Source organism: Brachionichthys hirsutus, chromosome 1 (genome assembly GCF_040956055.1).
Source record: "Brachionichthys hirsutus isolate HB-005 chromosome 1, CSIRO-AGI_Bhir_v1, whole genome shotgun sequence".
Classification (NCBI taxonomy): Eukaryota; Metazoa; Chordata; class Actinopteri; order Lophiiformes; family Brachionichthyidae; genus Brachionichthys; species Brachionichthys hirsutus.
The window spans coordinates 11764242-11833770 of NC_090897.1; the positions used below are offsets into that span (position 1 = coordinate 11764242).

General features: G+C 44.7%; 7 protein-coding genes across 7 annotated transcripts in view; 3 read left to right on the forward strand and 4 right to left on the reverse strand.

Annotated features, from left to right (window-relative positions):
* Positions 1–6693, forward strand: part of tmod2 (tropomodulin 2) — a 10538-nt gene extending 3845 nt beyond the window's left edge. Inside the window, exons 2-10 of the mRNA XM_068741696.1 lie at positions 7–229; positions 859–1015; positions 4699–4821; positions 4980–5054; positions 5138–5268; positions 5397–5504; positions 5590–5733; positions 6020–6164; positions 6662–6693. Coding sequence (XP_068597797.1) covers positions 104–229; positions 859–1015; positions 4699–4821; positions 4980–5054; positions 5138–5268; positions 5397–5504; positions 5590–5733; positions 6020–6164; positions 6662–6693 — 1041 coding nt within the window. The 5' untranslated portion in view covers positions 7–103. The remainder of the gene's footprint in view (positions 1–6; positions 230–858; positions 1016–4698; positions 4822–4979; positions 5055–5137; positions 5269–5396; positions 5505–5589; positions 5734–6019; positions 6165–6661) is intronic.
* Positions 6694–14466: 7773 nt separating this feature from the next.
* lysmd2 (LysM, putative peptidoglycan-binding, domain containing 2) lies at positions 14467–18301 on the forward strand. Its single transcript, XM_068742405.1, has 3 exons — positions 14467–14877; positions 15586–15950; positions 17793–18301. Exons 1-3 carry the CDS (start codon positions 14626–14628, stop codon positions 17842–17844), a joined length of 669 nt encoding a protein of 222 aa, XP_068598506.1. The 5' UTR covers positions 14467–14625; the 3' UTR covers positions 17845–18301.
* A 108-nt stretch (positions 18302–18409) lies between these two features.
* On the reverse strand, positions 18410–29224 carry scg3 (secretogranin III). The gene is made up of 12 exons (XM_068739359.1): positions 29063–29224; positions 28247–28299; positions 28042–28084; positions 27643–27864; positions 26508–26650; positions 26146–26304; positions 25612–25852; positions 25202–25318; positions 22322–22405; positions 22044–22154; positions 21018–21107; positions 18410–19213 (listed from the first exon to the last, which is right to left on the reverse strand). Exons 1-12 carry the CDS (start codon positions 29163–29165, stop codon positions 19095–19097), a joined length of 1485 nt encoding a protein of 494 aa, XP_068595460.1. The 5' UTR covers positions 29166–29224; the 3' UTR covers positions 18410–19094.
* A 4450-nt stretch (positions 29225–33674) lies between these two features.
* Positions 33675–48311, reverse strand: tnfaip8l3 (tumor necrosis factor, alpha-induced protein 8-like 3). Its single transcript, XM_068739027.1, has 2 exons — positions 48007–48311; positions 33675–34753 (listed from the first exon to the last, which is right to left on the reverse strand). The coding sequence occupies exons 1-2, from the start codon at positions 48053–48055 to the stop codon at positions 34191–34193; spliced, it is 612 nt and encodes a 203-aa protein (XP_068595128.1). The 5' UTR covers positions 48056–48311; the 3' UTR covers positions 33675–34190.
* An 8022-nt stretch (positions 48312–56333) lies between these two features.
* On the reverse strand, positions 56334–58817 carry cyp19a1a (cytochrome P450, family 19, subfamily A, polypeptide 1a). The gene is made up of 9 exons (XM_068742065.1): positions 58622–58817; positions 58385–58535; positions 58132–58286; positions 57858–58022; positions 57622–57736; positions 57418–57529; positions 57166–57328; positions 56753–56994; positions 56334–56591 (listed from the first exon to the last, which is right to left on the reverse strand). Exons 1-9 carry the CDS (start codon positions 58815–58817, stop codon positions 56334–56336), a joined length of 1557 nt encoding a protein of 518 aa, XP_068598166.1.
* A 4475-nt stretch (positions 58818–63292) lies between these two features.
* Positions 63293–67136, forward strand: gldn (gliomedin). The gene is made up of 10 exons (XM_068741957.1): positions 63293–63808; positions 64260–64311; positions 64395–64412; positions 64546–64644; positions 65107–65208; positions 65303–65419; positions 65662–65742; positions 65827–65952; positions 66108–66258; positions 66332–67136. Exons 1-10 carry the CDS (start codon positions 63293–63295, stop codon positions 66795–66797), a joined length of 1728 nt encoding a protein of 575 aa, XP_068598058.1. The 3' UTR covers positions 66798–67136.
* A 1546-nt stretch (positions 67137–68682) lies between these two features.
* Positions 68683–69529, reverse strand: part of dmxl2 (Dmx-like 2) — a 30533-nt gene continuing 29686 nt past the window's right edge. Inside the window, exons 55-57 of the mRNA XM_068742053.1 lie at positions 69439–69491; positions 69131–69348; positions 68683–68892 (exon numbers count right to left, since the gene is read on the reverse strand). Coding sequence (XP_068598154.1) covers positions 68683–68892; positions 69131–69348; positions 69439–69491 — 481 coding nt within the window. The remainder of the gene's footprint in view (positions 68893–69130; positions 69349–69438; positions 69492–69529) is intronic.

A 69529-nucleotide genomic window follows, 5' to 3' on the forward strand; every position in this document is an offset into this window, starting at 1 on the left:
CTCCAGGTGACTTTCCCCTCGTCTGGAGCGGCGAGCCTTACAAGCAACAGTGTGGCTGTTTGCTGCGTCGGTCGGTGTTGTTAAGCGAGCTACAGCCGGCGCCATGGCACTGTCGTACAAAAAGGACCTCGGCAAGTACAAGGATATTGACGAAGAAGAAATCCTCAACAATCTGTCGACGGAGGAGCTGAAGCAGCTGGAGATGGCACTCGAGGAGATGGACCCAGAGGTCAGGACTCGATGAAACCTGGAGGAGCTCCAAGGCTCTTTATTGAGAAAAATGGCCGGTTTAAAAATAACAAGACTTAATGCCTTGTAGGAAATTTCCACAAATATTTGCAGCTGTATTATTTTTTTTTTCAGCCCATATTTTCGTGTGTTCTTTGCACTCTTGTATTCGTTCCTCCCAGTCACCGGCCGAGCTGCGGACTTAAGTGAATGTGGAATCATTAGTGAGCAGCGAGTATAGAGAAGCAGCCCTCCACCCAGACGCGGAGGCTTTTATGTGGACACCATCTAAATCCAGTCGCTCTATGGTGACGTGCAGGAAGCAGCAACAACAATGGTGGAAATATTTTGATCGTGTGTCGTTAAAAGTACGAATTAGGTGTGCCGACAAAAATAACCAGACACAGGCTGGCAGAGCTTTCTCTACATCCATTCACGTTTCTCCAGCTGTTCATCCACAGCATGTTTGACCGATTCTCGACACGGTGCGTGTAAAGTACATGACGTAGAGACGAGGACGTATTTCCTTTAGCGACTGAGCCGTCAGCATTTTCTGTAGCTCTATGGTGGGTGTTTTGAGCTCTTCGCAGGGTGTCGTCTCTTACGCGCCTGCTTTTCTTCGTCCCACAGAATGCTCTCCTCCCAGCAGGCTTGCGTCAGAAGGACCAGACGGAGAAGAGAGAAACGGGAACGTTCAACAGGGAGGGCCTCCTCAAATACCTGGAGAAGGAGGCCATTGAGTACAAGGACAGAGAGGATATAGTGCCCTTCACTGGAGAGAGAAAGGGTAAGTGTTCGTCTACTTCCTGCCTCTCAACGGAGAGACACTCCAACTTGAATATTTATCTTGTGGCTTGAAGGTGAAACACGAGTGCTGTGCGTGCTGGACGGCGTTGTGTCGATCAGCGGCAAGTCTTCATCGGTCGCAAATTGCTTTACAAACTGCAAAGGTGAAATGAAGGAAAGACAAACGATGGAAGGGATTCTGGGATGGCTGTGATTCCGTGCTATGCAGTGTAGCACGTCTGCTCTGTGACATCAGTAGAACGGAGCAATCGGCGCTGCGTCCACCGTTCAGAAACGCGTGCTGTAATTACCCTCGCCGAAGAGGAGACGAGGGTATTGCAATTGGGTGCGTTTGTCTGTTTGTTTGTGTGTCCGAGCGCATAACTCAAAAACTAGTAACCCAATCGACTTGAAATTTTTACACAAGCAAGGTTCTGTCCGTGGCTCGGTCCTCCCCGAGAATGGCGTTGATCCGGATCTGGATCCAGATTCTAGAATTATTTTTACATCTGGAATTGTGCCTGTGCTGTAAACTGCCACTTTAAGAGGGAGGGACACGAATGGCATGATGGGAAAAATAGTCCAGAAGGAGTCTTGTAGTACGTTCCGGAGCAGCAAGCTAGAGCAGGTTTGGCCCCTCTGATCCGGAAGCCCTGTTTACTGTCTCACATGATCCAATAGTCTATTGGAGGCGAGGGTCTGCAATCTCTGATTGTCGTTTTCTAGTTACTGCTGTTCCACCGAGTTGGCAGGTATTATTAATGCATGTCTGCTCTTACGCAACATGCAGCAGCGAGGGAAGGTGTGTCTTAAAGCAAAAGACACCGTTAAGGATTAACTCACCGTGTGTTTATTTAGATGACGAGGTGGCGCTATCTTTTTTTTAGAGCTTCGGTTTCTGAAGCACCGACGCCACTGTTAAACACAGAATGCTTCAAAATAGAAATCCAATCCGTGTTCTGCAGATTTACAGATGATTTAAGTCAGAATAATTTCAGCGGGAGTCGGTGTGCTATCTTGATGTTGCTAGAAGGAGCTACTTCCTGCGTTGTTTTTCACGCGTATCAGAGAAGCCTGATCTCACACGTGAACGTCTGCACCACATTGGAGGCGCTGTCTCGCCTCGATGGAGCCGTCAGTCCCGTCCGGTGCAGTTCAGTCCGATTTAGTTTGGTAGGCCTGCCCGGTCTCTATCATGTCAGGCTGTTGGTTGCGGTGTCGGCGTATCAGAGACCGATAATAATCAGCCCTGTTTGCATAATAATGGCCGACAAGGCAATCAGTGTTGTTTGCTTGTGCTGGAATATTTGTGTGTATAGAATTATTCAGGTGATTACTTGTTACCGTTTTTACTTTTCGTATTTTAATTGAGAATTGAATTAGTTGCACGCTGAACAACACGCACGCTTTATTCTTTGCTCATTCTTTAGGTTGTATGACGTTTAAGTTTTTATAACGCAATGTTGTTTGTGGTGGGAAAATAAAATGAAGTTCTGACAGTAAATGGATTCATATTTCTGTGAAAACTGATCTTTAGAACTTCTCCAAACAGATTTTAAGGTGTGTGTGTGGCTTCCTTTAGCGCTCCTTAAAAGAGGGAAAAGGGAGATGTGACAGAACGGAGCGTTAAAGCGAGGAGAGAACTTTACTGGGTATTGTCTTGAGAGGAAATTCTTTCATCGGGGTCTCGAGGGAATTGGATGCTACTCCCTCACTGCAAAGTAAATATCGGACTGACATCTTCCCTCTGACCCAACCCTCGCCTGTTACAAATTATACTGTGCGTGTGTGTGTGTGTGAGTGTGTGTGTGTGTGTGTACCCTATGACAACATGGAAAACTCCAGTCATCACATCACGGTGGTTCTGTGGAATGTTGCTAATTCTCTTTCTCTTGTTAGATTCACCCCCTGCTGGTAGCGCCTGTTGTTACGAGTCTTTCTCCTCAATAGCATTTAGTTTCAGACTAAATAATCTCAGTTTGATGTAAAGTATTGGTTCAAATCTTTTTTATTTTATTTTGATTGTTCACTTCTGTCCATCCTTCATCGTCAGCATTGTGCCGTTCCGTTCCATAATGAGGTTCGATGGTTCATGATGTGTATTTTCTCTGCAAAAGGTGTGTCGTGTGATCATATTTTCCACAATAACAAATGCAAGCTCAGTGTGGGCTAGTTGGGCTAGTTAAAATTTGTCCGAGTAAATGTGTAATGCAATCTCTGCACAGATGGGATTCAAACCCGGAACCTTCTTCCTGTGAGGCACGGCACTAACCACTGCGCCCCCTGTGCCGAATGTCTGTGGAGCTAAAGCACCAAAATGTAAAGTTTATAACAATCTTGAGTATAGTTTGACATGAGCAGAGATAATATGTAGTGAAGTTAGTTGATCTTCTGTGGCTTTAGGAGTTGAGATATCTCTCTGGAAGTAACGCCACATCCCATTTTATGGTGTTAACAGTTGGTCCAGAGCACCTTCCGGTCCATCCAGTCCTCCTTTTGTCTCCTTAGCCATCAGCGTCTCGGTAATGTGCGGCTGTAGTGGAACTACCATGAGTGAGCCGGCCCTCTGTAGAAGTCGTTTAACTTTAGTCGTGTTACCCTCATATGATGTAGCTTTTATACATATGATTGCTTTCCTAATGGGAGGAGCTGAAAGCGAGTGCACATGTAGAAATAGCATTATCCTGTGATCATTAGATCTGTTTGATCTGTGCCTGTATGCACTGATTAGATTATTTAAAGGTTAAACTAGAAAAGCACTCGGAGAGCCGGTGTTGGGAGGACGATGAGGTTAAGTGGAGAAAGTTGATTTGCTGTGGAGACGCCTCACGGGACAAGCCGAAAGTACAGTAGTAGTACTAGAACTAAGTACCTTGTCCTTTGTTCTACTGTAAACTAGTCCCTTTCAGATCATTTAGAAATGGATCTCAGCAGCTGTCCTTTCCAAAGCTTTTATGTCTTTGTTCTCGATTACGTGATTGCTTTGATTTCTTCCTGAACTATTTTTGTGCGGCCTTCCAACTGTATTTGCTGTTCGATGGCTCTCAGGAAGTTACAGAGCCCCCCCCCCCCCCCCCCCCCCTAATGGGGACCATGTGAAAGATTTGACTGGCTGGCCTAACTCAAGAGGGGGGGGGGCAGCTCAAGTTTCTGCTGCCCAGCGGCGCACTTTAGATTAGACTGCAGTCATTCTTCCATAACTTCCTGTGCTCTTTCCGTTTCTTGCCTCAGATAGGTTACCATGGAAATACCATAGTTCTAAGACCGTCACGGCTGGACTGGGGAATGCCGTATAAAACGGCAGGAGGTCCAGATATTCGTGTTGTACGGACCGTTCCACTTTGTCAGATAAAATACCGTCGTGGTCGGATAAGGAACAAACTTCTCATTACTGACATTTAGTTAAGATTGTGCGACTGATGAACAAAAACGCTACGATATCATCGGTGCAGAGTTCCTTACGCATAAAAATGTAATGGATTTAAGGAATAAAGCTGTGAGCTGAAGAGCACAACGGAGCAATGGTCATTTCATGTTCAAACAAAATGTGTTGTGACTCTGGAGAAACGAGCGTGTGTGTGCTCATCCAGTCACTGGATCTGTGACTCGCTAACGCTGACTCAGCGGTATCGGGCTGTATACTAGGACCCGACCTCATTGCCGCTCCCCTTTCTGTCTCCACAGGGAAAGTATTTATTCCAAAGCAAAAACCAATACAAACACAACAGGAGGAAGTCACAACCCTGGACCCAGAGCTGGAGGAAGCCCTTTCCAGCGCCACAGATACAGAGCTGTGCGATCTCGCAGGTAAGAGCAGGTGAAAGTCTTGACTGAAGCCAGACTCGTGTCGAAGCTAAACTTGTGTGTAAAGCGCCTTTCACTCTGGCCATCTTCCTCAAAGCTCTGTCCTTTACTAGTTATGAATCCAAAGAGTCTCTTCTCTGTGGTTTTGCGCTTGTTTGCAGCGATCCTGGGCGTTCACACACTGGTCAGCAGCGGTCAGACTTATGACGGGACTGGAAGCACAGACGGATACAGCAGTAAGTATCATCGCCAAATGAAATATTTTAATCTAAAGATCCAAAAAGGATCATGTCTTTGATGTCTGCCTGCGTTTTCCCAGATGTGGTCAAAGGGGAAAAGATGAACCCAGTGTTCGACGAGCCTCCCAATCCCACGAATGTTGAGGAAACCCTTCAGAGGATAAGAAGCAACGACGGCTCCCTGACGGAGGTCAATCTCAACAACATCAAGGTACACAAGTGTGTATAATTTAGTAGAAGTTATCCTCTCATACCGGAATTGATATACCGGAATTAATAACTTAGTTTCTACACGGCTGTATAGTTCTCTGTGGTGTGTCCCCCCCCCCCCCCCCCCAGAACATCGCCATTCCCACGCTGAAGGACATCGCCAAAGCCATGGAGAAGAACACGCACGTGAAGAAGTTCAGCATGGCAGCGACACGGAGTAACGACCCGGTTGCCGTGGTGAGAGGGTGTGGCCTGTAGACCTTTGAGTGGCCTACGTCCAGCTTAATGTCCTCACATCTTCTTCGCTCTTCATTCCTCCCAGGCCTTCAGCGAAATGTTGCGGGAGAACAAGGCGTTGCAAAGTTTGAACCTGGAGTCCAACTTCGTCACCGGGGCGGGAGTGCAGGCGTTGGTCGATGCGTTGCGAGACAACGACACGCTGTCGGAGATCAAAATAGACAACCAGGTACCAGATGTCTGGCAGAAACACAAAACATGCGTGTTAGTATTGTCCGTTTCCACTTTGAAACCAGGTGGTTTCATCGAGCCCTCGATTGTACGCAGGTTACGCTTTGCACCACTGACCAATGCAACCGGATCGCCTGATTGAATAAATGAAAGAGCGGTTGAGAGTTTCCCCGTCGTGGGAAGGTCAAACCATGTTAGCTGTGTTTGCAGCCTGAGTCTGCTCTGAAGCTGGATGAGGTGAATCTGGCAGCCGGGTCTTGACCTCTGTGCCTTCCGTGTTCCAGAGGCAGCAGCTGGGCACAAATGTAGAGATGGAGATCGCTAAAATGTTGGAGCTGAACCACAGCATAGTGAAGTTCGGCTACCACTTTGCCCAGCAAGGACCTCGGTCCAGAGCTGCTGCAGCCATCACCAAGAACAACGACCTAGGTATGACACACGCGCACACACACACACACACACACACACACGTTTCTTCCCCATCACTTGAGCCTTTCCCTTCCAGCTGGCGTCGTTCTGTTTGGGACAGTGAATCATGGCGGCTCCAGTATCTCAGTCATTCCTCTGCTGTTTTATTTCCACTGAGACTTCCGCCCACAGTGATGACCTCTCCTCTCTTTTAGCGCCTTGTCCTGTCAGGGTCGCGCTAGCACAGGTGTGGTGCATGGGTGTGTCTACGGGTGTGTCAGTGTCTGAATGCATTAACGGTATGCACATTGACACGGCGTGACGCCGCTTCTTTCTGATCACGCCGCACACGCTTTTGAAATGGGTCTACGCTTTGAGCACGCAGCTCGCGATGACTCCGCTGTTTTCAGGATCAACTAACAAAACTAGGTTGAAGGCTGTCGCATGTTTGCACTCGGTCACACTTATCTTGGGTGAATAGTCGTGCTTTTGGCACAGCGTAATTTTGCTTTCTCCAGTCCGCAGGAGGCGAGTGGAAGGGAATCCGTAAGGGCGGCGCCCCAAACGTCTCCCAGCCAATCCCGTACTTTCATCTCACTGTTTGGAATCGTTTCAGCCAATGCCCTGCTCTCATCTCATTGTGTGGAAAACTTAGTCTTGTGCCAAACTGTGAGGCAAGGCACTCTCAAACGGAACATGCATCTGAGAAGAAGGGAAATAACTGGAATCACCCGCTCCCATGTTCATGCCTGTGTTTATTATGACGTTGTTGTTTTTGAAGGTGTAAATCTGATTAGTTTTTAGCTATTTCATTTCATTTTCTCCTTTTTTTTTTAGCCTTATTCCCCTTATTTGTGCTTTCCATTTTATATTATAACCTTCTAAAAATTCAAAACGGAAATAACAGCTTTGTAAAAGCGACAGCTAACACTGAGAATCTCCTGTATCCTCCACCCTGATCAGGGCTTTGCTGCTCGGTGAACTTCCTGTATTGAACCAGAAGGCTTGATGAGGTTAGCACAGGGATTGTTTATAATCTAGTCATTGCAGCTAGCATGCAAACTCTCAAACTAGCAAGATAACGCAAGTGACGGTAAGTAACAAAGGTCACGATGCATTCATTCACCCTCCGTCTCCCTGGTGGTTCACTGGTGGTTGCCTTGTGAAAGCCAGCTGGTTTAGCTGGCTCACACCCTTATGTGGATTTAAAACTGTAATTACTGATGTTTTATATGAACTTTTATTCCAACTTAAGGTTTTGTTTAAATTCTGCGTCACGCTTAAATTCTGATCGTTTTCTTTTGTTTTTTTTAAGTTTCAGGTAAAGAATATTTTGGAGAAAGGAGCAGGATATTAATGTTAGGCTTCCACCTACTCTTACATGTCATGTTGTAGACGTCTGCAGTCATGCCAAAGATGAACACGCCACAGAACTTCAAGTATCTTACTGGTTATTCAGGCTTTCGCTTTGTCGGCTTCCTCGCAATATAAATCTGAGCGTTTGTCTGATGTTTCACAACAATGATTCCAACGTTTGAAGTCATGCCTTAGCAGTTTGTTGCATTTTACTCTCTGCTGGCCATTTCTAGCTACCCGTATTTTCACGACCATAAGGCGCACCTAAAATCCCTAAATTTTCCCAAAACTTGACCGTGCGCCTTTTGTGTGGCGCACGGCGCTCAAAAATCAGTCCGAATGTTTTAGTACGACTTTGGGAAGCGACGAAGCCGCGCCGCTGGATGGACTGTCGGAGCGTTCCGTCGGTCAGGAACCTGGCGGAGTGATACGTACCGGTGCTGTCCTTCACCATAGTATTATGGCGTGCTGATGAAGCGGAGTTTCAACTCAAGGCTGTCGGGAATAGAGCATCGGCGAGAGAATCCAGCATTAGAGTCAATGGAGGAAGAGGAGGAAGCAAGAAGAAGGCCTGCAGCAACTCGGCTCCTGCGATCTGCGACTCCGTGCGCGCCCATCTCACCGATACTGTCTAAACCCAAGTGAAGCTAGCAAACTAGCAAATCATCATCATCCCCGGTGGATTAACCGAAGAACTACAACCATTCAACGTTAAACTGCGAGCTGCGTGGGAGCGCTGGACGACTGAAGGCGAACACACACTCACCAAGACGGGGAGGCGACGCCGGGCGAGTTTCATCTTGAGAATAAGTTGAATAAAGTTTGACTTATCTGACTGTTTTTGTAACAAATTGTGTTATAACGCGCTAGTTCATTTAGTGTCAGTTTTGTTTCGCTTAATGCGCCTTAACACCCGGTGCGCCTTTTGTAGGAAAAAGACGCGTTAATTGATATAGCACGAAGTTGCGCCTTATAACCGGGTGCGCCATATGGTCATGAAAATCCGGTAAATGTTTAGCAGGTCCTTTACAAAAGGATTGTGTGAAACTTCTCAGGTTGTGATTTCTTGTAAAATGTCTGAACTTCATCTCAGATTGTAAAAATTCTCCTTTTCCTCACTCCCTCACACAAACGCGCGTGTTTGCTGTCAGGCGTGCTAAACCTCTGCAGGTACACTAACCTGCTTGAGATGGGTGCAACACGACTAATTCAGGGGTTACTTGAACCATGTATATACTGTTTATGTGGAATCGGAAAAATCTACTGGCATGAATCATGTTTCTGTCGACCAAAAGTCTTCACAGCCTCACGTCTCTTGAACAAGAGCAGTTCATTTCCTTTGGGTTTCATATCCATCCATCTGTCTGACTAACATTTCCTCTTGTTTTTATATTACTGTGCTTTGCTGGTTGGGCAGTCGTGAGTTGTGTAAAACGGTGAAGTGGTTGCTCAGCCTTCGATTCGTAATACTGTATGTCTTTTGACTATAAAATAACATCTCAAATACACAACGTGTGTACCAAAATATTTACACATGTCCGTGCTGAGGTTTATTTCTGTACCTTAAATCCCAGTTGTGTACTCTATAAAAGGAATATGTATAATAAAACCACAAAACTGTTAAAAGACACTGCTGAATATAAAACAAATGGTTTTACACTTACTGTGTTCTATTCTTTCTTCTTAGTGTATTTTTTTTATTTTATTTTTACTGATCATTGAAATGTTTTAAAGCAGCAAATATTAGCCTCTTGTTAATGTTTGTCTCTTTGGTTGTTGTAAGGACAACTTGTTGCTTCATTTGTCAACAAAGGAGCAAACTGCATTACACGTGGATGAAATTCTTCATACATTTAATAAAGTGGATCTGAGGCTCAGAATGATTTTTTTTTTTTTTCAGCTGCTATTTCCAATTCCACAAATGGCTCTTAAAGCTCATTGCTGTCATGTAATGTCCAAAGTAAAGCCCTCAACCCCAGGTTGTAAAACAGAAGCTCTGAAATTGAGGAAGTCTTAGATCATAACTTGAACTATTCAGACAGTTTGTCAACTCTGATGTAGACAAGTTGAATGCGTTCACGGAGTTTCGTGATTAAACGCCTTCGTACTGGTTCACAAGAGAGAAACGGGATTTTACTGGTAAAGATGAATTTGATTTAAAGTGTTGATCCCGGCAACCGGTGATGGACGTCCATGTTCCTCTGAGACGATCCGATCCGAACCGAACCGAACCAAAGAAGCCTGCAGGGATTTAAAGTTCCATACTTTATAACAACACATAAATAAATCATACCTGAGGGCTCACATCATGTCTTGTAAATATTACTTGTGGCTGTGGTAATTCTCATAGTAGTCCAACACCCTTTGCATGGCAGTTTAACTCCCACTCCATGTCTTCATTATTTTTTATGAACTCTAAATGCGTAGATTCAGTCTGCTCCTCGGAGGAAACTAAAAACGTGATCGGAGCTATGGCTGGACATTCTTCTTGGATCATTGGAGCTCCTCCGTTCCCTCTTTCTCCTCGGAGATGTTGTCTTTCTTGAAGAGTGCCTCCTCCACCTTTCACTTGCCCTCTGCTGACACTGACAACCACTCAGAGCTGGGTGTTTCCACATCTCAAGTACAACCAGTATGTAAACTGAATGCTAGGCAGCACCTTTTTTGCTTTCTGTGTTGGACATTTGCTTCCTTTAAGCAGATCCAGTTTCTCTGATTGTTTGCACATGCCTGAGAGATGATGCAATGCACATTGCTACATACTACACCCCTCACAGAGAGCATTGTGGTGAGTCGCTGTCAGAGAAGGCTCTTTACCACTGGTGGAGGGTGTGTGTGTGTGTGTGTGTGTGAGAGAGAGAGAGGATGACTCAAGAGTGAACGAGAACAGCAGGCTCACGTCATGTTTGTTAATCATTCATTTTAAAGACAAAATCCAAACCTAGAAACTGTGTGTGTGTGTGTGGCGTTGTGTAAGTACCGTACAACCATTCCTTCAGAACATGTCTACGTATTAAAAAGCGAAACCATATGTCCGACTCATGGTTTACGGTCCCTGTCTTTATTCTGGGTTGATGTTCGGAGCCGTGATGTAATGTTTTGTCTTTATAAAATGAAAGTCCAAGTAAATCCCAGTGGACGAATCCTTGAAGGGGAGACGTCTCAGGCTGCCAAACCTTCCCTGCATGTTAATGTGCATCCGCTGAGTCCAGTGAAGTAACTCAAAGGCGCCGGCTCATAATGGAAAACATTGACATCCATCAAGAACTGAATGTGAACAGACAAATTCGTGTGACAAAGCTCTGAGTCTGCGGCTGAATATCAGTGGCTTCACCTTTTAATCCAGCCTTCTGCCCTCCTCCTCGTCCCTGCAGCCAGGTTTCACATGAGGCCTTTGTCCTCAAACGGGCGGCATCACCTGCATTCCTGCCTTTGATTTTTCCGTCAGAGACAGAGCCAGAGTGAATCAATTCATCTTTGAACAAAACTCCCTAAGCACTCCTTCTAAGCATGGCCTCATGAGCTCAGCAAACAAAGGGCCACAGTTTACGGGAGAGCTGCTGGTACAACAGCCTGTCGTATACGAAACCATCCAAGCACACGGCGTCATTTTCAGTGAGAAATCAGCACCAAACCTCAGAATAGTGAGCTGAATTCTTTGTTGAGGCATCTGAAGGTGGAGAGCTGACGTGTCCTCCGAGCCCGGGTTCATACCTGGTTTATGTTACTGAAGGGAGGGAACATCTGATACTTCTTAGCTTGAACCTATGCAGAAAAGTTTAGGTAAAAGTGTCTTAGATGTACTTTGAGAACAAAAGCAGACAGAGCACAGCTTGCATCGGAAGTGAAGACTTCCGAGAGCAAATGGATGATTTACGAGGAGCCGTGAATAGGTGCAGCTCGGGTGTCTGGTTTAACATGAATAACAGCACCTCCCTGCAGGGCAGCAAAGAGCAGCAGGATGAAAATGATTTTAGTTCCCTTTGTGTTACAGATAGGAACTTCTCCCAGCCTTATAACGTTGAAAACATTCCCTGAAGGGAAAATACAAACGAAACTAGTTTCCACCCGACTGGAAATAATAGCTGGATAAACCAAAACCATCAGTGACTTCAAACAAAGTAGCTCCTTTTTCCACTTCTGATGCCGGGAAACCTTCAGATGCAAGAAAATGGAGTGCAGACGAGTAAGTCCTTTATTCTTGAAGCGTCAACTTGGCACAGACAACACATCCTTTCAGTGGAGGCTGGAGGGTCAAAGCTTTGCAAGATTGACTGAATAATGGCGCCATCTGGTGGTCAGAAACATTAGGGCTGTGGGAGGTTGCGTTAACAAATGATGTCCAGCAGGGGGCAGAAACAGACTGCTTCATAGCACAACAACAAGAACTATTATTACTACTACTGACTCATTGATCATATTTTTAATGACAGGACATTTGAGCGATTTCTAATGTAATTTACCTCACGTAGATGCACATTTAACTTTATTATAATCCCCAGATAAACAAGCCCCTTTTTTCAAACATTTAAAAACATTATTTTGACATTTAAAACTGGTCTACCCCTGTATAAATTCACACAAGCGCTCCTAGTGTATCTTCTTCTAAAAATCAAAGACTAGCAATGAACATCATTTGTCACAACGGCAGTTTGTCTGGAATCCTTGGGGCTCCAGAAGACGCAGCCCTCCATCTGCTTAAAGACAATAAACCGATCACGAGCGTGAGCATGAAATTGCACCGATTGCTGCAGCGTTTACCCAATCCCCGTGTGTGCAGTTGGGCCAGGAGCCGGCTCGGGAGACCGTTGTCATAGTGACGTTGTGGGAGATGAGACAGTGTTGTCCCTCCCTCTTTGTTTGTTTCTGTGATAGAAGGAGAGGTGGTGTAAGGCAAGATAAGCATAGCATGATTCCTACTGCCGGTCCGTCTGCCATCGTAATATCCAACATGAGATTGTACGAATTCCTGAGTAGATCCCAGGCGCTCGGGGTGGAAAGGAATTTCAATAAAGGGCATTTCTAATGGACTTTATGCCCCTCCAAAAACAAAAACTCCTGCTCCTGTTAACAGAACCATGTCTGGTTCTGTTAAAGGTGTGGAACGATGCTTCATGAATAATGAGCTGCTTTGCAGTTCATCTCACATTGAGGTCATGCTGATTAATTAATGAGCCGAGCTCCCTCCTGGTCTCTCGTTGTACTCCCACGTTTAATGACTTGATTTCAGTTGGAAAATGCCAGACAGGGAGATTGCCACGGCGTCATCTGGAACCTGATTGAATGAATTTATCGCTCAGACATCGGGAATCACATTTTTTGCTTCCCAGTATTTGTTCCTCGGGTGTCCATGAAGATACAGCCCGTGCGTCACAAAGCGTCACCTGAAGCTGCCTCACACATGACTTCCTTTTAAAAACAAGACAAAGCAATTATATTGTATGTTTAAAGAAAGCTATTTGCTCTCAGCATGCTGCCAGTACTGCGTTTCAATGACCATGCAATCACGTATTTAGTTACCAGAGACAGAGACAACACAGTTGTTTGACAATAAGAAAGGAATACAAAGGAAGCCTGTGCCATTCTGGGTCCTGAATAATTATGAACAATTCAGAGTCCACAGACGACAGGAGCAGCAGGTATAGTGAAACCTTCCGTTGAGTAATAAATTCATAATGAGTGCCGTCCCAGTTCCAGCTGAGATCACATATTTGCTCAGGACTTTAATGGCTTCAACGTGTTTGTCTCCCTGTCGATCCACGAGCTTTCATTTGCCATTCTACGAAGACCCACTGACCTGTTTCACCATGATATTCAAAAAGATTAGATAATAATAAGGATTTTATTTCATGTCATCCTGCATTAAACATTACATTTATAGTTGATACTGTAAGTGTCCTCAAATAAATGTAATTCTGGGTGTTACCAAACACATAAAAACTTAGTTCAGCGCAAAGCAGTACAGCCAGCATAAAAAACATTCAGCAACAACAAAATATATACTCTGAGCATTGAATCTCGTACCGTGTGGGACGCTGTGTCATATTTAGGGAGGGAATGGAATGTTGATGACTTTATATTGGACTTTTAAAAGGCATCTCCATCGGCGCTACGTCAAATTCATGTTAATACCCTGCAGATGGAATTTTAGAGAATGATAACACAGAGTCTTTTTGCCTTTTGTCTCAATTTCATTCTTCTCACTCTAAAAAAAACCCTGAACATTTGTGGAAATGAACCCACACAGTGCAGGAACAGTCAGATCCTCATTTGACCTCATGGCATTTTGACTACATCCCCTTTTAGACTGATCTCTCATAGCTATATGGTGGTAAACCGATTCTTGTTACGCATTGGTTGGTCATGAGATCGGTTTAGTTCCTCTCTCACTGTCTGCATTCAACACAACTGGCTCCAGATGTGACAAGCCGTGGGTCGCCAGTAAGTCACAGGGACTCGCCACATGCAGCCACCCACCGGGAAAGTCTGGGCCCAGTTCAGGAAAGCTGAAAAACCAGTCATCTTTGGCTCGAAGGACCAACCGTTAGCCATTAAAAAGGTAACAGAAACATGAATGTGCTTGTATTTAGCAAAGCACACATTGTAAGAACAAAATACATAGATTTTAACTCAATGCTCTTTACAAGGGGAGCATTAAGGAGGTTCCTTATGGCCTCATATCAGTATATAATTTCAGTGGCATATACATTATAAATAAATAAACTTGTAATTCATTACATTTCAAGCATGTTATTAATTGCGTTCTCTGCACGGCATGATCATTGGTCTGATTTCTCCTGCACGACAGCTCCCAGTTATTATTGAGCCACTTCGGTTCACTTTCTGCTTCCCTTGATGTCTGAGCTCTATTTATCATCCGTCCATTATTTTGAAAGTGTGACCGGAAGTCGTCTCTGCCGGTTCTTCTTTCGTCTCAGCGCGCGGCCCACGGAGCGGCCCACGGAGCAGGACCGGTCCTCCGCGTTGACCCGCCCGGGGATGGGGATGTCCACGCCGCCTCAAATATCCGCCGACGTCACCGCCGGGACTCGAACGGAGCGTTCACGCTAACGGTCGTTACCGGGAGGGCGGGGCGGGGTGTTCTCTGTGTTTGTTCCGTGAGAAGATGGCGGAGTTCTCGCCCGTCTTGTCGGTGCGGGATGGAGGAGGAGGAGGACCCTTCGGCCCAGCCATCTTCCCCCGGTCCAGGTCCGGTTCGGAGTCGGACAGCGAACTATCTCAGAGCTTGGCGCGGACGAAGATCCGCTCGTATGGAAGCACGGCGAGCGTCACCGCCCCCCTGGGAGAGAAGTACGTCGAGCATCGGGTCACGGACGGCGACACGCTGCAGGGGGTCGCTCTGAAGTACGGCGTCACGGTAAGGTTCACGCCATCAATGCGGAGGGGGGGGGTTCTGAGGGGACCCCCCCCCCCCTGGGTCTTTTTTATTAGATGATACGGAGGTGGAGAATAGGGTAATTTATTCCACTTCCGGTTGTTCCGGTCCAGATGAGGACTTGAAGTTCTCCTTGCAGCCCGAGGCCCCCCCGACGGCCCCCCCGACGGCCCCAGAGACCCTTTATTAAAGACAGACAGGCCCTGCATTGGTGTCTAATCAATAGTGTGGTGGAAAAATAGTGCAACTTTCCTTTATACTGAAAAATCTATGAAAAAAAACAGCTTGACATTTGCTAGAATGAGATTTATTCACCAGAACTGTCGTATTTTTTTTAAAATTCCGCTTCTTAATGTATTTTATATCACAGAATTGTGACTTCTGTATTTGGTGGCTATGATCTATAAATAAACGTTATTCTTTTTACTTTATTTTTATCCTACTGATGTTTGTTGTGCTCTATCGGAGGCATTTACACAAACATTTACACATTTCAGGGATGAAAAACATTCATTTAAGACGACTAACCATTAAAAGACAGAATTACACACGTCTGCTGAATTTTTGGATGAAAGTTTTCTGCGATGCGCCGATTTAAGCTTAAATGCGGCGAGAACGCCGGAGCGTTGAAAGGTTCGTCGTAGATAATAATGGCACCCGAACAATAACTTTGTCTCCCTGATGTCCCAGATGGAGCAAATCAAGAGAGCCAATAAGCTGTTCAGCAACGACTGCATCTTCCTGAAGGCCCGCCTCAGCATCCCCGTGGCGACGGAGAGACGCTACGTCTTTAACGGACTGTCCTTGGAGTCTCCTGATGGGGATGGCGATGCGGCGTGCCACCAGGCCGAGGCGTCCCGTGTGGCGACGCAGGATCCCGAGGGGCCCTCGCCCCCGCCCTCGCCCCCGCCCCCGCCCTCCCCTCGCCCTGCCGCCTCCCACCCCTCCCAGTCCCAGCCGGAGGAGCTGTCGGCCAAAGACTTCTTACACAGACTGGACTTGCAAATTAAGCAGTCAAAGCAGGCAGCGCAGAGGCTGAAAGGAGAGCGAGCCAGGTGAGCTGCCGGGTGTGCCCGCTCACCCTCGGGGAACGCCGTTAGCATCGTAGCACGCAGCTACGGCAGTAAAATCACCAAGAGCAAAGAGCAGCTGGTTCTTGGTCTTTGCTCTTCGGGTTTTTACCTCGACCTGGATGACAGAACCGACGCAGGCATGCAGGGGGACCCGGCCACAACGGGTGTTTGTATAAATCTCCCTCCCTAAGGGGTTGCATTCAGCCTTCTTCTTCTTGTCGGTTGTGTGTTTTGTGTGTTACGTGAGTGGGAAACCGTTCGTCTCCTCATTGACTGGATGGCGTTCATGTTCCTCTTTCTGACTTCCCACTTTTGGCAAACGGCAGAAAATGAGCCTAAACTGCGATTTAACGTGTCGTTTTACGACACGAAGCGGCTCCAGGCTGGATGTTCGGTGTGCATCCGTCACATCCGTCACATCCGTCACATCCGTCATTTTCCACGGGAGTTACCTGAATAATTTCATTCCATGTTTTAGCGACTTCTGGATCTTATTTCTCTGAAGTTTGTTGTGAGAATCCAAACCGTGACTTTGCGTGGCTGTTGTTCTTAGAATGAATGGCTGGTTGGACGCTGGTTGGATGCTGGTTGGACGCCCCTCACATGTGCTTTGATCAAACCCAGAACCTTTAGATGTCCATCCCGGCGTGTCAATCTGTCGGTTCCATCCACAGACCCAATGTTCATCCACTGTCGGCTTGTAACGGTCAACAATCGTGCGTGTAGGAGGAGGTTTGCTGAGTCGGGCCTGAACGTGTCGTCCCGATGCTGCACGTTGAGACGGCGACTGCTCTCAGGTCTGCTCGGCAGTGAGGGGGAAATGGATGACTGTTTGTTCGTTTAGTAAGAAATTCAAGGGATTTTAAAAAGAACAAAACTCACTTTGTCACAATGTGCCAGTGACGCTCCACCCATGACTCGTTTTGCAAATGTGTAAAAGAAGTTTTACATTTCCCCTCAAACATTTACCGTCTGACCAGTCGAAGCCGATCTGGGCTGCGGTTTGAGAACGCAAACAGACGCTCGCTCGGCTGTTTGCTCTGAGTCTCGGTGCAAACACGGCGCAGGCCTTCAAACGAAATGAAGCCAACGGGACTTCAGCGCCGCCGCAGACGCTAGTTCACCCGCTGATACGTTTCCCTTTGGAAGATCACATTTATTTCACAATAGCGATGACATCATGACTTTTTTAATGTTCAGAAATCTTCTCAGGCAGTAAATATGAGCAAGATTGAACCTGTGATGCAGCAGGAAGTTCAGAAGCAGACGGGAGAACATCACGTGTTAGATAAAAACCTTCTCTCCTTTACTTCCTGCAAGGGTCAGCGATGCAAGACTTTCCTTTGCGTCCCTAAACCTTCATTCCACTGATTAACGGGAAAGCTTCTCAAGGTTCTTTCCGACTTGAGAATAGTTTGCAGACGACGCTCACATTTCATCAGTCGCTGCTCTAAAAGGAGTCGAAAGTGAATGAAGTCGAAAATGGGCTGATTATTATGTCTGTTAGAAACTATTTGGAACGTATTTTGTGATTATATTATTATTTGTGGTTATCAGAAGCAAGATTGTCCTCCATGTAGTCCAGATGCTGCTGCTGCTGCTGGTGGCGGCGGCGGCGGCTGATGACTCTGGTGATATCATGATGAAGTTGTCTCTGGCCAGATGAGCCTTCAGCCACAGCGGAGACACTATGGCTGTTGGGTTAGCTTCATGTATTATTCAAACACCCAGACGCTTACGAGGACTTGCTATTTTTGTGTATCACGTTACAACTTGCCTCCACCAGACATCTAAGCCGGCGTTGTGTCTTCTTCTTTCCCGCAGGAGCCACGAGGAGGACTTCACGGCTCCCGTGACATCATACCAGGAGATCTAACGGATTAGTTCAAAGTCTCTCATGAATGCTTTTGACCAAACCACGTTGAGCAAAATGTATTCATCTGCGGAAATCTGCTGATGTCTGCGATTTCTCTTGCTTTGTAGGAATAACCCGGTACACGTCCACGCATCGGAAGCTGCTGTAGCAAAGCTAACCTGCTGCACATTGTCCACATACACAAACACAGTGTGAAGCAATTCCAAATAAACCGGTTCCACTCGCTAACTGCTTCTGATGCCCCCCCCCCCCCCCCAGGAATAGTCATTGAAGCCTGTTCAGACGTTCCTCATCAGTGTTAACCAGATTGACCGAAGCCTTTCAACGCAGTGCTTTTGCCTTTGGGAACTTAAGGGACGTGTGGGTGCGTCATTTATGTGGGTGGGCAACTGTTTTATTGTTATTTCAAAATTATATTTGTTTTATTTTGGAAATATGAGAATAAATATGTATTTAAACCAGGCGCAGATCTCAGTGTGATTTCATTATGATAGGATGTTGGATGTGTGTTATCAGCAAAGTTTGGTACACGAGTAAAGAAAAGGGCAATGCTTTAATTGCTTTTAAACTTTTAAGAAAGTCACAAATATTTACATTAAAAAATACTCCTGTTTCTACATGGATGGAACTCAGACTTGATGAGAGTCGATGATGTGGACTCCGCCACCTAGTGGACCCCCGGAGGAATTACAGAGGACGGAGGGCGCCGCAATGATACACAGCAAATATATTTTTGGTAGAATGAAAAGCAAAAAAATACATATAAGAACCAGGAAGAAAGGAATATAGTGGGCTGAGACAGGTTACACAGAATGAGTACAATTTATACAAGCATGATGCAAAACAATGCAATGGTGACAGATGGTCGGTGACGGCAAAACTACGACCTCATATTCTCACGACGTTCACTTCCCACAGCAGTCGGGTTGGAATAAATACTAGCTTTCAATTGGATGTTTGAGTTTGTCACCAAATCATTTCAATTCTTTGTCAGATACTCCAATAATTATTATTCTTTGATTCTGCCATGCAAATGTCATCATTAGGTATCTGTACTATTTTTGTTGGTAGTGCTATTAAACCCCTTCTTAGTACATTTATGGAAAGTCTGAGGGATGTAAAAATCCTCCTAAACAGGCCTCTTTAAAGACGCTATATTTTACCAGGCCGTAGAAAATAACTGCAAGTAGTCAGGGCTTGGGAATTCTTTGCTTTTGGCCAGCGGTCGGTTGGAGGATTGGGAAAGGGCCTTACAGGCTGCCGTAGATCCTCTTGATTGTGTCGCCCTCGTCCTTGGCTATGATGCCCTTCTCAATGTAGGAGTCAACCTGCTGGTCCATGAAGTCCTTCAGCTTGGACAGGTCGTAATCTGGACAGACGCATACAGAAGATGATCGGATATGATCTGAGGTTTGAAGCGGAACATCAAGGAAGCGTCGGCGGCTTGCAGGATTGCTCTGGAACCGCGGCCTTCCTGAGGCTGCACACCCAAACAAGCCATAATCTGACGCAGTAGTTCATTATTAAGGTCAGAGATAACATGTCTGCTGTTAGCAGAGAAACATCATTGCTACCGTATATGTGCTATTTGATAACGTAGTCAGAGCTCCCTGATTCTCATGAGGTACTCTACGCTTCCACCTCGCTCCATGCCTTCATCATTTCCAGCAGCGCCCCGAGGCCACAGCAGGACGCAGCTATATTTAGAGTTTACAGTCGACCGTCCATCACTGTAAACCGCTCGGCTTCCCGCCTCCACCTGACTGAATGCACGGGGAACAGAAGGACAGAGAAGAAGTCGCACCAAAACTTCCTGATGGCAACTGCAGCACCAAGAATGTCTTTGCTCCAGGACCCAGCTGCCGTTCCCGGCGGCAACGAGAGGTGTGTGTGGAGGATTAATCGTGTGATTAGAGACAACACTGCTCCTCTCAATCTTTAGCGGAGAGGAGCCAAAACCAGGATGATGCCTCGCCATCCATCTGCTCCTTTGGCTAATCTGTGTAGTGTGGAACAAAGACACACACACACACACACACCCCTCACACACTACTCACACACACACATTCTGCACAGTCTGCTTTGACTGTTCTAATGGCTGCTTTCGCGTGAACTCAATAAAAGACCCGTCGACCCGACTGTTTCCTTTCGGTTGAAAGACTTTCGTCCTTCGGCTTTAGTTTCTACGGACAAAGAGACAAGATGGAGTCAGAATGAGGACGGGGAGACATGAAGGGAGCAGCTTGATGCGGTCGAAGATGTGGAGCTGATACTCTAACGGCTGCTGAATCCCTCCATGAAAACGGGGTGATTCAGGAGGACACGCTTTGACTCCCTGCCCAGCCTGTCTGTTGTGACACCATTATCTGTCTGTCTCCCCTACCCAGATCAATGACAGGCAGGCGGAGACCCCCCCCCATCCCCATCCCCCCTCCCACACACACTACAATGCTAATGAAGTGTCCTACATTGAGGCAGGTCGGAGACGAACAGCAAATAAACCGTCCCTGCTGCTTTGTCCCCTCGGCACCGTCTTACAGGCTCGTCCTCTGTGTTTAAGAGACACTCAAGAATCTAGGTCAGGCTTTGTTTTTCGCTGCTGCCCGACACCTATCAATCGGCCACCAATTGGTGGGAACGATTTATTTTTTGGGTCATAAATGAAATAAAGCCCAGCGTACAGATTCTCTGCTGCTTAATAAAGCGTGGGCATCGATCTAACGCTGCGGAGCGTCTGACAGCGTGCGGCTCCTGCCGGATGAGATGAGATCACTTTATTGTGATTTGTAGTGTGTGAGACAGCCTTCACAACCCGGCAGACGGCTGTAGCTTCTGGGTCGCACGCTGCTCCTTTATCCCGTAGGTGCTGATAGCTACAGTGTGGGACGGGCAGCAAATAGAAAGTTGCACTCGCAAGATTTAAAAATCTACAGACATGGGGGAGACATGGTAAAAAGCACAAGCCACACTGGTTTAGAAAAAGGAAGGATGGACTTAATGACCAGGCCGCTGTCGCCGAACAAAGAAGCCGATAGATTCATCAAGAATGATTCATATTCATTAGAGCTGGAGTGCAGCATCTGCCCAGTGTATTCCACGTTTTAGCAGCAAATTGGGCCCAGAAGAATAGGCTTAAAACAACCCATTGTAAAGTTTTGTTGTGCACATCTCACCGTCTTTGCCTTTTTCTTTGCCGTGCTTCTTCAGCCACTCAATGTTCTTCCTGATGGCCTCCAGATAAGTCTCTGAATTGCCGGGATGAACTGTTGAGAGAGGAATTGAATGGATGAATAAAACAAATCCGCCCCTAAATGTAATGTAAAGTAGAAAATAATTCATTTCTACTGAGCTACATCCGCACAAAGAATAGGGACATTTCTATCAAAGAGTAAAGCGGCACCATCTCAGACCTATCAGCTATTTACGCCGTATAATTTTCCTAAAGAAGTACTTTTAAATTTCAGAAGCAATGAGATTTCAGTGTCCAAACAGCTTCAACATTAATACATTTGGGTTGTAATTAAATATATCTTTAAAAAAAGAAAATAAAGGCATTAAAAATGCATATTGTATGGAACTCAGTGTAGCCTGTTACCACACAGGCTCAGTCTACTCTGTCTACTTCCTGCTGAAACCCCTCTCCTGGTTGTAATCCTGCTTTGTGTGTCACTTTGTTGTTCTTTTTTCTGCATGTGTGGGCGTGTGGATTAGTCTGATGAGTTGTTACGCTGCACAGCTCGGACAGAGAATAACGGCTGTGAAAAGCTCTCCCGCTGGTGTCACATCGGACTGGCCTAGTTTGAGGACCAGCAGGGACTTAAATGCGATTGGTCCGCACTATAATTCCTTATTTCCTGTCAGCCCCATTGGGTCAAAGCAACTTGTCGGAAAACATCTTGACTAAAACCGATCCCAAGGTCGAGTGAAGGATTCAACTGGTGCGGTCTGGATTTGCTATATTTGACAATTCTGCATTCATTTGAGACAATTTGCACAAACTGAAACGATAAAAACCATCATGGGATAAAACAAAAAGTAACAAGCGAACCGATAAAATGAGTCAAGCCTTTTGCGAGGCGCATTGCATGTCACGTTTGAGGTGCAAAATGTTAAAAATGTATCTGATTATTCTGGCATTATCACTAGACAAAAAGCTATTCCCGTTTCCTCTGCTCATCGGGATTGGGGAAGGGACTGACTGGTCTCAGTTGGCGGCTGCTCGTCTTTGGTCGAGTCTTTCAGGTTTTCATTCTCCTGCTGCCTCTGGGCAGCCTCGGCCTTCGTGTTGTCATCCTCGTCAAGGCTCTTTCCTGACACAGAAATGATACATATGGATATAACTGAATTTGAGATTGAGATTTATGCTGACATTGAATAAAATTCTCACAGTTATTAACGCCCGAGGAAGCTCTAGATCCCCCCCCCCCCTGTAAATTAATGTTAGCATATGTGGAGGAAAACTTGTGAAGCGTTTTACCGATTGATCCAGCGAAGTCAGGAAGCCCGAGAGACTTGCCCAGTTTGTTCTTGGTCTGCATGGCGATCATGGCATCGAGGTTTTCTGCAGGTGGGCGAAACAAGCCAAACATTTATTTGAAATTTAATCATTTTGGTTTATATATTTTAGTTTTTTTTGCCTTGTGCATATCATTTACATGTACACAGTTCACATGTACACAGTTTCAAGGTAGGAAATATTGTTCAGGAAATGGGTTCCGCAGGTGCGCTAATTTATGATGCACGTCCTAAGCAAAAACAAATAAGTATGAGGCCAATCAAAGTTAAGAATTAAGTTTAAGGCATACAAAGCCCTAATTTCTGCCTCTAATGATGGGTTAGCCAGCGAGGAGCGTTTGTTCATGTTTATGTCTTTATTTCTACGCAATTTCTGTGCTTTATTGTATTTTATGTTGCTTTTAGTCGTACGGTTGTGGTGTCAGGTAAAGCCCACATTAAAACCCACTGTTGCCAGCCGGAAAAATGCACTCTTTATTGACTTTCAAGCTAATAATACGAGGTACAATTGATAGTGTTGTTGTTGTCAGTTCGTTATACACATGAACAAAACCTCTTAACCTTCTTTTCCTTCCTGTGGGACTCATCAAATTAAATGGGTGTGTTAATAACTGCTCTGTTTACACCAAGAGTACAGCGTTAATCTCTCTAAGCAACACCAAGGAATTAAAAAAGACCCCGAAGTTAGGAAGCCACTCAAACACAACATGAGCTTGAAAGAGACTGTATTACAAAAGCTTTGGTGAAAAGAAGGAACAAAATGTCCTGGAGATCCAGACAGCTCATCTGGAACGGCATCTTCAGTATCAAGTTAAAAACAATATTTACGGTTTACATGGTTTATGACGCATTATAAAGGACTTGTACCCAGCTGGGATGTCATTCAATGTCTTAAGAGGGGTTATATAGTTGTCAATTAATACATGAATAAATACATACACCTGTATGTAACTATGTTTTCGTAAGTTATATACACCATTTTAAAGGTTATACAATCTGCCAGTTATAAATTGAATGTCATGGTAATTTACTATGTGAATAAATAGAACAGGTATTATATAAATAAATGTTTTATTATTATTACATTTTAGACTTTCTTCATCTAAGAAGAAAGAATATGATGAAAAGTCAGAAGATGAAACATTTTCTTTGTTTGTTGACATGATATCTGATATTTGTAGATTAGGATGACAAAGAGAAACAGGAAGGTGCGACTTTGGCGTTGAAACTGAGCAACAAGGAGCCACACAGCATCCTTTTACTTTCATCCACTGAGGCCTCCTTTCATTTCTTTAGAATTTTGGCATCTCCCTTTCTGTTTCTTCTTTCTATTCAAGCTGCCTCCTCCCACCTGTAGCTGAGTGGAGGCCCATTATTTCACTCTTCCCACACACACACACACACACACACACACACGCACGCACACACTGCCTTCTCTTTCTGCATCTATTCCCATCAGTCTCATGGCTGTATCACCCTTAAAACAATTAGCATGGATTTACTCATGTGCGTATTCAGTTGTGTACCTGGGTGAGTCATCAGAGCACCACGGCCAGCTGGGGGTGGAAGTGGGGTGTGTGTGTGTGTGTGTGTGGGGGGGGGGGGGGGGATTAACATGTTGCTAGGCGATGGTGGAACAACGTCCTCTTATCTCCTGACAACCAATCCTCCATAAAGCCAGAGCTTGCCTGGGAAGCATCTTTTGTGACGGTTTATGGCTGTTTTGTTCTGGTGTGTAACGTCAGCAGAGTTCATTTGTTCTGCTGTGAGAGACAACAGCGGCCAGCTGCTGGGTCATCTGAGGGAGTATTGATTAATCCCTTACAGCCTTAGGTACAACACTTGATCACAGCTCTTACACTGAGGCACGGACTGAAACCCTGTTCTGAACGGCTCTTATCTGCATCAAGGCTGCATAAAAATACACTAATTCATTGTTAGCTTCATTTATTTATATTTTAACTGTTAAATTGGGGGGAAAAAAAGAAGCAATTTGTAAAATATAATTGTGATAATTTATGACAAATAGAGAGTTGTAAACATATAGAAAATAAAGAAAGTATTGATTAATGCATGTTTAATTAATATGCAGCACTGCAACATGAAACCACGTCTGATGGGCGGCTTTTGTAAAGCGAAGCTGATACCAGAGGATATCTGATCTTTTGTTTATGGCCGCTGTAATGCCCGAGGTTTCCTGAAGCTCACACAGAGCAGCGGCAGCTGTCCCTTAATGATGGCTGACCAAACATTGGTTATGGATGTGATGATCAGCCTTAAAACCCAACCTGGTGTCCCTGACATTTAAGTTCTGCTGATGGGGGGGGGGCATTAGCTCCACTGAACAAACACACAACGCGTGGAAACGGCACAGATGACATGCAGAGACAGAGATCAACGCCCAGCCCGCTAATGCATCCTGTTATTGCTGTTTGACGTGACGGAAATCAATATCAGAATATTATTAATATATAGATGCTGGTCAGATCATTAACTTGGTTCCACTGTAATGCTGCTGTGGAAAACCTCAGCAGTCCATTTTGGTTGCATTTTCAAGAAGCTATTACTTTAGACAACATGCCCCCCCCCCCCAGGAAATATGAAGAGATAACCATTAACAAAATACTAAACAAGGCTTCTTATGAAATTAATAACTTAAAACAAATCTTAAACCGAGTCCAACTGAAGCTTTGTCCTCGTTTAAACTTGTGATAAGTGTGAGGATTGTGACGTTATATCATCTCAAATGAATCACTATATGTGAATGAAATGAAGAAAGGTCTTCCATGAATGTCCCACATCACAACCACCCGATGACGGTTGATGCTGCATTACGGCTTACCCAGGTAGGACACCCCCTCCTCTGGCGTGATTGTGCCGTACTTCACCATCATCTTCACAAAGTCAATCAGCGTCTTCATGATGGTGATCAGAGTCTCCCTCTCCTGAGCGTCTCGATCTGCAGCAGCAAACCAGAGCATGCCAGGGCCCTGCATCACTGTTTTGTACATGGTAATTGGTTGCCATGGTGCCATTGTTACCACATGGTGTTTGACTGAGGGGGGGGGGGGGGGGTCATGATGATGGGTCTAAAACTCATTAGCTGTACGTGCCTGTCTCATGCGCACTTCCTGGAAGGATGTATCAGGAGAAAGAAACGACTGCAACAGCTGACAACTCTCTTTTTCCGTTCTTGATCTGAACAGCCTCTATTATGGGATGGGGGATGTAACATCAACCCTGAGTTCTTACCTGAGTTGAGGCTCCTGAGCAGACTGTAGAAATTGGGGAAGTACTGCAGGTCCTGGAGCCCGTCTTCGGGGCTCACCTCATTGCCCTCCCCAGCAACCTTTTCCCAGGTGTTGCCTGGGAGATCAATCTCGGCCCCATCCTCTTCTGCATCCCTGTCCTCCTCACCCCCAGTCTCGCCATCATCTTCTTCCTCATCATCCTCATCGTCAATGTAGTGGTGTCTGGGTTGCTCATATGTGTTCTGAAAATTACAAAGTTTTGTTGGAGGTTGTTTTCTGTCTTTTTTTTTTTTTTTGCCATTATGTAAAAGCTGAAAGAGATTTTTATAACATTTGGTGAAAAGATGGGGCATGGACCTGGAAATAAAGAAATTAAATTATACCTTAATTATCTAAAAACAAAAACCGTTTCCTTGGACCTTTGTATTGGACTTGCTGTTTGGGCCAGGAAAGCTAAACAGACATAATTTCTACTGGAAGTCATTCTACTTAAGATTTTGTTTTTACCACCATCACTTTATTTTGAAGGCTTTACCATATCAGCATCTGAACCCTGCTCGTCCTGCTCCCCCCTGGTTACTTGGTCGTTACTCTCCGTGTCCTCGATCTCATTGTTCTTGGCATTTTTAGTGATGAGCTCCTGGAGAGCTTCGGCCACCTGGTACTCCAGAGTATCTGCCTGACTGTCTGTGATCTACAGGGAGGCCAAGAAGAAGCACCAGACTGAGAACAATTGTGTGAAATAAATGTGCTGCACGAAGTCGTAGAAGAGAACAACGTGCTCACACGAGGAACCTCCGTTTAGAGATCCATTTGGGTGCGTTGAGGAAATTCCTACTGGGAAAATGTCATAACACGCCGCGTGAAATGACATGAGAGCAAGAGTTCTCGACCTACCAGACCCAGTTTGAGCAGTTTGGAGACAATCCGGTCAAACACCCCTCTGTCGTCCTCCTCGTAGATCTTGTTTGCGATCTTCTGGACGATGTCTTCTGCTGTCAGGGGGGTGCCATCCACCTGGCGAAAGCTTTCTGGGTCGTCTGGGAGGAAACGAGACATTTGTTGTCAACGATGTCAATGTCCAAAGTGTACTTTTGTAGGTTATAGGAGTGGAGTGTAAAAAGTGGAGCTCCTGCAATAATCATCACTTCGATTTGAATCATTTCGAAATAATCAATCACAATTTCCACCTTCACTCTATTCTCAGGTTGTTTTTCTCCAAATATTAAACCTTGGTTTTGAAAAGTCTGTCTCTTTATTGAATGTTTAAATTATCTACATCTCTGAACTAATGAATAAGAAATTCTTGCATAACCATCCCTGCTGCTTCCCAAGGCCTTCACGCAGAATAGAAATAAGCAATGCCAGAATACTTTTCCTTGTTTTGGCAGATTGACTCATCGATGATCGAGCTTTACCTTCAAACACAAGGCTTATTTCTAACTCACTATAAAAGAAAAAAAAAATGGAACCCCTCAGTGCTTGCCAAATTTAGATGTGTCATGTAACGGGACAAGCTGCTTCGTCATGGCCATCGCAGTCAGCACTTTGTCTCTGAGTCAGCCGCACCTCAGGGTCTCTGCTTCAGGCATTGAATATCAAATGTCATGCATGTGCGGTGAAATATGTGAGAATCCATAAAAGCATATGGTCGTTCTGAGAGAACATGCGAAGACTGACGACAAGGAACGGGGACTAATGGGTATCCTGCTTTAGGTAGACCAGTCATCAATGCTGATTCTATTTCTTTATTTCACGTTAGATTGATTTGAGAGAAGGATGCCTGATGATGGGAAGAAATTCAAAGCAGTATTTTAAAGTCTCCTGCAGAGATAAACGTAGAGGATGTTATGTCGCCTAGCGCTCAGTGTCTGAAGGGAAGAGGATAATCTTTCTCCCTGTTTCTTCTTTGACTCTATCTGTCTCTCCTTATCCCGTCACATGCGTGTGCTTTCTCTGCGTCTTTCTTAAAACGTCTGCCTGGTGGTCGATCAGACGCAAGCAGCAGGAGGCTCAAACGGGTTGCGTGCACCTTGGTATTTGCTGTAGTCCATGCCGTTCTTGGTGGAGTCATAGTCTTCAACCAGACGTCTGCTCTTAGTCGAGTCGGACTCATCTGGGACGTACCGGTCCTCCTTCAGCGGCAGTTCAGTGGGCTCTGATTTCTGACCGTCAGCCAGAGACTTGAGCTCGGTTAAATCGTCAGGGTCGCGTTGCCACTCTTTGTCCTTGAAGGCGGAGGGATGCTTGCTCTCTGAAAGGCAGCAGAGAGACTAAGTGACCAACCTGGAGAAAAACCTTTGCGGTAACGATGAGATCATTTCAGATTATTGAGGTTTTCGGTGCAGATGGAAACCGGGTTTTACCGTAAGTGCTGCAACCTGAACCCACACATGAGGCAGAAGTAATAATCAATCAGGTTTTCTCTTACCGGCTAACTGTACTGCTGCCTTCACGCTGTCTGCCTCGGCCATCTGGGGAAATGGCAAATCATAGCAGGTTATTTCCATTCAGGATATTAGCTCTGATAAATAATACTTGGTGGGGCTAAAACCTGATTTCCGTTTGACAAGTGGACCATAAAGCCCGGATTTGTCCGGATATTGGATGAGAAAACGGAAAACGGAGGGGCTCACCTGCTCCTGTAGGGGTCTCTCTTCAGTCAGCTGTCTATTGTACACAGTTTTATCTTCAGCAGAGAAAATACATGCAAGTATTAGTAAAATGGTTGCTGATCAATTTTACTTTAATTTTAATTTTACTACTAAAAATTCCCAGAATTTGTTCTTTACAAATGCTCGTTGCACGTAAGCCTTGTCAAAATGGTATCAGTTTTAACTTTGATGAATTTGGTGATTGCGTTTCTTGTTCTTTTGGTATATATATTCAGCTTTCAGGTTGATTCCACCGTTTCTGCAGTCCTATAACCAACAACCACAGGCGCAGCTTAATCGGATTAGATACAAAAGATTAAACTGCTGCGGAAATAGACCTCAAGCAGCCTAACGTGAGGCTTCATCGCTGCCGGGTGAACTCTGAAAGTGCTGCTTTGTCTCGGGACGCTGTCTGTTAACAGCTTCACACTGTGACTCATTAAACAGTAACATATAGTAAAACTACCAGGAAGCAAATGTGAAGTGATGTTAAGAAATTAAACATGTAATGGTCATATTTAATGTCTGTCAATATTCCCATTATTCCAAGGATGTTTTCCCAGAAATTCTGATAGATCATTCAAAAAGGAGTTGAACTCAACCTCGTATACTTTCTATTCCTAAATTCGCAGAACAAAGTTTTATGACACCAAATCACTTTTTTTTAAAAAACCTTCCAAACGACAGAAGCAGTTTTCTCTAATATTTCCACCATGTGATATACATGTTTTTGCGACGCACCAACTCTACTTCCACGGCATCTACTCCCCCCACCTTTAGACGTGATGGCCAACTCACCGTAAGCTGAGGCTGTCGGTGTCGGTAAGGCAGACGCCTGACTCACTACATTGACGACAACAAGATGGAAAAAGACCCAAAGGCCAACAGATTTGGACGCCATCCTGACAAAGTGGCTCTGCTTGCTCCAGGAGGGAAAGATCTAAAGATCTCCCGGTCTGTCTGTCGTCCTCTCAGGGGGGGGGGGGGGTGCTGAATGTGCGGACAGCTCCGCCGTCCTCTGGTGCTGAACGCGTCGCGGAGGCTGCGTCCTGGTACCCGGACGATGAGCTGGATGGACGGATCTCCACTCTGCTCCGGAACTGTTGCAAAGCCGCAGTGCTGAATCCAGGTCAGCTCGCTTCTAATTATAACGGCTCGGCTCGTCAAGCCCCGTGTGAGCAGCAGCCAGCACTTACAAGGAAAGTAATGGAGCCCTCTCTCCGACAAGACCCGCCCCCTCATGCATTCACAGAGTGGGGAGGGGGGGGGGGGGTCCGTCCCTACTAAGACTACAACATCCTCATATACGTGATTTCAAATATAATTTTCTCTTTATTAATAATAGAAAACAATATTTGAAACTAAAGTATAGATTAATCTGGAGGGTTGAGCCTTTTAATCAAAAATCCCACTTGGCTGCGATCATCTTGAGAAACACGTGAAGAGCGCTTTACGTGTTTATTATTCCACTTGCATTACGTCAAAACCAATAAAAACCAGCCACCGTGTATAGAGGAATGAGTTTGCTTAAGCACTTTTCGCAGCGTTTGAACAGGAAATCCGCTCGTTTCGTGCGTCACACAAAGCCTGCGTCACGGTTGTATCGATCTTCCACCTGTCGGTCAATAAGCAACCGTTATTAAATGAGAGAATAAGCCGTGTTCTGTTTCAAACCTGGAGGGGTCAGACTTGTACTGCAGCGGTCGAAGGGTGTTTCAGTACCGGGTCGCACAGCAAAAAATAAATAATTTATGTTTTATTTAATATCCGAGTCTGAAAAATGTTTTATTGTGAAAAATGAGCAAACTCATCCGTCTATGACTCACTGTTGAAAATAGAGTGAAGGTGGAAATTGTGATTGATTATTTTAGAAATGATTCAAATCGAAGTAATGATTATTGTAGGAGCTGCACTTTTTACACTCCACTCCTATAACCTACAAAAGTACACTTTGGACATTGACATCGTTGACAACAAATGTCTCGTTTCCTCCTAGACGACCCAGAAAGCTTTCGCCAGGTGGATGGCATTCCCCTGACAGCAGAAGACATCGTCCAGAAGATCGCAAACAAGATCTACGAGGAGGACGACAGAGGGGTGTTTGACCGGATCGTCTCCAAACTGCTCAAACTGGGTCTGGTAGGTTGAGAACTCTTGCTCTCATGTCATTTCATGCGGCGTGTTATGACATTTTCCCAGTAGGAATTTCCTCAGCGCACCCAAATGGATCTCTAAACGGAGGTTCCTCGTGTGAGCACGTTGTTCTCTTCTATGACTTCGTGCAGCACATTTATTTCACACAATTGTTCTCAGTCTGGTGCTTCTTCTTGGCCTCCCTGTAGATCACAGACAGTCAGGCAGATACTCTGGAGTACCAGGTGGCCGAAGCTCTCCAGGAGCTCATCACTAAAAATGCCAAGAACAATGAGATCGAGGACACGGAGAGTAACGACCAAGTAACCAGGGGGGAGCAGGACGACCAGGGTTCAGATGCTGATATGGTAAGTCCCTCCAGAAAGTACAAAACAATGTGTTATTTTTATGAAGACAAACGATGTAGAAAGAAGCAGATGTTTATTTTGAAATATCTATTATCTTTGATCATTTAAAGGTGAGTTGCATGATTATTTGTCTCATCAAAACTATTGCAAATATTTAGACTCCACCTGTAATTACTGTAATTACACTAATTGTGAAAACGATTCCTCCCACGCAGCAACAAACACAGAAGTCAGAGCAAGTATACGCTCTGTATAATCAGAGTATGGATAGATCAATTTCAGTGTCAAAGAAAATGTGTCCACTCAGTCTCTCTCTCCTCCTGGACCTGTTAATAATATAATCTCTCTGTGATGTCTGCCGAACAGGAATGTGATATAATTAAGCAGCCTTTGTTAGAGATAACAGGCCTTCACTATTAGCGCAGATCTAAGTACAGCTTAGCCAGCTAATACCAAACTCTCTTTATGTCAATGTATTTACAACCAATGTGAAGGTCAATGAAATAAAATGAGAAGATAATATACTGTTGTCAGATTTCTACTTTTGGTGCCAGACCAGACGTCTGGACGAATCCAATTGTTGCAAAGCCCAGTAGCGTCTCCTGCTGGACAAAGTGAGTATAGCACCTCCAAGATGTCAGAAGATGCACACATGACTTTGACATCTTATGTGGTGGGGCAGATTGGACACACACATGTCTCAGCGTGAGCTCGGGTAGCATTGGTGACATCACATACACGCACACACACACACACGAATAAGAATGTGCAGCTGAACTAGAGACAGGCTGATGGTGCTGGACAAGACGTACGGAGGAGTCAGTAACAAAGGACAGGCAGCCCGGCGCTGCTTCGTGGAGAGTCTGCTGAGGAGGAATCTACTGAACACAATTATCGAGCATAGAATTAATGACTCGAAAGCACAATGAGGTTTAACAGGGTACTTTGGAACGGTTACTTCACAGTTAATGATCATAGGCACATTTTAATGATGAGCTTCTTGAGAACATAAAATCATAAAGGGTCACATCCGCCGACAAGGTCACACTGCCACCTTCTGGACACTTCATATACTATCATCACGTCCTCCTTCCAGAGGTCAGTGCAACATAACGTAAACGATAATTATGTATTTTATATTAAGAAACACAAGTACTATTAAACAGTCAAATAGTGAAATAACAAATAAGCAACAAGATATGCCATTCAGAGATAGAAAGATTGATAGACAGACTCTCTTTTGGGAAGGTCAGAGGTCATCCCCATTGACAAGATAGACATGACAACATGAATTTACTCTCAGACTCAAGGCCCAGCGTTTGGCAGGACTTCAATAGATGAGCATTGATTTAAAGATTCATTTAAGACAGAATTGTGAGATATAAGCTTTTGATATTTCAATTATTTACTGGCTGTTTAAACACAGCACTTTATTTATTTAGCATAAAAAAAAACTGCAGTTATTTGGAACAGGCATCTCTTAGTGTCGACACATTGATCCATTCCATCACTCAGATTTCTGCCTGCGGCCTCTTTGAAGTGAATTCTCAGTTCTCGTTCATCAGCTGCTTCACAATAGCGTCCCTCTGAAATCAAACTTGACAATGGTGAACACAAGTTGAATTAGCTACCCTTCTTTTTTATGTCTGGCAGTGAAGTATTTATTGGTGTGAGGAGTCACCTCACCACCAGAGGTCTGTGCTTTCCTCTTCAATATGCAGTGGCTGTTTTCACTTTGGGTAAAATGCCACTCCATAAATGCCACACAGCTGAAGCCTGGGTTGAAGTTTTCTATTTTCCTTGCTGATGGTATTTCTGTTATCATCATATTTTCCTGAATGTGACTTACCTTCATTATATTTTTATTTATTTTTTTGCTAAGAGTGTTTTGAAGGGACCCAAGTCCTGCTCTAGGATCCATCAGACAATATGTGTTTTCAGTGGTGCTACGTCTTTCATCTTGACTGGACTCAACTTTGGAGAGAGTTAAATGAAAAGACTGATACCACAAATGAAGCTATAAACCAGGAGAGCGCATGGTTGTGAGATTCAGAGCTGACTGTACAGGGATGTTCTGACCTTTAGAGGTGTTTTGAATCTGAACCTCGTAACCACGGGGATCAGTTTCCAGGGAAATGGATTGACTGATTACCGCTACTTCTAATATCTGGCTGTGAATGTGTGTCTGATGTACTTAAGGGCTCTAGTTTTGATTTAGGAAAGACAGAAGAATATGTAAGCTCCTAAAATCCAATTGCTTTGAAACCACCACCAATTAATTGTACAGTGTAAGGATGTGTGTGGTCATGAGGGTTCTTATTGACATGATAAACTATGTGATTGATATTATTTATCTCTGTGTCCGAGCTGTCAGGATTTAGTAGGTGGAACAATGGAAAAAGGTTTATTTGAATTCGCGATGATAGTCCATCAGGTGGGTGGTCTGTTCTGTGTTTCTACAAGGAGACAGGCATCAAATTGACCGTCTTCTCCACTGGCTGCCAACATACTTCAGTCGGAGTCACCCCAAGCCACCAGTAATATGCTTTTCTGGACGAGAGAGAGCCAAACGAGCCTCTCTGAATGAACCAGTGAGAACCAATCACTGATCTTCCTGCTCATTTGGGCGTTGGTACATTCATGCATGACATGCACGTGGCTCCAATGAACCGGAAAGCGCTAGCGAAACGCATCATTTGTGGCTTATTTTCCACATTGGATTCGTCCATATATTTTCTGTCATGGTGGCTTTTCCTCCATTAAAAATAGGCAGCAGAGGCTTTTTTTTTTTTGTACTTTAGAAAATGTGAGCCATTATTGTAAAAGTAAGGCCATGGAAAAAAAATATGTGTTTTACTTGGTGTGAAGAAAACAAGCTTTATGATTCAGAATTCTACCTGGATGTTTTAAAGAAACCTTTATTAAAAGTCAAGTGTTACACCTTTGTTTAGAGGATTGACAAAGAAACAAGATGCACACAACAGGTCATAGTTTTTCTTATATACAAAGAAATTATTCAAGCAAGTCCCATACCAAAAAATGCATTTGCACAAACACACACACACACACACACACACACACACACACACACACAAACAAAGCAGAAAGAGAGTGATTACTACCACTGATAAACTTTCACATCCACACACGTCTTATGCATGTTTTGGTTGGTCCAGCACACAATTGCACACAAAATGGAGGACTCTCTCCCCCAGTGATCCCAGTAATGATCCACTGAGTGGAAAGGAGGTCTAACAATTCCCTCATTGAGCCACAGCAGCAGGATGTTACAACTATAGCTTTAAAAAACCCGGATGAAGATGAAACAGTAGAGAATGTGTGCAGTCGGGGTGGGTGAGCGAGTGAAAAAGAAATAGCAAGAGGCGTGGGAGATCAGCAAGGTGAAAGAGGTCAGCGCTGAGAGGTTAAAGGGTTCCTTCATCCAGCAGTTTGTTGATGCCGTTGCAGATTTTCCTCAAAGAGAGTCTGTACTCCTCTCCGTCCCCGTATAACTCGGCCAGGAGCTCGCCGTTGGCAAAATGGTTGAACACGTGATCGATGCGAGCGTGCGAGCGCGCCGTCAGGTGCTGCTCCACCAGGGTGTGAAGCAGGTCCCTGCACTCCAGCAGCAGCTCTGAGAGAATATTCCTGTCGAAGGTGTACTCCACCTCGTAGAAGGACACTGCCGTCATGGCGGCCTGGTTCATCTTCTTCTTGAAGCGCTCCACCGTGTCCAGCTCTTCAGGGCTGAACTGGTGGTTTCGGTACAAGATGCCAATCTTCAGGGCGACCTTGATGACGTCCTTGATGATCTTGTGGGCTTCCTTCTTGCTCTTGGTGAACTCCCGGCTCGTCTTGTAAAGCTCATCCAAGATCTCGCTGCTGGTGTCGTCCGTCAGCATATTGGCGACCACCATGGTCGCCATCTTGCTCAGGATCTTCTTCTGCGCCTGCAGGGCCAGGGAGCGAGAGTTGAAGCTCTCCTGTCCTGAGGAGAGAGAGGAGACAGGACAGATAAACAGAAAGGTGGTTGCTGGGCAGCAGATACAAACGGTGTTTGTCCACCAACTTTGAATTTCAGTTGCAAGGCGTTTACATATAACAGCCGACTTTCATCCGGACGAACTGACGTTGCAACTTTATTGACTTTTACCGCCATAACATATGGCTCCTTCCTTTCTCCAGGTTTTTTGCTGACACTGTTCCCTTGCAATAAAACACTCATAAACTCATAAAGAACTCTGACCTTAGTACAGTTTAGTTGTTTAGTGGAAGATTGTTACGCAACACCAGGTTGTGTAACGTCAGAAGATGACTCAGGTTTTTTTTTTTTTGGCATGAATAAGGGCTGAATCCAAACTTGGATTTAGACCTGCCCTCACTAACAGCCGGTTTGACGGAGACAGCGTCGTGCCCTGAAGGCGTAACTCAACGCTGAAAGTGAAAGCTGAAGAGCAGATGAAGTACGGTGTGACCACATTGGAGGCAGGGCGGCGTCCTTCCTGCAGCTGCCTGTGGTGCGGTTTGCTGGCGATGGGAGGAACGGCTACTGGCTCTGGATAACATCAAACAGCTGTTCACCGATAGGAGAGCCTGTTTCTCTGCAGATCCAGATTGATCTCAGCCTTAAACTGATACTGCAGGAGACTCACAGACTGCTCGGCATGTGTCTGGTTGAATGAATGTGAGGAGGGGGAGGACGAAAGTGCCCCCCCCCCCCCCGACTACAGATTACACAGTTATCATGACTCCAATTATGATCAAAGCTCTGGAAAGATGCCTCACTTTTTCTTCCTGAGGCCTGGTCACATTGTCAGCCTCCTCCTCCTCGCGCTTTACGATTGCCAAAAGCGTTTTACAATTAAGCCTCACATTCACCCATTCACTCACTCATTCACACACACTCCAGTGGGCGACTGCCTCCATGCAAGGCGCTGCCAGGCCCACCGGGAGGCAATTTGGGGTTCAGCGTCTTGCCAAAGGAAACTTGGACACGTGGACAGTCAGAGCTGGGATTCGAACCACCGACTTACTGATTACTGGACGACACCGCTCTACCAGCTGAGCCATAGCTGCCACGTTTGTTGTGATGGTCTGAAGCTAAATAACATTTTTTGCTCGTCTCATCAGCACGTTTTGACATTTACAACCGTTAACACAAATATCTTTCTCAAGTCTCCTTTCCCAGTATGTGAGATCTGATGCTGCGCAGCTCAGCAGAATCAGAATCAGAATCAGAATCAGAATCAGAAGGTGTTTATCGCCATTGTCAATGATGGTTTCACAGACTTGGATTTTTTCTCGTTGAAGTCGTGCAACATGTAACAGTAATGAGCAGAGCAGGGGCACGGCTAAAGTAAATGCGTTATAGCAGTGCTTTTTGCTCTTTTCCTCTGACCCGACACACGGAGAACTAATATTTAATCTTATTTTACTCTGTTTTAATCTGCACCAAATGCTAAGTATCTTTTATTTTCACACGTTTTTCCTCCATCAGTGTGCTGCTGAATTGGACCGTTTGTGTTCTGATGCTATACAGGTGGCCCACAGTGGTCTTAATAAAGATGGAAGCAGCCTCCAAGAGAGAGGCTGGACTAAACAAAAACTTAAACAGCTTGCTGGACATAAAACAAGAACAATAAGCTGAAATATGTTCAGGTTATCTTTAGTTTAGTCTTTAGTCGCTATGGGTGACACATTTCATTTTACAGAAAGTCATTTGATCCCTTGGCAAGATAAACAATGATTAGCACAGCTTTAAGTTCATTAGAAGAACTGATGCATTGATCAGGATATAAAGGACCACATTACTGAACAGTAAATACGGGCAAGCTGCTTATTCTGTTTTCTTTGTCTTTTTTCCAGGAAGCATTTTGCATAAATTAAAAGTTCCTACGTTCGGGGCACAGATTTCCTTTAATACAAACAAGACGTGAGCGCAGAGCTCTGATGATGCCTCGCATCAGCAACGCAGCACCGTCCACCGTATAAGAAGCTCAGTGCCAGGATAACGGTGGTTTTCATTAGACAGATCTGTGCCTCCTTTGTCACTGTTATTTCCTGTTTCTCAGAAGTAGCTCTTTGTTCCAGTGGAGCCTCTGATAGTCAGAAACACAACTGCATAAATTTCTGAAACCCTTGGCACACTGATCAAGGTGACGGCTCGCTCCCTAAAGCCGGCCTTGTCCGACCAGTGGCTGGTCAGATCCTATCGGTATACCACTGCTTCGCATCTGTTTGCGCAACCCATAATGGTGCAGAATGCAATCAGAAATAAAGCCGCATGATGGGAAAAGATGCAGCGGAGAGTGTGAGTCAGAGTGCTGGGGAAGGACGTGGGCGATTCAGAGTCTGGCTGGAGATTCTATCACACACAGAAAGTGAGGATAGATCATTATAAGAGCGCTCGTGGGGACTGTAAGGGGTCTGAATTCTCTCGTACTCTCGCAGCTTGTCACCCAGCGGCTGAGATGAATGGCATGAATGAAGCAGTGTCAGAATGAGTTAGAGAAGAAACCGAGTTGTTGGGGGGGAGGGCACATCTATAAAACTGTCTCTCCTCTTGTTTTCCTCATTCCTGCTTATTTTCTCCACATCACTTGTCCTCAAGAGAGAAATTTCCACAAAATAAAGTGGCTGAAATCAAACTAGTTGTCGGGTTTTCGCTGATATACAGCGGGAGGTGAAATTGCTGGCCTATTTTAAAAAAAAAGAAATGGTTGCATAAAAGTGTTTGGGAGTCAGCGAAGTTTACTTTTAACTTCCAGCTCGTGGCTGCGGCTGGCGGCGGCCAGACAAGTCTCTCTTTGTTCCGCCTGATGTTTTTTAGAGCGCTGAGTCAACAGTTTCTGCTGCTCTGCATCAGAACTCGCATGCAGCGTGGAGCATGGAGGCCAGGCAAGCCTGCCCTGCAAAAAGGTGGTGGCCCTGTGTGTGTGTGTGTGTGTGTGTGTGTGGTGGCACATTCATAGCATCAGAGAGGAAACAGCCTTCGCACACGCCTTAGTATTACCGTGCATGTGGCACGCTGTGTCAACGATGACATCTGCCAAAAGCACAAATATGTTTAACTTTGACCCCAGCTTTGCTGACCACTGAGTAATATTTAAATGTTATTGTAAAGTAAAAAAAAAGGCCTATAAAGCATCATCTAGAACATAAATCCATAAAGTAGGTCTTTTTTTATTTTGGCGAGTTAAATGATCTGATCCTGGCACCTTTGCAGATTAAAGTAATCAAACGTAACACCGGATGACATGACTTGCTAATCTGGACCTTTTCTCTAGTGTGCTGGGCTGTGAGACGGGGCCTCGGGCGACCATCGGCTAACACTGATGAGGGCGGACTGGCCTGGACCGAGCCAGCGCCGCAGGCACCGGTAGGCTTATCAGCTGGAACGCTGCTGAACACACACGACTGACTGAGGCAACAGCATGAGCGTATGGGAGTCCATGCGTCTCGACAGCAGTATAAACACACACACACACACATACAGGAAGAAGCGCTGCTTAACTACGCAGGAGTAGGAGAGGTTGGGAGTGTTTATGGTGAGTGAAAATAACTCCTGAGCTCTGAAAAGCGTCATTGTGTCTCAACAGCAGCCAATCACCAAAATAAAATGTCCTGCTTTATATTTTCTTTCCATGTGGAATCTATTTTCCACTCGCAGCAATGGCAGCAATGCATTTCAGAGCTGAATAGCCGCAGCGCATGCAGCTCTGGAATGAGTTGCTGCTGGGTCCTTATTTGCCAACTGTAAATGTTAAAATGGTCATCATTTTCCAGACATTTTCCTTTTCAGGTATTTCCTTTCATAAGGAGAACAGCAGGCAGTGTCTTACGCGTCTCACGTGCACCAAAACGCTAAACGCTTTACCAGCCCATGATGCAGCATCCTGGAGACGCCATTAGTGATACCCAGCCACACTGACATTTCACAGGATACAAACATGATGCTAAATGTACAAAAAGACTAAGTATACCTAAATATACATAGGAAATGCCAGGGAGAATGCGCTTTGTACGATAGTAAGTAAGTAAATGAAGTGACGCTTTACTTCCTCCTCTTTTGCCTTTGCCTTTTCCTCTAATTTTGGTTTCCTAAAAGCAGTTGCCCCAGACTGTCTGGCTGCATCCACCAGGCTTGAAGGAAACAAAGCAGCGGGTCTTTCAGTAGCGGTAAAGAGGTTTTTAATGGCTTCCAGCGTTAGCGTTAAGCAGGCCCGAGGAGCCAGTGGACTGGAGTGAGGAGCAGAGGTGGTGCGTTGTGCCAGCTGGTACCGTAGCTCGACTAGTGGGGCAGCAGGGAAAGACATATTGACTTCTCAGTGTGCGTCTCTCTGTGGCTCCAGGCTTTGTTTTTCAGTCTGCTTGTGTAGTTTTGTTGCTTCTATAAACATGCACATAGTAAATGGTGTGTAAAGAGCCATAACGATGTGTTGGAATGAATCACACCTTTTATTTGCTTACTGTGGACTTGCAAAGACGCTGCAGCGGAATCATTTTGACTCCCACTGCTCCGATCGGATGATGATTCATCCATTCCACCCCTGCTGTTTGTGTAATGCATTTATGTGCTTATATCTAGATGAAAGAAACGGGATGATAACAGCTTAGAAAGATGTCGAATGGGAGAAACAGGAAAGTCAATGTATCATTCATGATGTGTAAAATCTGACTCTGAGTCAGTTTCCAAAGGCCACTGTGTTCGTTTGCAATGAACAGCTGGATGTAAAAAAAGGAGGCATTTGAATCTTAAAGGTTAATAAATAACTCTTAAATTTCATTCTCATTTCTATGAGCAGAGGTCACAGAGTTCATCCCTAATTTCGAGATGTAGATAATTTAGTGTCTCTCTCTGGCTAAAAGTAGCAAGTGCGTGTTACAGCCAAGTCATACTTTTCTGGAAGAAAGGGTACAGATGAATCATTCGCCCAGGTCCCAAAGGTTGGTACGAGGCACTCTGCAGTGTAAGCTGGGTGGAGAAGACAAATGGATGACATGCCTAGTTTATCCCAAACAGCGAATGTGGTCTGCATGAGACGCAAATGCAACCGCATCCGCACAAATCATCACAAGAAGCTTTGGGAATAAGGAAATCAATACAGGCCAACAAAACATCGTGACATCCAAAGAAACAAATGGATGTTGTTAAAATATAATAATAGTCAGATTTAGACCTGATATAATAAGTCACTGTTTTATTCGATGTTTTGTGCATTTTTGTTTCCTGATGAGAATTTTAGAAAGTGGCTGAAGCGGTTTCTGTTGAAAGCCTTTGCATAAATGCAGTAATAATAAGATGTATTTTTCAGTCATCTACTGAGAAAGCACCAAACAGTAATATACTAAATTCACTTGCTGTCTTCAAGGAGCTACACCATCAATTGATGGTCAAATCCTCTTGTTTAAAAGTGCAGTTCCTGCAGGTAGAGTCTGATTCCTTGGTGGTTTCGGTCCTTTCTTTGTTTCTTTGTTTTCTGCTCCAACAGGATTAGAATGATCTAAACGCTCTACCAGTCTCTCAGAACAGAAGAAGAGGTAATGAAGAGGTCTGACTCTTACGTGACTGCGATCAGAGTTTGTGCTCAGACCAGTCTGAGGGTCTCTATTGTGACAGTCCGGGGGGGAAAGCACTTAAGAGTCAGGGGGGGGACATGAAGACGGATTGCTTTTGGCCAACCACACAGCCTTATTTAAACTTATACTAACATCCCTTCTCTTTCTTTGTCTCTCTCTCTATCGCTTAGTTTTAATGGCCGTGTCCCCATAGAGCTGGGCCGTGGAGATGAGTGAGAGGGGGCAGCTGCAAGAGATGGGATTTAATGACGTCCCAGCGGCTTGATCGCCTGCCACCAGCATCAGGAGGGGCTTGGTCAACGTCTCCTCCGCCTGGAGCTCCACTTGCTGCGCAGACCCAGAACGTGGCTGGCGCACAGAGGACGAGAAGCCGCATCTGGAACATCCTGTTCAGACAAACTGCAGGTCCTGTGAGAGGCCTGTCCTTCGACCTCTTTTCTGCTGTAACGCTAATGTTCACCAGCTGTGCATCACTATCTGCCATTGTTTGGCCACAGTTAGCTGGCTAAGTGAGTCTGGGAACTGGCTGGAGGCTGTTTCTCCTCTCTGCTTCCCTCCTCTGGGAGCGTCTCTGGAAAACCACTCTGTCACAATCACTTGCTGACAAATCCAAGGTGCTGCAGAGATGCCCCCCCCCCCCCCCCTTGATCAATTCTACACCATGACCTAACCACATCAAACATATTATCCAACACAGTCTACTTACTGAAGTTGGGCTTCAAATGAGTGGGTGTGTGAACTATAATTAGACAATATGAAGCCAAATCAAGAGAATGGACTATTAGGGCCTTCCTTCCGGTCTCCAGAGAGACCAGCCGCCAACTATTTTCATCTGAAATAATGAAACTAAGCTAGAGGGAAAGTGGGAGGGGGCAGGCAGAGCTGGCAACACGTGTATTAGATTTCACACCATTAAGTTAAGATTAGACAGAAGGTTGTGCTTGAATCATAGTTTGAATCAGCTCCGGATGGAACCGATGGACAGTCACAGCCATCCTGAACGTCTGCAGATGTGTCATTTCCTTTAAGAGGGCTGTGGAGGAGTGATGAGGAGAATAATGGAGGCGATGGCGGTGTTAAAGAGAGGTGAAATAATGTGTCCATATTCTGCTTGTCATGCTTCTGTCAACAGAAGGCCCCTTTCCCTCGCCATCGTCCGTACATTTGTTTTACATTCATGTCGTTTGTGTCCATTTCTCACCAGAGCTAAACGTTGCTGAGCGTGAGTGGCAAGGAAGGAAGTGCGTGTTTTCCGGCTCTGGGTGAGTTGTTGCTCCTCTCATAGACCTCGGCCAAGTCTCAGCACGCTGTGACATCGTTTACAAACTGACACACACACACTCACACACACACACACACACAAACACTCTCTCTTTCTCTCGCTCACGAATGCACAATCATCAAGGCCTTGCCAGCTTTCCCCATAGCTTTGGCCTCCTGGTTTGTTTACTAGTTAACCCATTAGTCTGACATGAAAGTAACGCAGAGAGAAACTTTAATTGAACTCACCAGGAGTCCAGTTTGTCACTAATGAAGAGCTGAAGGTCTTCAGTTGTAAATGGTTACAAAGTTACTCTCCTCCATTAATGAAAATGAAAATATCTGTTCAACAAATTCAATTTTCTCTGAAGTCTTTTCCAAAAAAAAAAAAAAACCCTCAAAACACCAGCAACAACAGCAGCATGATGCTCTGGACAGCAAGGAGTGTCCATGGGCAAGTCAAGAGGATGCAGGTTTGATTTCTCATTGGCTCAAGCATTGCTATCACATAATATCTGCAAACACACACACACACATACACACGCACACCCACACCCACACACACACTGCAATCACCAGAAGCACCAGAGCGGCAGGGCGTCAGTCCATGGTTTGACAAGGCCGAAGCCTTGAGTCCAGGAGACTGTGTAAGTTAACTGCTAATGTTTCCTCTGACGCCTCGGCGCCGCTGCGATTAGCGAATCGCTATCAGATATTTCAGTCTGAAGCGAAATGCTATTGTCATCACTTGGAACATTTGACATTGAGCAGAAAGGATCATTAGAAAGTTTTATAAGAACTTACCCGTTTTATTTTCTTTTTTCAGAAAGGCTAATGAGAGAGATTCTGAGTTTGTGACTGAGGTAAAAGAATCCGAAATTACACGTTTGAGGAAGATCCAAGGGTAGCAGGGACAGTGGGCGGAGTTTATGCTTTCAAAGTTACCTCAATTGAAAGGTTTCCCTTGCTCTGATTGGATAATATAATTGGATAGACTTTGAACTTTGGCCTTCAATATGCTTGACACACTTTTGTGTAGCGCTGCTCTATTCGCTGCCAACTTACCACAAACTAATGACCAGGAAATAACTGTGGTTGCACACGCACACACACACACCCACACACACACACACACACACACACACACCTACCCCCCCTCTTCTTATATTCCCTCTTTCAACTTCTCCCTCTCCATTACCAGCCAATCTTCTATGCCTTAATTCAAATCCTAGCCTTTAAGGATGACAGAGTGTAGAGATTTAGTTTCTCCCTGTTTTCATTATTGCCTTAGAAATGTCTAAACCCACAAATGTATTTACCGCCACTCGGTACTTCGGCCGACTTCTACCTACCAAACGCAAATGGTTTTACACAATAAGCTGCCTGAGGTGACATACCGCTACACTGTGCTCAGTGTATATTCTAAGTATTCTGCTTCTTCCTGCCACACTGGTCAGCACAGTCACGTCAGTATAGTGCGAAAGTTAAGTGAGAAAAGCTTTCTGAAAACTGCCTCCCACTCAACCAAGTTATATCTTGCCTTATTGTTGGCTTATCGGCAAGTGGGAGAGAAAAGTCCAAATTAAATGTGATAGAATCTGCTTGGTAAAATTAGAATAGGAGAAGAAGAAGCCAAACTGCAGCGATGTCCATAAACAGGAAGCAAAACGTTTTCTAAACAAATCGTCGTGAATAACATGAATATGAGGAAATAGCCCATAATAAAAAAAGATGGCAAGACAATGGAATACACACAATAAGCAGCCTCTATAAAGATGGTATAAGTACCGTAAGACCAGTAATACTATTTAGAAGACAAGGGTGATTTATTTTTAAATATCTGATTAGGCACCAATAATCCAATGATCCATAACGCCTCAATATTCCACGCTAATTCAATGTATTTAACCAGAATGTGTTCATCTGAGGATAATTTAACGATGAGGCAGAGAGACCTTGACTGCCAGATAGATGAAGACACATGGAGACAGATTATAACTGATAATGGCAAATCTATTAAGGACAGTAGAGGTAAATTCACTCAATATAAAATTCTACATCGGTATTATTGGGCACCATGTCGGCTTTTCAGAGCAGGACTAGTAAGTGCCAACACATGTTGGGAAATGCAAGAAAGAGGCGGGCACATTTGTGCATCTCGTATGGGAAGGTTCTAGGCTAAACCCATTTTGGCAAAGCGCACTGAAGTTCTTAGAGGCATGGGTCGGAATATCCTTCCCACTATCTCCACGCTTATGCCTTTTGGGAGGATAAAACAGGAATTCCAAAACTGACCAGAGTTGCTCACTCAATCTTGATGGTCGGGACAACCTCAGCCGCTTGAATTATTTTTGAGATATTGGAAAGCACCCTCTATTCCGACGCTTAATGAGTGGAAAGCTTCTATGAGTGAAACGGCATCGTATGAGGTCATGTTGACAAGAATAGGGGGCAGTGGGGGGGGAATAGTAATTCAACTTATCTATGTATTTATTTTCCCTTTTTATTTGGAATCAGGGACACCAAACCGATCTGTGACTATGTAATTTGATTTTCCACTGCTAAGCTGCACCATATTTTTGATAAATAAAAACCTGAATTACAAGGAAATAGTCCACAATAATCCAGTGCACACAAAGGGTTAAAGTAGCACACAGCCGATCTGAATACCTGCACAGACTCTGTGTGGTGCAGATGCCGGTCCAGGCCTCCCACTAAAGCTCCCAGTCTTCCATCACAGGGCTGGCGTCTCACACCAGGCACCACGAGGGACTATTTGCTTTGCTCCGACTGGCCTTTCAGTGAAACCACAGCCTTCTCCTCATCTCCCAGAGTTTCTGTGAGACCTTGTCAAAATGCCTCTGCGGTGTTATTACGTGTTTCAGTAATGGCTGAGCCATGGGGAAACAATTTCCTCTCCAAATGTCCCACAGACACTATGAAATGCCACAGTTTCATTATGTCGGCAGCACATGTATATGCCTATGGGTGAGAATGCTCTCACACACGTTGCTCAGGGATCTGGGAGGTTTTAGATTTGTCTTTCGCTGCAGCTACGGGAAAAGCCATTTTCTCCCGCGTCGTCTTTTCCAATTATTACTTCACTCCTGTCTTTTTTTCCTCACTTCATATTACAGTTTTCCAGAAAAAGATCCTGGTGTCTCGTGTGTCGACTAGAGGGATGGGGTGTAGTGATCGCTCTCCATCTGTGAGCCAGATTGAAAGAAGTTCCCCAAAAAGCTGTTATTTCTTTCTTCCAAGTGTTTGTGGATTCGTTGTAATTAGCTGGGGACAGGAATATTGAAGATCACCTCGATGGCGATTAAATACCACTTGTGTCGCCAAACAATATCTGCAGGGCTTTTATTTGCAATGGAACCACAGCAGCCTTCATGCCCCCATGAATGTCACAGCTGATATTACAACAGTTTCCCTTGTTTTCTGTGCTCACCATCAATAGTTTGAAGTAAACACGATTGGAACAGCTCTGCAGGTGGTCGATTGGACAGTGATGCAGAGTATAGCTCCAGGTGAGCTCTGAGTATTGTAGCTGATCTTTGCTCTTTAGCGCCAATAGGCTCCAATAGATGAAAGCTTTGCCGCTCTCTCCTGTGATTCTCTGTAGCGTTCCATGGTCTCCAAATCCGGACTCTCACTCGATAGCAGTCTTAAAAAAGTTAAACACGATACAGAGTGCCCATTGAAATATCCCTTTTGTATTTCTGTATGAATTTCTCCTTCACTCTGATAACAAACAAACGCGGCTTACGTGACGCCACACTGAATCCTTTCCGCCACAGCGTTAACCCCGCGTTGCACAACTTTATTGAAAGCAACGAAACACGTTCATTGGAGAGAAATCTCTGTGAAGTACGGCTTCACACAATTTCATTTGATGTGTGACTTTTTAAGTGAGTCAAGAGTTTTTCTGTGTTTTAAATATCTTGGATTCCATTGAGATGAATGTATTGTTGTCTACTTTTATCCTGTTCCTATGGCAACCAAATAAAGAGAAAACACATATTTAAAAAAAAACAGAAAACCCCCCAGAACACAGCACTCAACCAACGCAATGAGGCCAAGGGACATTATAGTACAAACATAATGCTAACAATTACACGAGTGTGATGAGTTGGCGACTCGTCCGGGGTGTATCCCGTAGTCAGCTGGGATAGGCTCCAGCATAACACACTACCCGCATTTTGGATAAAGTGACTGAAGACGAGATGATTACGATTGTCTCGTTTTCAAGAAAATGAATGAATGAATGAATGAATGAATGATTTAGTACATATTATTCCATTTTGCAAACAATCCTAATCCTCCGTAAGAAAACACAACACGATTCGTGTCTTGGTTGATCCCAGCTGATCTTTTACAGTCTGACCTGTCATTAACATTCTTCTCATTTGGAGTAAACATTTCTACCTATTCCATTTATTTCCAGTCAGTCAGCCACGGTGCAATGACTTAAAAGCAATCGAAAGACAAGGAAAGCCGATGCGTTTGGTGAACTTCTACATGAAATGGGCCGAGGCGGTTTTCTGAAGGGCATTGTGAAAGAACTCAAGGAAAATACAAGATGCTGGGGGTGAGAGGTGACGGGTGACAATGCTCCAAAAAATCATTATGGTGGAATTCAGGGAGTTACAGGTTCTAAGACATAAGCGTCCACTGAGAGCTCAAGGGCAGAGAAGCGCAGGGGTCAAACGCGAAACAAAACACCTCAGTATTTACACCGCTGATGTTGCCATAGTGTGTTTTTAAAGGCATGAAATCAATCGGCAGCCCTCAGCCACATTCCCGCCAGCGAGGGTCATGTTTGTGTGCAGTGACGTCTTCAAAATACACCTGTTTTCAAAATACTTCGATTCAGCTTGCATTGAAATGGTTGACCTTATAAAGTCAGCCAGTCATCCCCCCCCCCCCCCCCCACTAACAGCAGATGGAGGAGAAAGTGCAGCACAAGCACGACGTTAGATCTCTTGTTTTAGCGCTCAGGTCAAACGTTGCGTTGCATCAGTTTTAGACACAAACAAAAATCAAAATCCAACATATAAGAATGTGTTTGTTTCACATTACAAAAATACTCTGTACCGGTACATTCGGAGAAGCTTTTGCAGACCAAAGCATGTGCAGAAGACTGTTTCCATAATTTTTACCTTTGGCCCAGTCTCTGGAAAACAGTGCACATCACTTCACATGAAGTGAAACGGGCAAAGCCTCCATCGTCATAGCCTGAGAGTCCAGGTTGTTGGAACCATGGACTGTCTGTGAAAGCCATCAGATGATGCAGACCTGTCCTTCCTGTTACGCATGATGTGTGCAAAGCTTCTGCTAGTTCTCAGATGAACCTTTGTCTCCCCCCCCAAACACAGGATAATTATGAGACAAAGGTTTCACCCATAAAAGTAACAGTCACGCTATCACTAGCATTTATTACACAATCACTAACTGGTGTATCCCCCCCCCCCCCCCCCCCAAATAAATAAATAAATACAATAATTGATGTCAATCATTAACATTAATAGCATCTCTTCTTTTAGCACACATGGATATTTCTGAATCTTTTATAGCAGCAATCTCAATCCTGCGCTAAAGTGTATAAAATGATCCAGTTCTGGGCATGAAGTGCAAATTCTAGTATGCTGCACCGTGTAATGCTAAACTTATTATATTTAGAACCATCCCAGGTAGGTCCCCTACGTGTGTGTGAAATGCTGGAGAGTAACCAATAAGGACTGTTTTTGTGTGTCTGCCCATGCCTTTGGTTTGATCCCAACAATCCTGTAACTCTCACAGCCTTCAGCATCTTTGACAGCGCTCCGTTACAGACAGCTCAAAATAACTTCCTGTAGACTGGAATTAAACGGGATCAGTGTGGAATGAACCCAAAAAGAAGAGTAAGAAGAAGTCCTTGGTGCTCTTGTAGGCTGCGCTCTCTCTCTCTCTCTCTCTCTCTCTCTCTGGATGTGTTGATGAACGAACTGGCTGCACGTGTCGCAGCTTGCCTCTTCCTGGCGGTGACCGAGCTGGCTTTCATCCGTCTGCCACCGGCGTCACAGTTTACATGCATCAGCAGCTTGCCAGTGACACACGGTGAGGAATGAGTCAAAGATGTTGGGCCGAAAAATGGTCTAAAAGTTGATTACGGACTGTTGAATGTTTGGGCAACCTGCGGCTCTGTACTCAAGCGTGTATTTTAGGAGAAGCGGGTGCAGGCACGGCGATGCTGAGGCTCCAGTGCCTCATAAAAAGATGGAAAATGTGTTAAAAGGAAGCATGAAGTAAGAGCTGACTGAGCCAACACGCTGATAGTTAGACTGCTTAAAGCGGAGTTAACCCTTCATGTCAGAAGATAATGCAATGGTACATTATGATAATGATGGTCCTCAGGCTTACCTGGAGAAAGATCTCCGTCACTCTGCTCTCCGGAGTCTGAATCCATCATTCCCTGCAGGAAACTTGGACTTTCTGATTCCTCTTTTCTCCTTGCCGTCTTTCCTCACCAGGGACTCTTCTGATTACTTCACCCAAAGAAAAGATGGAAATGTTTCTATTCTCTTCTCCTGATGAGCTGCACTTCCCCTCCCAACCTGGATTGTTGCAGCTGTGAGAAGAATGCTACTGGGCTGATTTCCTGAGCTGTCCTCTTCTCTCTCTCTCTCTCTCTCTCTCTCTCTCATTTCCTTTCACTGTCTTCTTCTGACTCCCACAGTTTCCTTCTTCTCTTCATCTACATTCCCTGTTTATGACGCTCCCTCCCCTCGCTCACCCTCAGTCCATCCCCTCTCGGTCTTTCCCCACCCTTATTCCTGACATTCAGTTCCTCCTCCTCCTCCTCCTCCTCTTCTCACTTGGTGCTTTTACACTCAGCCGCTTCGGGCTCTCCCCACTCAAACTCTTTCTCTACCTCTTTCTGTATGCTGTAGGTGCCGTCTCTTCCTCCCTCTCTCCTCCCTCTGTCCATCTCTGAGTAAGAGTGCTGCCTGTGTTTTAGCAGAGCAGTGGGAGAGTCTCATTCATGGTAACTTGGAATTCATGCCCAGCCGTTAGAATCCCATGACCCTTTGTCACCAGCTGTTATAAAATATAAAATCATTCACTCACCATCTGTGACAGTCACATGAGGTCCAGCCATGTGACTGTTTTACTGCACCGATGCATGTTCGACTGCTGGATTCTAATTACGGTAGTTGTTGTCGTGCCTCTCTTCGAAAGAAGCATTTATTTTTGTTCAATATTTTATTTAAAGTTTATTTTGAAGCTTAACTAAATGCCCGAGTTTAAATCATAGCTAACAGACCACTTTATCTTCACTGAAATATACATTTAAGCTCAAATAAGTGCTGCTTTACACAATAACTAATCAATTTAAATGACTTTGTTCATCAAGCTGAAGCAAGTTTACAAGTTGAAACGACACATCATATTTAAAAAAAAGAATATTGACAATTCCAGACCAATAAAGAAAAAGCAAATGTTTACACATGACATTTTTAATTAAGGTAAGATGCAGTCATCAGAATTGTGTTTTTTCACCCTTTCACTTGCATTTCTAGGTTTAAACTTGCGCACACATTTTTACAGGTCATTCTTTAAGGTTGCAGCTAAAGCCACTGCCAGCTTTGCACACTCACAAAGAGCGTTTTAGTGTGGGGTTACCGCCTGGACTCTCACCCATTCAAGCACCTGACTCATCGAGAAAGAAAAGCAAATGTGTGTTACCTGCCTAATTCCACAGTTATTAACTGGCTGGTGAACAGAGTGAAGCATTTAGCGGCTAAAACACCGTCTATTTGACAGGAGTCAACCTGTGGGGCTGGCTGCTGCTCAGCATGTCCTCTGGGCACCAGGTGGCATTCACCTGTCCACTACCCAAGGTGGCCTATCTTTGACACTATATACATTTGTGTAATTCTCTTATCTAATATTGTGGTTACAAAGTCATAACAAGCTGGACGACTTTGGTCAGCGCCATAAAGCCGTGTGCTGACAGATATTTAACCAGATGAGTAATGTTCTGTGTGTGTGTGTGTGTGTGTTGTGTTCTCCTGCTCTCCTCTGGGCTTACAGCCCTTCCTTTCATAGCTTTTGGGTCGTCTACAGACTCATTGTTCTAGCGGCTCACTCTGATGCATCCCCACACACCTCATTCACTCCTTCCTTCTCCCCTTAATTACCTCTGCCGAGGAGGTTATGTTATCACCAGTGTTTGTTTAGATAACTCAAAAGGTGATGGATGGATCTTGATGCAACTTTCAGGAAATGTTGGGAATCATACCAGGAGCAGTTGATTCGATTTTGGTGATGATCCAGAATAGTTCCTGGATTCTGGATCACTTTGAAATATTTGGTAACATTGCAGTCATTGGAGCTTCATAATTTGATTATTGGCCAATGTTTATGGAATTTGACACAGTCCTGGGTGGGGACCTCCATCTTACCACCGAATATCATCTGAATCATTTTTAATGCGCTAATTTGATTGGATATGTGTGTGCGCATGTAGGCTATGGTCATGAATAGAAATAGAAGAATGAAAATTGAAAGAAAGAGAAGAATGAATGAATGAACTTGAAATTTGAGAAAACAAACAACAGTCCAGTTCCCCTGCCATCCGTGCAAAAGCTCTTGAGTTACGAACTAAGCCTCAGTAATCTTTCATTTTACAATTAATTTTCTGTCCCGGACTCTTGAACATTATATAACCGATAACTTGCACTGTTCTCCTTGCACTGCGTGATTACGCTAGTTTTACTGGTGCTAATATACATCTGTGTATCCACTCCTGCTGCTGCTGTTTTGTGATGTGTCTGTACTTGTGTTTTTTTTATTTAGTCATCACTGTTACATGTAGCACTACTTCACCGAGAAACATTCCTAGTCTGTGAACTCTCATTTACAATGGTGATAAACACCTTCTGATTCTGATTCTGATCCTGATCTGGTTTGTGAAACAGCCACAGCCATCAGCGTCTCCACGCTTGTGCCCTCAGCACTTCGACTCCGTTTAGTTTGTGAGCTCTCAGGGTTGCGTCATTGTCAAATCTAGTGTGTCTCTGCGAGATAGGACAAACCAGCCATGTAGCACTAATAGGAAATAACAACTTGTGGCTACTCCTCCTGTTATATTCATTTTTTTAGGAACAGCAACAATGTTCGCACGTCAATGTGACCCGGTGTATGTTTAATTGTGGGCAACAAAAAGTTCTCAGGAACCTAAAACTCCTGCTAAACATTAAATATATCTACTTTCTTACTCCCTTAGTCACAACCTGAACCTAATGAATGCAGTACAATGGTGTTTTAGATCTTTATGTAGTCTATGTATGTTTAACATTTCAGTCTAATTTGTGTCTGCCTCGCTTCCAGCTTCAGCCAGCGACTTCGCTCTCCAGTGTTTTTTCGTGTGTGTTTTGGATTATTATTTTGCTTGAATTGTTATTTATTTTCGCCGCCAACATCTTTTTCTTTTTATCTGCATTTTGTTCAGTAAATCTTTTGAAACTTCCACCCAGTGTTTTCTCTATTTGCTATGTTTCGGCTCAAATTGACCCGCGCGCTGAAAATCAAGACGAATAAGGATTTGCTTTGAAAATGAACTGCATTAATGTATTCATTTGAGCCAATAAATACTGTAATATGAACAATGTACGTGTTGTTTTCTGTGTATTTACTCACAATGCAAATAACTTAGTATACAAATAGTAATGATCATAATTGTTATCACAAATGACTGACATGTCATCACTCTGGGTATTTTGCACCTTTTGCACAAGTATTGCTTGTCTTGATGTCCTCCTCCTCTTCCATCACCCCCAGCAGCAAGCTAGATAGAAGAAGACAATGATTATACTTACTCCGTTTCACACATACAGGCATGCAAACAAGCACACACCCATTATGCACTCAGTTGTGTACCAGATCCAGTCATGTCATGGATGTGACTCACTGTTGTTGCTCAAACGTTGACTTGATGTCTGACACACGAGTTGCAGTGGCGGTTTTACCTGATGCACGTTTGGGAATGAGGATTACTGTATTTTCCGAATGTTTTGACGCAAATGTCTTGACTGGATGAACATGGATTTAAAGTTCCGAGTTCATAATCAGAATCATCAGAAGCTGCATCTTAACATGGCCCTCAGCTTCAGACACTTCCACTTCTCCAGGGCTGACATTTGTTTTCTTCAGCGAGTGTATCGTTCGTACTGTGGAGGGTAATGTTGGTTGGGCTCCCATGTAGACGAGCATCTATATCACTGCGGGATGTCCATCCATTAAGGGTGGACATAAATAAATATCATCAAATCTATCTTTTGCTTTCATTGTTAGTGATGATTGACATAACCCTGGTGGCGCGAGTTAGGTACTGCACTTATAAGTTAATAAGTGTATGTGAGTTAGGTAAGTATTATTAGCAGACTCCCTCAAATAAAAAAAGACATTGTGGAGTTGTTAGAGTATAACTGATAAATATACTGTTATTATTATATAATTTATGTATTTTGTGTTTTATGTTTGCTGTTCAATTTGCAACAATATATTTAAGATGTTGGTTCTTTTATGAGGGATGGATGGACGGATGGATGGATGGATGGAACTTTACCAGTCAAAGCCAAGTAAATGCTCGGAGATGAAACAACAGTACACGGCTTTACAGAAAGGCCCACGATGGAAGGTTCTGGCGAGCTCATGCTCTAAAGTGGTCAGAAAAGGGTGCTTCAATAAAAAGAAGGGAAAGAAAAAGAAGTAGAGAAGATTCATATAAGGATAACCATCACAACCCTCCTCTGATGTTCAACGAGAAACAAATGAGCTGACACTGCACAGCGGACCACATTAGAAGGCCGTGGGATGACAGCTTGCCTGTGATCCAGAGAGCAAAAGACTGATGGATGAGACTCGTTGACTGTTTCAAGGGGAGGGAGGTTTTTCTGTTTTCCTTTTCTCATGATTGTCAAAAGTATTTAAAGATGCTGTTCATGAGAAACATTCAAAATGAGAAAACGTCTCACAGCACCCTCATGGAAAACAACATCATCGCTGACTGCAGGAGGTACAGTGCAATTCACAGAGCATGTAGAAAGATGAGAACATGGCCCTTTGACCCTTTTGGGTAGATATTTCCATGGCAACCAAGGATCGCTCTTAATGCAGCACTAATCCATTACGGAGGGTGCAACAGTTCACAAATAATGCCGTAAATATACTATATATTGGTGGGAGGGGAGCTTATGCTTTATGTTTTCCTTTCTCCGTGTGTTTTGTCCGACTGGTGTTGCCATAGCACCAGCAGAAGACATAGCTTGTTTACTGTGGGTAGATATAGCCAACATTAAACGCTGAACTGTAATCACTCACCTTAAATGTATGGAAAAGTGGAAGAGTAGATGGGCGATTATTATATTTTGTAAAGTGTTAGAGGAGGAGAAAAAGAGCTGAGGAAAAGGGGAGGAAAGGAAAGCAGACATTTGGAAAGGGGATACGAATAAAGGACCAGAGGAAGAGAGAGTGTTTTAGAGAGGACAGACGAAAATGAGAACGGAACGGAACAAATGCCCCACACAAGTATTATCACATATAATGTAATGGGGAGTTAGCATGTATTAAAGAACAACAACAACAACATTACAATGCAATAATGAGGGAATGTGTGTGAATATGTCTTTTGAGGTGTTTTGTCCAGGTATGGATGGATGGATGGATGGATGATGGATGGACGATGGATGGATGTATCACTATTGGACATTTAGAAATGAATAAGTAATGAGGCACATGGTTACACTCTTGATGTGGTCGCTGGTTTTTGAGAATTTTAACACAATGTGTGTGTGTGTGGTTCTGTTTGTTGCCGATCAACAACATGGAATGAAAACAAAAATATATGCTTAAATCCGTTTTCACAAGCTATTATAACACCTTACAGTAATGCTTTATTCTGTCCCGAGTGGCTCTGTGCTGTAGAAGTGCAATATGTATAATAATTTACTAGAGAATTGTTATAATTAGTGCTTCAAAGTGTCAGGAAGCCCCACTTTGGAGGCATGATAAGAGCTGCCCCGCCTGGGGCAGACCAGAGTGCCCCTCTGCAGGCTGGCTGACATTGTTCAGATCCAGCTTGAAATATCTGGAGTTCTAGACCTAAAATGAGTATCACCCCCAGATGCAGATATTCTCCTGCTTAAAACCAGACACATTACAGGGCTTCGTACATTGTCTACACCACGCTGCGTAGCTGGCTTACGTTAGGACAACCACTGTTAGATCTCTTATCTATTATAATGAGAGATCCCTACAGTAATTGCCTCCATGGGGAACGTCTCTGTATTTGACCTATCGTTGAGGAGCAGTGGGCAGCCCTGATGGCGCCCAGGGATCAAATGCTGGTAGTAAGCGTTAGTATAGTCTATTAATTATTTGCCCCAGCAGTGGCCAGAGCTCTTGGTTTGATGGTTTGTCTCAGACCACAACAACACTCTCTGTTTATTTGGAGACGCGCCAATGCGACTCCAGTGAGAGACCTCCTCCGTCCCTCTGTGCAAATCTGCTTTCCTGTTTGTTGGGTGAAAATTAACATAATTTAGTTGAGACAACATTATAGTTTTGCGCTATTTTGGGAATTTTTCTATCCCCCCGAAAAAACATTCAGTGACTTCCGCTGACAATAATACTCTAATAAATCAATCAGAGCCGCTATTTACCGTCAGGATGAATTCCCTGACTCCAGAGTAAAATATCCTCGCTCTTCACACACAAATAGACACGCGACTGACGGCGTTAGAACACGACAGTATTAGACCCTTTACACACGTAGAAGGAATCATTGGAGCTGCTTTCACCCTGAAGCGACTGCAGTGAGTGATAACCAATGTGGCAGATGCTGTTGGAGGTGGTATTTTACAGCCTCTCTATTTCCACCTCAGTCTCACTACTGGCTCTAAGCTTTCTGAGGATGATGGAGGTTATTGTGTAAATGATTGTTTTAATTGTAGCTTCCTACTCCAGTGTACAAACATCGTCCTGATGAACAGTGTGAATGAGGACAAAGTGATTTGTTTGACACAACTCTTATTGTTCACACATCCAGTTCAATTTACTGCTGAGGTGATGAACTATCTGCTGCAGATACTGTTTCGCCGACTCAGAGTGTTTGTCCTCATCACTGTTCCCAGGCGGTTCAGAAATTATTACTTTCACTAAGGATTTTGTGTTTTTACTGGCATTTGCTTGTTTGTTTGTTTGTTTTTGTCATTAGCACAAAGACTCAAGAAGGAAGGAAGTGATTTTGCTGAGATTTATAAGGAACATCTATTATATTTTGGATCTTACTTTTCGCCTGTTGGCAGCGGCCGGGCCTCTGCTTACGGTGCCCGGCTGGGCTCAGCCCGAAAGGACGACTTGGACCTGACCCCCCGTGGACTCACCACCCACAGAGAGAACCATAGAGGATGGGTTGCAGTGTGCATTGGGTGGTAGTCGATGGCAAGAGTATCAATGACCCAATCCCCGGAGGGGTCTCTGTAACATCACATGGCGGTCCGGGGACAGGTCCTCTAGTTTGGCAGACCAGGTTTGGTGGTTCCCTTTTTCGAGAAGGAAACGTGAAGATCTGGGTTAAAAAAAAAAATCAGACAACACTTTACATAATAAAATTAAGTGAATTCGCCCACAAAAATTGTATGTAGGTTTAACATTTATTTCTATTAAAACAAACCAGATGTTCAAGGAATCGTGGGACCTTTGGTGCAATGATGTCATGAAGGAGCTGAGCTATCTTGCTGCCTGCCAGGGTTTAGATACGCTCTCCTTTCACTGCACTGATTTACAAACTTTAGAGGAAAAGAGCCACACAGCTGGAAACCTCCTGAAAATCGACAAGCATTTTTGTGTTCAAGTTTCTTCTTTGAAGCCTTCAGCCGTTTCCTTCAAGAGAAACAAACACATTTCGTGCCTCTCGTCGCTCGACACAATCCCTCTAGCAGTCCTGGTTCGTAGGAGCTAAGAGGACTTGAAACATCTGCGACTGAAATGCATTGCCACGTTTGCCCAAAGGCAGAGCAAATGAACATGATGAACAGATCGGTTGCTATTTTTGGCTGAGCTGGCAACCACATCATCGAGTCATGTGATGCAGTGCCCTCTCCTGACCAGTATTTGCAAATATAAATGGAGAAGGGCTGATCAGTCTGCCGGGCTACGCTACACATACCTGCCGCTCTTATATTTGACTTTTGGAAGTTGTGGTTTTTAGTCTTAATGTGCTCACAAAATATGCTTAACAAAACATGTCTTCTATAAAATCAATTACACTTTATTTGCCTTTCAAAGAAAAAAAAAAAATCAAAAATCATTCAGATTATGAATTATTTAAGAATTTAATAAACAGTTACCATAAATTGCATTAGTCAGTTTAAGGAATTAACAGCAGATTTTAACAATAAGGAATATTTTCCTTTCTGGTGAAGACTTAAGCCTGTATAAATTGATCAGAAAAATATAACACGCCCCAAAAGAAGACAGCACACTCTATTGTCATAATAAATCACATCTCCTTCAGCATGAGCATGTCGAAATATGCATCTCACGTCAAACTTAACGCTCTAGACAGAAATAATATTTACATACATAGAAAATATGTACACTCATGAGATAATATAAAGGTCACTTGTATGTTCTGGGTAAATGTGAGGCTACAGATGGGGAGCACAGTAAAGAGTAGAGTCTCAGAGTGTTTGCCGGCTCGCTCTGTGTCGGGGTAACAATGTCATGCTGAGATGTTCCGCGTCATGCTGGGGCTCCACAGGCTGCTGGGAGAGGTTGTTGGTCTGTGGGAGGCAGTCCAGGGTCAAGCCCTCATGAGGGCAAACAGTGTACTGAGAGAGCAAGGTTACCAGGATGGATTTCATCATCACCATGGCAATGTGCTTCCCAACACAGGAGCGAGGGCCTGAACCGAACGGCTGGAAATAGCGACGAGGAGTCTGGAAGGGTGAAGTCGGGGGAGGGGAGTTGAGAGAGAAGACGTTAACATAAATCAATAACATGAATATTTATATTCATAGTAAATTTGTTAAAATGTGTTTTCTTTAAAAGTTGCTTTATTTCTTTCAAATGATGGGGGGGGGGGATGACATCTACTTACGTTTCTGTCAAAGTTTTCCAGACTGAACTCATCGGGTTTGAGGAAGAACTCCGTCCGATGCATGTGTCCGGTGTTCAGAATGATGTTTGTGCCTCTTGGTACCCTGTAGCCTTCGATGACGTCATCCGACAGGGCTCGACGCATGGTGAAGTCCACCACTGGGTGGAAGCGTAAGCATTCGTTGATGAAGCTCTCCAGCACTTGCAGCTTCTGGAGGTCCCCTCTGTGGAGCCGTCTTTCACCTAAAGCGGGACAACAGCAAAAAGAACCTGACTTTAAAATGACACTATAAAAAAACAGCCAGCATCTCATTATTATTACACACAGAATAAAAAAACTTCCTGACAAGGCCGGGTAACACGACTGCACCTGAAATCCAGCTATCCGTGTTTTTAAGGCCTCCTTCTACTTGCCTACAACTGTGTCTATCTCCTGCAGCAGCTGTAGCTCCACATCTGGATGCTGTTTGAGGAGCAGCAGCATGAAGAAAAGGCTGATGGACAGCGTGTCGGGCGCTGCGATCACCATCTCCAACACGCACTGCCTCACGTTCTCAGCAGACAATTCGCCGTGGTTCTGAAAATGCATGCACGAGAAAATCCAAATAAGCTGACAGCTCTCAGTGTCTGCAGTGACGATGGCAGCGCTTCCATTCTCTGCTCCACCTGTGCAAATATGAGCTCTGCGGCAAAGTTGATGTTATCCAGTTTATCTGCCTGCTCCATCTCTCTCCTCTTCTGCTCCACGAGGTTCTCGATGGCATCCTGCAGCTCCTGGCTGTGAACAGATGCAACACGGCGAGTGAAAAAGATGACATGATGTCCGAACAGCCCTAATGAGATGATGGAAGGCGTGATGAAATGTCTTACGCCGCTGCCTTGTGCGACCCGTGAATCCAGCCGAACCTGAAGTAAATATCTGGCTTGATTAGCACGGTCTGCCACGTGTCAAAGTACTTCTGAATCTTCACCAGCAGCTCTTTCTCTGCACACACACAGTCAGCACAAGCGCATCACGGCTGTGTAATAGACCCCCTCCCTCTACGCTTAGTCTCATTGTGCTTGCTTGACCCCCTCCCCCCCCAGACGTGCAGATGTCTCCTCACCGTTCAGAGGCACATCCAGGAAGAGCCTGTTGGAGATGTCGACGACGGTGCCTCGCAGGAAACTGAGGACGTCCACCTGACCCAAACCGTCCAGGTAATCCAGGTGAGTCTGTGTGGAGGAGCTGCAAACATCCACCGTCTGCTGCACGCCCGGGCCGGTCAGCGCTGAGAGGGAAGGTGAGAGTCGTTAGTCACATATGGGATGTATCTGATATCCCTGAATACTTGGAACGATGATGAAGTCTGCCAGACTGATTAAAGATTGCAATGTCACCTCTGGTGAAATAAGGCCGTATCTTTTTCCATTGGGTGATGTTGTTGTTGAATATGATGCCTCTCTCGTACATGCCAATGCAGGCGAGTCCCTGCTTGCTTCCAAAACGTGAGGTGTAGTGTCCATTTTTCAGTACGTGGTGCACTGCTGACGCCCTTCATAGAAGACAAATCCATAGAAGATAAAACAAAATTTGCACTTTGACTGACTGCAGCTCGCCTGCTTCTATTAGCGCCGGCTGAGACAAACCAACCTGCTGAGTATGAGCGTCTCCTCGCCATCAACCCAGACTCTGACAATGTCACCGTACTTGTTGCTGTAGTAGTTGCTGGCTGTGCCGATGCCGGTCCAGATGAATCTCACATACGACAGGAGTGGCCCGATTCCCAGACAGAAGGAAGGACCTTTTAGTGGGGATGACAGGAAATGCATTTCAGTGCAAAATCATTGAAAAGTCATATTGAATCTAGAACCGAGCTTAGAGCCCTACCTGGGACCGTTTTCCTCGCTGTACGACTCCAGGCGGCGAACAGCAGACAGACCAGCAGCAATAAGGTGCTGGTTGTTGGAGAGATGCCTGACGATCCTATCGCACTGGCGTTTAGGGACACAGAGACGAGGTCTGCTCCGATGGTATCCAATCCTACAGGAGTCATGGCCCGCTCGCAAGGGGAGATCGTATCCATGGCGGGGCCGTTTTGGTGCAACCTGCACACGTCTGCACGAATGTCTGCTCTGAGTGATGAAAGCTGCCCCAACAATCGGCGTTTTCTCTTTATATATCATCCGAGCTGGTTATGCTCCAGGTCAGGGTAATGCACAAGCCACAACAGAGCAGCAAAACGGTAAACAATACACTCGTAACCTTGAGGGGTTGGATTTGTGCCTGCGTCCTTGAGTGTACAGGACTTAGTTCAGTGGCTAAGTGCAATATTGGACCGAGCTTCTATCACCAGTTTTATTTGACATTTTGGTGATGAGAAGCAAGTTTTACTCCTTTTTTAAACATCCCAAGAATCTGATTGGAAATCCTTCAAAAGCGCGCTGGTCTGTGAGAATAGGGAGAAATCTCTTATTATTATTTTTAGAGCTTTGGCTGTCTTGCAGAATCTGCAAGTGCAGACAGTCAGGGCTGCGTGTAAGGTCAACACCAGCACTTAACGTCATCGGATTATTTTTATGACTGTGTTTTCTTGTTAAGTGGGTACATTAGATGTAAATGAGTTGTTTATATCAAATTTAACCAACATATTAACCAAGGCAGATATATTTAAGGTTAAAAATAGAGAAACTAGAGGAATAGAAAATATATCTTCTACTATTTATTTACACCTGAATAAATCAGGTTAGTTTCCATTTTTATTGAACAAGATATAAAATGTAAATTGTATAAAAGTATAAAAACATTCCTTGTATGGCTAATTTTTAACCCCATTTATTTGAACACTGTCACTTTAAGGAAGCGCCGACCTTTTACCCTGAAGGAGAAATCAAATTACTAAAGACATTTGGTGAGTCCAGGAGCAAAAGGAGCCGAGTGACAACGTCCACACTGATCTCCTGATGCCACATTTGCTTACAGATCAATAAGTTCCGTCTGTAGAGGTCCAGGGTCTGTCGATCTGTTCCTTCTTCTTCGTCCCGTTAGGGTTTGCTCTGTTTAGCCTCCTGTAAAAATCTAGTAACATTGAGCAGAAACTGAACCTAATATAAAACAAGAAGCTGCTCGCCGAGGCTGAAGCTGCCAAAGCGATGGCAGAAGTTTCTGATCGGTTTCTGTTTTTACCTCGACACGAGAGGAAAAATCTCTGCTTGAACTTGTTTAATTACTGGAAGCTGTGTTCGGCTTCCATTTTGAAAATGTCCAACTTCCTCCGGAAAGAAAAGACAGCTGCTCCCAAACCACACACTTCTTTCCTCCGCCGACGAGGTTATGGTTTCGCCGGCGTTGGTTTGTTGCTTTGCCGATTAGCAAGATTACTCAACAAGTTATTGATGGATCTAGAGGACATGTTCTGGAAATGTTGGGAATCCTACCAGGAACGGTTGCTTACATTTGGGTGATGATCCAGAAGAGATCCTGGATTCTGGATTACTTTGAAATTTTCTCTAACGTTGCAGTCAAAGGAGCTTCAAAATTCGTTCCTCAGTATCTCGGTTGATTATTGATCGATGTTTATGGTATATGATACAAACACACCGAATTTAATCTGGATCGGATCCAGATTGGGGATACTGTCGAGATCCGGATTTTCCCATTTACTTATAATGGAGGTGTTTTCAAATAATCATATCTTGTAAAATATGCATTCAAATCACTCATTTACACTCACTGGCTGACAAGACTGATGTCATGTCAGCCAGTGAGGCGGTAGCATTCGTTTTCCTCTCATTTTCCAAAAACTGAGCCGACTATGCGGCCTCATGACCGAGTGCTGTTCTGCTGCTTGTTGTTGCTGATCTCTGCTGATTCATTAGATTCTGAATCTATACACGGTCCTCCCTGCCTCGCAGCAGCGACCTGCATCTGTGCATCCTATGATAATATTTTAGAACTTCTTGTGGGCGAAAGAGGGCGTTCAGTTCGTGTCCTTGCATCTCAAGGCTCAGAAAAAGCAGCTGCACTCTCCTTTTTATGTGCTCCTAAAATCCACATTGAAACAGCAGAAAAAATAGTCTTGTCCAGTACAGATAACTTGGAAATGGATTCACCGTGATAAACTCTGCATGTACTTTGTTAAATAATCACCCATTTATAAATAAGGCTTCCTTTGAACTCTGACCCCTTCTGGTTGACATCTAATGGATTTATATTATGCTATTTAATTTTTCCAACAAAGCCAACGCATGCCATCGTTCCGTTTGCCCTTGCTGTATAAAGGACTCTGTGAATCCGCTCACCGCCCACAGTCGAGGCAAAGAATGTGAATTGTTCAATCAGCCGACTGTGTGCTGAGGCCCCGCCTTGGAAGCGGCGTCCTGTTATGATGCTGCAGACAGAGATTGTTCCGCATGATGAAGCAGAGAGAGTCTTTTAAAATGATCCACAAATATTACCCTGCTAACCACTACATGAAATAATTCAGAAGAGGCATTGATGGGAATTGTTCTTTCTGGGAAAACCATCCTGGCGCCGTCCAGCTGGATCTGGATCTGTACATATTCTACATCACTTTGGAAAGACTTCAGCAGCGTCATCACTCGTGAACTTTACAAGAACTTCTCCTTAAAATGGGAAAATTCTGTATTTTGCTTTTTCAGAAGGCAAAGAAAAGGAAAAGAAGATGTTGTTTTAAATATATAAACCTCTTAATTGTATTAGCAAAGAACTGCATTCAAACATTTTTATAATGGTAGTTTGGCATATATAAAATTAATTAGTGGTTCAATGAACAAAAAGGCTTTAAAAACTTGTGAATGTATGTAATGTTTTTGCATATCACCCCCCAGGCAAATTTTATGTAAATGTTATGCACTCTTTGTATACTGTTTATCGTATTGAAATAAATCTTTATTAAAAATAAAATAAATCAAGCAGAGGAGTCGCCCTGCATTTCTCATGGAAAAATGCCAGAACTGATGCTGTCTGACCAACTTCAACTTACAAATAAACCTGTAACCTGCTTCTCAGTGCATATCATTGAAAGAATGATTAATTAAAATCATATAAATAATACACATTTAAATTGTTCATCTTAATAGAATAATTTCACTGCTTTTTGTGCCATTTTTTTTTATCTTCAATGGCAGTGTAATTTTGACATTGAAAGTAATATTGCCTCTTTTAGATATTTTCGCTAACGGTGCAACGGTAACAGACAGGCGTAAAGGAGGGTGCATCTTTTTAGGGAGATGGTCACCGTTATCGCTGGCCTTGGCCTGGAGCCTGTACGACGTGCAGGAACCTCATCACGCCAGGTTGAGAGACTTTCCTCAGCTGCACCCCAGGAAGGTGGAAGCAGAGCGAGAGATGGCTGCCGGCACGCAGAGGTGGAGAGGATTTTGTGGGAGTGCTGACATATTTACTGTACACGGTTTCTGTTTTGGCTCCAGAGCACAGGCAAAGAGACAACAAAGGAATGCGGGAGTGTTGGCACAGCACACATCTGCACATCTGCTGGGGTCAGCCCAGCTGTTCAACGACCTACAGCCTCAGGCTGGAGCCCACCAACAGAACTGAACCGGCGAGTCGTTGTATGGAGCATAACTCGAGCTGCATCGGTCACCACAGAGGCCTCTTAAGGGACTATATTGTTTTTGAATTGCCGTGGAATTAATTACTCGGGTTCTACAGAAAATGATCTAGCTTCACCTGCAGTTGAGTGAAAGTAGTCAAAGCCAGCTTCCCATAGCAACGGAGAAAGTTTCTAGTCTGGCTCTTTCTCTTCTTTTTTTTTTTTTCTTTGAAATGTCACTTTTTATGAAATGGGTCATCCTGATGTAAGGATGTGAGCGCTGAGGGGGAGAAATGCAGGGAGGCTAGGACTTGGGTAAGAGACACAACTCACTATCATGAGGCTGATGCAGTTTGATGTAATGTCTTGTCTTAAAATTCAGGCTTGATATCATCATCATCATCATCATCATCATCATAATAATACATGTATGTAGACATCAGAGACCAACCGGTTTGTCTGGTGTAATGAATTCCGTAATTTGCTATTTATGCTACGGGCATTCATGCGTACATCATACATATGAGTGTGTGTGTGTGTGTGTGTGTGTGTGTGTGTGTGTGTGATGTCAGCCTGCCCACGGCGGCGCAGTAGAATGGGTCAAACTGAATATAAATCAGGTGACTGAACAGGCAGGGGTTTCTTCCCAGACAAGCACAAGCCCAGAAGATTGTGTAATGCCCACGCCTACATTACTGGTTTTCATGTCCAATCACACACACACACACACATGCACACGCACACACACACACACACAGCTCCTTCTCCACATGAACAACAAAACCAGCACTGTATTTACCAGTCTTCCTTCAGATAGCCTGTCCGGGTGGAGCGCAGACACTGAGGCTGGACCCGGTTTGGAGCTTTATAATTTCTACAGGATCTAGAATTTCATTTAAATTGATTCGGTTTTCTTTGGTCTGGTTTATCTTTGGTGGCATCGCCGTGACGACAGTGTCTCTCTGCCAGTCCTGACTGCCTTGTGAATGTTAAGGTCGGTGGGTGACCCTCAGAAAAGAGGAGGTGAGGTGGTAACCATGTGGATCCCGACCCCCAGCATGACTCTCCCCCAGCGGGTGGTGCTGTATGGGACGTGCATTGTGGCATTGCTGAACTCTGCGGGCCTCACGGTACTCCTGGTCCAGCAGAATCTGCATCATGCCAGACTGGAGCAGACGGAGATCCGGCTGACAGAGGTGGAGCAGAGCTCGGTGGTGGAGTTCCTCCAAGAGGTCCCAAGAGGAGCAGCGGGGATGCAGACGGAACACCAGTACCAGTACACTCGGAATAAGAGAAGCGACAAGCTGGAGAAGGAGCTGCTGCACCAGCTTCACCGCCAACAGGAGCAGGTCCACGAGCAGGAGGTCAGCCAGGAGGTGGGAGAGGAGACGGAGAAGACCACGAAACCGGAACCGAAGCACAAGCAGCGGCACGGCCAGAATCAGCGCAAGGCGCACGTCGAGGATGACATGATGACGATGATGACTTACTCCATGGTTCCGGTGAGACGAGCTCCTTACTGGTGGATATGAGGAGGAGGAGAGGAGTGAGGTTGTGGAGGCAGCACGTTTGCAGATGCTGTACATACTGTACTATAGCAGCTTGTATTACTCTACAGCTGTGCTACTTTAAGTCCTGCTCAATATTAAGACTAAAACTTGCTTCTACATATGAACTCAGTCAGTTTCAGCATATTAGAGTGTTCAAAGTAGATACTCTACAATAACATGACTATTTACATCACTTTAATGATTGTGATAATTATCCTATAGTTAAATGTCCTGTGAAGCCGTTTTCCGGTGGGTGTTCAGCTCATATTTTAGACATTGATAATGCCTTTATACTTGACTATAATGTTTTGATTACTCGAGAGCAGGATCTAGACATTCCATCATCAGTGTGGATCCGTTGATTATTCTGCATCACGGCATATTGAGTATCTGAATGTTTCAGATCAAACTGCTGATCGACATTTGCAACAGCACAAAGGGAGTCTGCATCGCTGGTACGTCTCTTCACTGATTCCATTACAGCAACCTCTTTATGTCTAAAGGCTGCACTCTAACAACCTCATCATTTCTTTTGCAGGACCCCCAGGACCACCTGGTACGTGAAATTCTGGGTCCAAATTCTAAATGTAGCCATAGCATATGTCTCCTTTCTGGGTCAGTGACCCATATCGCTGCTGAATGCGCTTCCCACTCAGCCCATTACGGTGGTTTTGTGCCGCTACATGTAGGTCTCCCTGGTGCGGATGCTATGCCCGGCCACAATGGCACTGATGGCATCCCAGGACTGAATGGACTCCCTGGGGCAGATGGGAAAAGAGGAAAGAAAGGTAAGACAGTATGGAGGCCGCGTTCTGGTTGAACGCACCGTCCTCGGGCAGTGCTGGCCATTTTAAGGAAGGGAGACTGGTACGATACAACAGTCATCATTAACCTGCCACTCATGGACTCACACAGACAGTACAGACAAACAGCTTCCCGATCCATCCACGGTTCGTAATGACATCACAGGTTATTCACAGTGGGCTTTGTTTTGTCATTTGCGAACAACTGTGTTGCTCCCTTTCTCACATTCTCAGATAATATTATCAGCGCTGTGGTTTTTGTGATTCAGCTGAATGAAGTGGAAATATTCCCCCCACCCACCCACTCTACTCTGTTGTTCCCCACAGTGGATGGCAATGACCTGATTCATTCGAGCGGGTCAATGGACTAATTCATGGCTTTAACTGTTGGGGAGCGTCGATTCACTTTGTGAATGTGATCTGGGAGTTTTGCACACATTTTCACAGGGCCAGCAGGCGACAAAGGCGACCTGGGTGAGAACGGGGATCGAGGAGAGCCTGGTCCACCCGGAGAGGCGGGACAGCCGTCCAATGACGTCATCATTGAGGGCCAGTATCGTTTATAGTCTTCACTTCGTAAAATGTGCTACCAGATCCACATATCCACGAGGGTTTAGATGCTCTCCTCTTCTTCTTTGCACAGGTCCTCCTGGTCCTCCAGGACCCCCCGGGCCCATTGGGCCTACTGGACCACCTGGCCCTCAGGGGCCTCCCAGAACAAGGCACCACAGGGCCAACCTTCAGGCAGCGCAGACACTGGGTTAGAGGACTTTGTTTTTGTTTTTTTATCAGCTGAAATTGAAAGTTCTTTCTCTGACCTTTGAAATGTTTGCAAACAAAGCGTTAAATTTGTATTTTCTGTTAACCTTAAAGTTATCAGAAAATCATATTGAAAAAAGACAAAACGTCTAGCCATCTGTTGCAGAAGTGTGATTGCTGTGATGAAAGTAGAGCAAGTCGATGCGCCTGTTCTGAGACTATTCTGTAAACTGCCTCCAACAGGGCTGCTGCATGCAAATCCAAACGATGGAGCCTCATCTTTAAAGGAGGCGGTGAAGCGGCACGAGAACCCAAATCAGAACGGTACATTTTCACAAGTCGGAGTGCGTGCTGCGTGATGGAGACGAAAGGCTTATTATCTAAGCGGGATATTCTGCTTCCCCTCAGAGTGCTTGATCAAGTCTCTCATCAACCCCAGGAGCGTGGCAAAGATGGACACAACGTACGGAACTTGGATGAAGGACACCGCTCAGTTGGACAGTGAGAGGATATGGGTGGCAGAACACTTTTCTGGTAGGTTGTTTGCAGGATGCAGTTGCCATGGTTACTGATGGCTAGTAGCCTCATACCCAGGCCCGGGGGTGTGCTGGACAGTGGGCTAGACTCTGATAGACTCCACAGTGTTTGTTCCACAGGTAGCAGTGAACCCTTTGCTCCACCTCCTCCAGGTCGTGTTCTGAAGGAGTACAACAGCAGCGCCTCCTTCCAGAACAGCAGCAGCGACAGCGTGGATGTGAGGAAGTACTACTACGGCTGCGGCCACGCGGTTCACAACGGCTCCTTTTACTACCAGATTGCCGGTACTTCCAGCATCGCGAGGTAAGGCGATGGTTGCTCGCTATAATTAGGATTTATTCTATACCCCTCAGTGGACAACTTTGTGTGTTCACAGATTTAACTTTCAAACCAAGAAGCTTCTCACGCTCGCCATCGAGAACGCTTTGTACCACGACCTCGCCTACTTGTTCCACAACTCGAAGACTTACTTCAAGCTGGCGGTGGACGAGAACGGCCTGTGGCTGATCTTTGCCTCCAGTGTAGACGAGAGCATCACCGTTGCCCAGCTGGACCAGAAGACCTTCTCCATCACCTCCTTCATTAACACCACGTACCCTTGCTCCAAGGCGGGCAGCGCCTTCGTTGCCTGTGGCGTCCTGTACGTCACGGACACCAAAGACACCAGGGTCACCTTTGCTTTTGACCTGTTGAAGGGGAAGCCAGTGAATGTGACCTTTGACCTGAGGCCTCCTGGTGGAGTGCTGGCTATGATCTCCTACAGCCCGAAGGACAGACACCTGTATGTGTGGGATCAAAAACACGTCAGGCTGTATGTCGTTCACTTCATCTCTGACGAGTGAGCAACAGCCCGGACACGACAGGCGACGGTTGCTGATGAACCCAGAGTCTTCGGATGTGGGTCTAAAAGAGACCCGATTTAAACTTTATTGCATCTACGATAGTCAGAAACAAGCACTGCTGTATGTATATCCTGCGGTAGATTTTTAGGTAACTAATGGTGTCTAAACTTACATCTCTGCCTGTTTGTTTTTCCTTCCATGTGCATGACAGTGATCTTTTTTATCTAGATGTAGATGTTACCATTACCCTCTTGTAGTCTGCGTACGTATATTACAGCTACCTGCCTTTGGACTGCAACATTACACCAGTCACGTAAAAAAAAAAACAGGTCCATATCACCCTGATGAAATAAAAAGAATTTATTCACTTTACAAAGGTGAAACTCTGACCATGGCCTGTTCTCTCACACACCTTCAGACTCAAGTGCCCGAGTCAGCATTTACCCACAAGATTGGCTTATTCTGCATTATGACACGCGCACACACGCGCACACACACACACAGCAGAGGGGCCGTCAGTAAAACACTTATGATACGTACAGTACACATAGTGGGCAGGAAGAGAGAAACACAAATGTCTTTAATAAATACCATACATACAATTAACTAAGTACAACTAATCCAGCTGATATGATACAAAAAGAAAAAATGACTCCATGTTTGTACAAGCTGTTGTGATATTTCATATATATATATATATATATAATGTATATATTAAAACTATCTCAAATGGTTTACTACTAGGCCAAATAAAGCCAGACATTCATTTGTATAGAACAGATTCTTTGTCCATAATCTATTTACTTGAAATAAACTTTTAGTGATTCCATAATTCGAGTGCAAATATACCTATTCCTCATGAATGAAACGGTAGAAACAATAATGAGGTAAAACACACTTAAAACGGGCGACTGTGTTGCACGTCTCCCTGCCAGATAAAACCCTTTACATTCCAAAAATAAAAGGCAACAAAGAATAAAGAATAAAGAATAAGTTAAGAAGTTTCACAAAGGAATGCTGGACCAAAACAATCACAAACTATATATAAATAATTTAAATATTAATGCAAATAAAAACAATAAGTATTCAAGGATATCTTGTGCAAAACCGGAAGTGGGAACGTTTGTGTTTCTGCTCTGGGTGGATGGGCGATCAGGTTGGGACCAGACAGATGGGGAAACATTTAAATCACAATAAAACACATCATCTTCCAAACAGGAATGTTCTAGCAGTGACTCTGCCGCACAAACAGGCTTTTGAGGGCAGGTGGTCATTCAGGCGTACACAGCAGGGTGGGTTCACACTCCAAGCAGGCCGGACCGACTCCAAACCAGGAATGGCCACAGTGAGTCGGGGGGGGGGGCAGAACCATTTGGATATAAATGAAGAAAAGCAAATTCCAACAACTCGATTCACACTGGAAACCACTGACTTCAGAACAAACCACAGTGCTGGTTACAGTAGAGGCTAAGGTTTTAGCTGTGGGCACAAAATGACGACAGTTACACACTTTGAAAGTTTTCGCCTTAGCACTTTTACAGAGCACTATCAATAGACCTGTGATTGCACTGCGGAACGAGAACAGGACATGCATAGCTTCCCTATGGACACGCTCTAAGAGATTAGAGATTCTTCAATAAAATGACAATAAATCTAGCTTTAAAATCAAGAATCATACCTTCTGCTTTCAGCCTTTGGGGGGGGGGAACCCATTTGCAGCTCATCGCTCATCAACTGTAAACCCCTTAACAGTGCCCACTCTGAAAGAGGTTAGGTCTTCCCCATCAGTTTGATTATTAATGCCTAGCGAGTGTTACAGAAGCATCTTGTGTGGGTTTTTCTTCTTCTTCTGGTCTCTGTGGACCCTCAGAATTAGAAACAGGCCTTACAGCAAGTCCATCAAGCTGCTGGGGACGCTGTAGCGGTCAGGGAGGACCCTCATCTTCAGGGTGCCGTCTGCTCCACAGGTGAAGATGCGGTTGCCGGGCCGCGTCTCCACTTGCATGACGCCGGCACCGATATTGCGGAAGATGGACTGCTTAGTATGCTCGGTGCTGAAAGCGTGCATAAGGCCGTGGCCTGCTAACTTCCACACCTGGAGATAAAGCAGAGGGGGACGAGCAGGTGGTCAGTTTCTTTGCTGTCTTTTTCACGCTGGTCTACTGTAACAGGAGATAATAAGACAGCCCGAGTCTATGTGAAGATCTCAGAATCCAGTCTAGTATAACATCTGATTATCACGCTGACAGCTATCAGGAAGGAAGAGAGGTGAGAAGGCGGACACAGGAGGACACAGGGTACTGGAAGGAGATGAACGGAGAAGGGGGCGTCACCTTCATGTTGCCCTCCGCAGAGCCAGTGACAAAGAAGTCCTCAAAGGCATCCAGTGCCAGGGCTTTGATGGCCGAGTCGTGGGCCTGGAACGTGTGGAGCAGCTGCCTCTGGCGGATGTCGAACACACACACGAAGCCCTTCCTGCCTCCGGTGATCAGCAGCTGCTGTTTGGGAGCATACTGCAGCACAGTGGCCCCGTTTTCATGGCAGGGGAACGCTGCAGGTGGCGAGCGGGAAGAAATATGTGAATCGCTTGGATATAAAGAAAACCATTCAACTTGGAATGTTCAAAGAAGGAACTCCTCACCGTGGACCATGGTATTGCTCGGAGAAACAAGCGTGTCCCACAGGCAAACATTCCTGTCAAAGACAACGCAGGATGACATTCATGCGTGGAC

Bases quoted from the DNA above. Each gene is read 5' to 3' on its own strand.
- lysmd2 (XM_068742405.1), top strand. From the start codon at position 14,626: ATGGCGGAGTTCTCGCCCGTCTTGTCGGTGCGGGATGGAGGAGGAGGA. The intron at 14,878-15,585 runs GTAAGGTTCACG...CTGATGTCCCAG, and splicing joins CTCTGAAGTACGGCGTCACG to ATGGAGCAAATCAAGAGAGC. The intron at 15,951-17,792 runs GTGAGCTGCCGG...TCTTTCCCGCAG, and splicing joins CTGAAAGGAGAGCGAGCCAG to GAGCCACGAGGAGGACTTCA.
- scg3 (XM_068739359.1), bottom strand. From the start codon at position 29,165: ATGGCGTCCAAATCTGTTGGCCTTTGGGTCTTTTTCCATCTTGTTGTC. The intron at 25,853-26,145 runs GTAAAGCCTTCA...TGTAATTTTCAG, and splicing joins AGGGTTCAGATGCTGATATG to AACACATATGAGCAACCCAG. The intron at 21,108-22,043 runs GTCAGTCCCTTC...CTCTCTCAACAG, and splicing joins GCAGCCGCCAACTGAGACCA to TTCATCCCGGCAATTCAGAG.
- tnfaip8l3 (XM_068739027.1), bottom strand. From the start codon at position 48,055: ATGATGGATTCAGACTCCGGAGAGCAGAGTGACGGAGATCTTTCTCCA. The intron at 34,754-48,006 runs GTAAGCCTGAGG...CTCTCTCCTCAG, and splicing joins TGACGGAGATCTTTCTCCAG to GACAGGAGAGCTTCAACTCT.
- cyp19a1a (XM_068742065.1), bottom strand. From the start codon at position 58,817: ATGGATACGATCTCCCCTTGCGAGCGGGCCATGACTCCTGTAGGATTG. The intron at 58,536-58,621 runs GTAGGGCTCTAA...CCCCACTAAAAG, and splicing joins AGCGAGGAAAACGGTCCCAG to GTCCTTCCTTCTGTCTGGGA. The intron at 56,592-56,752 runs GTAAGTAGATGT...TCACCCTTCCAG, and splicing joins TGGAAAACTTTGACAGAAAC to ACTCCTCGTCGCTATTTCCA.
- gldn (XM_068741957.1), top strand. From the start codon at position 63,293: ATGTTAAGGTCGGTGGGTGACCCTCAGAAAAGAGGAGGTGAGGTGGTA. The intron at 65,743-65,826 runs GTACATTTTCAC...GCTTCCCCTCAG, and splicing joins CGAGAACCCAAATCAGAACG to AGTGCTTGATCAAGTCTCTC. The intron at 65,953-66,107 runs GTAGGTTGTTTG...CACCTCCTCCAG, and splicing joins GGTGGCAGAACACTTTTCTG to GTCGTGTTCTGAAGGAGTAC.